Source organism: Marmota flaviventris, chromosome 19, assembly GCF_047511675.1.
Source record: "Marmota flaviventris isolate mMarFla1 chromosome 19, mMarFla1.hap1, whole genome shotgun sequence".
Classification (NCBI taxonomy): domain Eukaryota; kingdom Metazoa; phylum Chordata; class Mammalia; order Rodentia; family Sciuridae; genus Marmota; species Marmota flaviventris.
The window spans coordinates 28,892,535-28,961,819 of record NC_092516.1 but is presented as its reverse complement, the minus strand read 5'-3'; the positions used below and the strand labels follow the sequence as shown (position 1 = coordinate 28,961,819).

Below are 69,285 nucleotides of genomic sequence, written 5' to 3'. Positions count from 1 at the left end.
TCCTGCAGGGCCGGGCCCACACAGGGCGTGGGGAAAGGTCTATCGGCTACCAGGCCCTCCAGGTCGGGCCACTCAACCTTGGCTTTTCACCTAAGGAGAAACTGAGGCCCATCCTAGGAAAGTGACCTGTCCAGGGTCACCCAGCCCCAAGGCCAGGGCTCATAACTGTCCTGGAGAGGCCATGGAGAGGAGATGGTCCCCTCCCCTACTGCCCCTCCCAGCCTGATTGCCCCACGGTCACTTGAGCATTTCCTCCGCTGCAGGAGCCGGATGTGTCTGCTCCAGCTAATAAACCACTTAGGGACATTTGCAGGTCACAGAGGAAGGCACCTGGGAACCCAGCCAGCCCTCCTTCCCTAATCTTCTGTCTCAGAGGGCAAGGGCCCTGCACGTAGCACCAGGTGCCTCCCAGCCTCCCCTCCTTCCCTGGACACCCTCCCTTGGCTCGCACTGTCCCCAGCCTGCCCTCTGGCAGCGCCATGTGGCTCCTGTCTGGGCATCCTGCCAGTGTCCACCTGGCACAGGTGTCCTGTTCCTCCACCAAAGTCACACCTCCCCCAGGAAGGGAGCCACCAGGATGGCTCTCCAACACCTGGGTGTCACTGTCCTCCCCTGACAGCAGGGGACACCTGGAGGATAGAATTACCTGGGCCATCTCTGGCCCCCTTAGTGCCTGGCACGAGGCATGGCTGATGGCCAGCAGCTGTGGGTGCCCTGAGTTAGGTTGGGGTGGGGTCTGCTCTGGGCTGAGTCAGGCTGCTCTCGGGAACCACAGCTTCACACACACTTCCTGCCCCTACCCCGTCCCACGCTGCCCCACCTGGAAGTATGGACTAAGGTGGGCACAAAGTTTCGAAGTTGGACCTACTGGGGGACTGGAAGAAGGGGAAGAGGGTGGCTCTCAATCCTCCATCCAGGAGGAGAGGCAGCTGGGGAGAGGGGCCACCAGGAGGACGTGGGGGTGATGGACAGCACACCTGGACCTGCTGTGTGGGACCTTTGGTAGGAGGAGTGTGGCTGGGCAGGGAGGCCATCGTCACTATCCACACATTACAGATACGGAGGCTCAAAGAGAGATTTGCTCTGGCCTGGGTGACAGCTGGCCTTGGACCTTAAGCCTCAGCCCTGGTCCTGCCCCCGACCCCAGAGCCTTCCCAACAGAGCCGGACCCGTGGGCACAGGAAGCCTGCCTGGGTGCAGGGTGCTGTAGTCGAGCAGGAAGGTGTCGGGGTATTTATTTCTGCCAGGGACTGGTCCAAGCTTTGGGGTAAGGACACACACACACACCCCACCATCATTTAGAGCCACCTCTCTAGGATCCAGAAGCTTCGGGGCTGTGCAGCCTGGTCCAGGCAGGAGGCCGAGAGGTAGCCAGGTGCCCCTGGAGTGGCTCATGAGCCCCCCACAGCTGAAGGGTCGCCCATGTGGTGGGTGCTGTATCTTCCCATGCTCAGTGGCTCCTCTGGGATCGAAACGGGAACGTTCCTGCAGCTTTCGCAGCTTGGGTGGAGAGAGAGGGAGAGAGGATGGCGAACAAAGCGCCTGATTGCAATCCCAGCCGTCGCCTGGTGCCCCACAACATCGAACAGGATCCCTCTAGAACCTTGTTCCCCCACCCTGCCTCCCGGGGGCCTGTGAGATGCAGCCCCTGACTCAGCCCCTGATCTCACCTGCCTGCCACTCTCCTGCCCCGAAGCCTCCCCACCTCCCTGCCACCCCAAATACCACCAGGAAAGGTGTCTCCTTTTCTCAGGGAAACCTTACAGACGCCCCCTCTCTGCCAAGTCCCAGCCTCTGAGCAACTCCCAGCACGTGCTGAAAGCAATCTACCTTCCCAGGGTGTCGCCTTGTCTGCTCGCAATACCAAAATCTGCCACCAGGGGGCGAGCAGTGCCAGCTCGGAAAGTGGGTAGGTGTGGAGCAAAGAGGGCACGGAGGGAAGGGATAATGCACACTCACTCCCATCCCGCTCCGGTGCGTTCCCAGCAGGAAGGATGGATCACTAGCTCAGAACCCAGGGGTTCTGGAACCTCAGGGATCCCGTGCACAATTTATTGTTAGCCCTGTCTGGCCTTTAAGGAAAACCACCCCAGCAGAGGGCCCTGGGAGGTGGTCCCAGCCCTGTCTACTCACTAGGCTTGTGTGAGCATGATGAGGACAGCAGCCAGGAGGATGGCCAGCAGGACCGACAGGATGGCAATGATGACCACTGTGCCTGCACTCTGGGGCCCCGTAAGAGCTTGCAATACCTGGGCTGGGAGGATGATGGGCCACATAGGAAGAGGACTTCATTTGACCTGCGAAGGGGGCCCTTGCACACACAGCCTCTGGACCAACCACCCTCCACCTGAGCCAGAAGGAGCACCTGCAGCCGGCAGAATAGCAACATGCCTCTGATTGACGGGGTCTGGCCTAGTGCCCCAGGCCCCCCGCTCTCTCTAGGAGCCCCCAGCCCCTACCATTTAAGCTGCTCATCTCGCCCCCTACCTTGCTGCAGGCGGGTCTCCTTGGACCATTCTGTCTCAGCCACAGGTCCCTCCTTGCTCATTACCAGGAACTTCACCCTAACAGCAAACCCAGTATTGGGGGTGGAGCCCTTGCGTTCTGAAACCCTCGGACCCTGGTGCCTGACAATTTCTCCCCTCAACTCCCAGGCATAGGAAGAGCATCCTGGGGTGGGAAAATGGGGCCTGGGCTAAATAGCACAGCCTCAGAGCCCAAGAGGAGTTCACATTTGGCTGTGTGTTCTTGGATGCATCTTCTCCTTCTCTGGACCTGTGCCCTTTGAGAAATGTGTGGGGGGTGAATTAGACTCTCAGCCCTAAACATGAGTGAATCAAGCAGTTGATGAAGGGAGACGGGGCTGAGGAGCATAACGCCCTGGACATGCAGAATGTGTGGGAGAAAATGATCGATCCAGCCCTGAGTCCCAGACCACCAGTGGGGACTGGGGCTTACATTGGGGGCCCATTGCTCCAAAAAGATAGGAGGATTCACTGAGGCATCCCCAGCCCCTTCTCCCCGCCTCACACTCCTACTGGTACAACAGGGAACCCAGGTGTCCCACCGGAAGTTGTCAGGGTCCGGCTTGGCCCAGGCAGGAGCATCCCCAGCTCAGCCGGGACCTGGCAGCTCCCCTCACCTGTAGGGTCCCGAGCCCTGCAGTGGGTGATTGCAGCCCACTTTTGTCCAGGAGCAGTGTGTATCATTGCCCACACGGAGGACAGGGAGCTGCTTGCTGGCCTGGCCACCACGCCGGTAGAGCTTCTGGTTGGCCCTCAGTGTGAGGTAGTAGCCCTTCTGGGAGAAGTTAGCGGGGGCAGGAATGTCCTTTGTCTTCTGTGGGACAGTGAAGTTCTGGATGGCTGAAGGTGACATGGCCAGTCAGGACTCCAGCCCTGTGCCACCAGGCCTGCAGACGACCCTCCCGGGCCACACCCCCCACCGCTCCTGTGTCCCCAGCTTTCCCTCACTCCTGCTGCTCCCCACCCAGGCCCGCCCATTGCACAGGGGAAAACCAAGGCCTGGTGGCCGTGGTACCCACCGTTGCTGTGGGCCACCACCAGCCAGATGGGGTCCGAGTTAGAGATATTGAGGTCATCGAACAGGCCCAGTGGTTGCTCAAGCGTGAAGGTGGACTGTGTGAGCTTCCCGGCCAGGGTGACACTGGAGAGCCGGGGCACGTAGCTGATGTGCTCTGGGAAGGGCACAGGGGAGGGGATGCAGGAGCCTGAACAGGGCAACCGCCCGGTCTGAGGGGGAGACACAGGCCTGTCTGGGCAGCCCTGGTCTGACAGAGATAGGGGCTCTTCCTGGGAGGTCGGGTCGGGCTGTGCTCAGAAGGGCTCCCTGGCAACTCTGTGCCCCATGGGCCATGGGCAGGTGGCCTGAGTCCAGCCTCCCTTAGGAGCCTGCTAAGGGTGGGCACTGTGGGAGCTGGGAGGGAAGGCCATGTCCTCCTCCCACCTGTGGGTCTCCGTGTGATTGGCAGCATCCAGGAAGAGCAGACCGAAGCACACAGCATTCCCCCACCAGGTGTGGGCCTTGCTGGGGTGAGATTCACGTCTGGGGGACCGAGCCCTGGGCTAGACACTGCTCCTGACGTTCCAGGTAGCCAGAGGAGCCCCTCCATCTCTATCTACCTGGTCCAGGTTGGTTTGCTTGATGGGAGAAATGGATGGCTTGGGAGGGTGAGGAGCTGACGCACAAAGGTCCCCTGCACTGAGACCCAGAGATAACCCTCCTGTGGGGACCATTGGCTCTGGGGCCTGAAGCTGGTTGAGTCTAGAACATTCCTCTCTTCTCCACCCAGTTCTCTTCCAACTCCCACTGAGACCCCAAGTCACCTCCCACTGAGACCCCAAGACAACTTCTTCTCTGGGACCTCCACCCCCTCTGGGCTCCCCTCACAGCCTCCAATGCCAGAGGTGACTCAGGATTGGCAATGTGGCCTGTGTCCAGCCTTGCAGCTGGGGGGCTTGGACCCCCTCCCTCCTCCCTGAGTGCCTTCAGCTCCCCAGCCCCAAATACTGACACAAGCAGAAAGACCAAGTGGGCTCTCATACGGGTCTCAGCCACCCACCCCTCCAGTCCAGTTCACTATGTCTCACTGCCACTACATCAACTGCACAGGTTTGGACTAGAACCTTCCAGAACCTTCTAGCCTGGGAGGGTGCTTGATTCCTTCTTTCTCAAGGCCCTCAATACTCTCTCAGAGGCCCAGGAGACTTTGCATACAATAGGCACTTAATGTTTGCACAACTAGGGGAGAGAAATAGAGCGGCAGAGATGAGGGTGACTGTATCTCTAAGCCCTTCTAGTTTGGGATCCTTGAGGGCCTCCTGGGGTTTGCAGGGGTAACCTGCGCTCCTGGGTTTCCATAGCGAAGGAAGGAGGAGGAGGAGAACCATTTAAGAATTCGGGCATGGGAACCCCAAAGGAAGAGAGCAAGCATTGTTGCTCCCCAGTCCTGGGGAGAGGGGCAGGTGCTGGTCCGTGACTGCTTTAGGTGGTCCTTCTTCCCAGACCAACGCAGGACCCAGTCCCCAGACCAGGGAGGCAGGGAAGGGCAGCCAGGGAGGAGACTTACCTCCCCGAAGCCTGAGGCTCTGTGGGCACCCCTGCCTCAGTCCCCGGCTTCACTCACCCAGGCCTGTCCCCGGTGGGACACCAATAAGCTGCAGTAACAGTAGGACCAGCCACCAGGACTGTACCCCTCTGAGCCTCACGGCCAGGCCCAGCATCCTAAGGTCTGTCCGTGCAGAGTTCTGTCTGCAGTGTCTGCAGCTGTCTGTGCTGGGCCGGGGGAGGCTGCTTCCTTCCATCTCAGCTGCCCCTCCTGGGTGCCCCCTCCTCCCATAGAACTGGTCCGACAGGTTTGGGGGCAGAATCTGCAGGCCTCTGTGGATTTGGCCCCACCAGGGTGGGGTCTGAAGAGAAGGATCGGTTGCTGGGGTGAGGCAAGCCCAGACACCCCCACCCCACTTCCAGGAGGGCCTGGCCTGGGAGAGGCCTCAGAGGAGGAGGCCACCTGGGCTGCCCCAGGGCCCATCCTGCCGCGCCCACCTGGGCGGGCACCTCAAGCTCAGTGAGGTGGGAAGAGGTTGACCTTCCCTGGCCACCAGGAACTTAAAGGCTCCCCCAACCCACTGCTGCTTCCTTCCTGAGGCACCCAGGGCTCCTCAGACATCTGAGCCCGCCGTGTGCCCTTCCCCAGCCGGGAAGCACCTCCTCTCCAAGGAGAAATCCCCCACCCATTCTACAAAACCAAGTCCAGATTCCAGCTCCTCTTGGAAGCCTCTGCAAAATCCTTCAAGCCGGCTTCCCTGACCTTCAAACAGAATGACGCCCTTCTTTCTCAATGTCCCCATGGTACTTTCTACCAACTGGTCTTCCTGTGGCTCAGCCATATGCCGCACACCCTCTCTGGGCAGATCCTGCATGGGGGCAGGAGGGAGGCTAACTGTCTGTGGCAAGGGGCCAAAATTGCGACGTATGCAGTCGAGGGGAGAAATAAAGAGTGTCCACGTACTTTTGCCCCTTTCAATGCTTTATTCACTCAAATTACTCAATACAATTTCACTCTATAGGTTCTTAATCAAGAAAATGACAATCCTTAATGCTAGGCACTGCAATAGACATAATCAATTCCACAGCAAACAATTCTAGATTAATTCTAAGCACTGCAAACACACTTCATCATGACAGGCTCATGACAGACATCCCCTCTGCATGCTGAGTTCAGAAGTCTTGAGCCTTAGGCTTTATGTCCAGCAGATACACACTGACTCAGACCGCGGTGACCAGGTCCGGAACCAAGGCAGGCTTTTCCTGGCATGGAGTGGACGACTGGTTGAGGAGGGGGTCGTAGGGAGGAGTTGCAGCTCTCACCAAGGTCCAGACGAGGCGGTAGAGTTTGAGAGCGGTGAGGATCACGCAGAGGCTCAGAAACGATGACAAGTGATGGGATGTCATATCCTCATCAGGCTCTCCAGCTCGAGTGCATCCTTGTTTCAGCTGGCTGAATCCCTGCTCATTTGCTCTAAATTTTGGGGCTTTGGACCCCCCTTTCAATCCTTACCAGTTACCACTGGATTTCTCAGTGACATCATTTATCCTGGGGTCAGAAACATCGGGTCTGGTGGCTCCACCCTGATCTTCTCGCCTTTCCCTCTTATCAGGCGAAGACAGCCTGCCAGGGGCTTCACTCTGTTTATCAGGGTGAGGGGAAGTGACTTGTTTGTGGCCATACTGGAGGGCTCTGTGGCTGTGCCTGGAGAGACTGCAGGGTTTTTTAAATGGAGTTGCTTAGGCTCAGGCCTAAGGCCATCCTAACACTGTCCTAGACCATTCCGGCTCCTGTGGCAAAATACCACAGACAGAGCGGCTTAAACACAGCACAGATTTATTTCTCAGAGTTCTGGTGGTTGGGAAGATCAAGATCCACAAACACTTGAACGGGATCGACTGTTGCTTACCCCGTGCTTCCAAAGTAAAATATTCCAGTTAACATCCGATAATTACCCAGTGGGTTTTCTGTGACCGACCCTTCACTCAGGCACACTAGCAGAATGCTGAAGATTTTCCAAGTTTTAAAATGGTGTCTCTCATCAGGGATGGACTCCACCCCCGAGTACAGGGGCCTAAGCCAGGACTAGATTCCAGGGAAGAGCTGCCGAGGCCCAGCGGTGGCTGAAAGGGTGCTAACCTGGGGTGAGCCTCAGCCAAGGCCCCAAGATGAGAAGAACCTTTTTTTTTTCCTTGTTTTAATTTTCTGATTAACATGTAGTAATTGTAGATTTTACTAGACTCTGTGTGATATTTCTCTCTCTCTCTTTTTTTTTCTTTCTTGCAGTATTAGGGATGGAACTCAGGGCTTCGTGAATGCTAGGCAAGTGTTCTACCACTGAGGTTACACCCCTCTACACACACACACACACACACACACACACATTTTTTAATTTTTTTTGGGGGTACTGGGAATTAAACTCAGGGGTACTCAACCACTGAGCCATATCCCCAGCCCTACTTTGTATTTTATTTAGAGACAGGGCCTCATTGAGTTGCTTAGTGCCTCGCCATTGCTGAGGCTGGCATTGAACTTGTGATCCTCCCGCCTCAGCCTCCTGAGCTGCTGAGATTACAGGCATGCGCTCCTGCACCCGGCTACTCCCTCTACATATAAGGAAACATCTGGTGCTTGTCTTTCTGTGTCTGGCTTATGTCACCATATATACCATAGACAGAGTGGCTGTGTCCTCTGTCCTCTGGTTCCACCGGTTTTGCTGAAAATGACAGGATTTAATTCTTCTTTATGGCTGAATAAAATATTATGTGTAGATATACCACATTCTCTTTACCCATTGGTCCACTGATGAGCACCTAGGTTGACTCCTAGCTACTGTGAATAGTACCACAAGAAACACGGCATCAGGTGTCTCTTTGGTATGCTGATTTCATTTCCTTTGAATATATACCCAGGAGTGGGATGGCTGGGTCATATGCTTTGTTCCCTGTTTAGCTTTTGGAGGGTCCTTCATACCCTTCTCCCCATTGGCTGTACTAACATACATCCCCAACAGCACACAGAGATCCTTTTCTCCACGTCCTTGTCAGCATTTGTTAATTTTTGTGTTTTGATCGTAGCCATTCTAACTGGGGTTAGTAGTAGCCATTCTAATGGGGCTCCCTGCTCCGGCCCCCGCCCCTGTGGTCCAGCGGGGGTCAGAGTTTTCCTTCCTCCTCTTCCTCCTGCGGGTCCCCTCCCAACAGAATCCTAAGACTGGCCTTTGCCAAGAACCTTGGGAGACAGGAGGAAGTGAACACGGGACAGAGGAGCACAGAGCACGCGCAGCCTGAGGTTCTCTAGCCTTGGTGATTTGATCAACGTGGTCTGAGGGGTGGCCCAATGGCTGTGGCCCCAGTGAGACCCTGGGTTGATGTCCAGCCCCACAGAGGGAGAAAAAAAAGATCAACAAACCAGTTTGGGATGTAAATTAATTCTACAAGTAGTGTCCTCCCTGGAGGGGGTCCATCCAGGTCCCGGAGAGGGGGACTTCATCTCCAGATATCAGGGTCCTTGATATACGTGATGGAAAAGAATTTCTAGACCCTTCAGATATCGAAGCACAGAGGTTTATTTAGGAAAGCGAGAAGTACACATTCAAGGGAGCACGTGGGCCATCTCCAGGGTGAGAAGGGCTTTTGGAGTCTCGGGCTCTTCTTTTACAGGAAATTTGTTGAGAGTGGGCAAGGGAAGGTGTGTAGGGATGAGTCTGGTGACCAAAAGACCATATAGTGGTTTGGCGATTTCCAGGTGCCTTGGGTTGAGTCTTCCCCATTAACTGATCAGTAGATATCACTGGGAAAGTGTCCTGAATTGTAAGTTTTGAATTGCCTTTTGCTGGATCTATTCTAAAAATACATGTATTCATGGACTAACAGGGCACGAGGCAAATTTTCATAAGGGTGAGTTTCCAGTTAACTTTAAAATTGTGATTAAAGATTTGTAGATTTCCTAGAAATTTGGGAGCACTAGGGCTAGGGGGACTCCTGGCAATGACGGTGTTAGGAATTTTAGCCCAAGCCTTTCAGAATGAAGTCATAATCTCCTTTTGTCTCCTTCCTACCTATTTTTTGTTTTCTTCTACCTCACAGGCAGTGATCCAATCACTGTATAAAATAAAAAGGAGCCAGGCAGGGTGTCATATGCCTGTAATCCCAGCAACGCAGGAGGCTGAGGCAGGAGGATCGTGAGTTTGAGGCCAGCCTCAGTAACTTAGTAAGACTCTGTCTCAAAATGAAAAAAAAAAAAAAAATGCTGGAGGTGTGGCTCAGTGGTGAAGCATCCCTGGGTTCAATCTCCAGTACCAAAGCATAAAAAATAAAAAGTAGGTGCAAGTCACTCAGTGGCTACAGCATTATTTGGTGAGAGCCTCTTTTCTCCATTAAACTGACGCCAGAGGTCAGACCTGTTTGTCCCCCCAGGCCCACCCCTATCCTCAGCTCTGGACGTAGGATCTGGCACATAGCTGTGCCTGATTATTACTTTTGACCTATGCTATGTCTGTGTGTCCTACGTCCTGCTCTGTGTGTCTGGCCAGGTGGATGTCATCTTGTTTTACAGCCTCAAGCAGAGAGAAGACCAGGATGGTATGGATTGTGGCAGGTGTCAAATTTCCCCCTGGGTCTGGATGTCCCCAGGTCCAGTGAGTACCAGTGTGAAGGGAGTGGGTTCTAAGCATCCAAGCGGAGCCAACAGGGTGTCCGTGCCAAGCCTTTTTAGGACCTGCCTTGCCGAGCACCTTGGGACTGACTCGTGAGGTAGGATGTGGCTCCCCGCACCTCACCCAGGAAAGATAGTTAAAGGTTCCCAAAGGCCCGCCCAGTCTGGGGTCACCAAACAAGGCCCCATCTCCATGGCAACCAGCATGCCCATGCTTGGAGGAGGTGCCCAGGGTACACTGTGCCTTCCAGGGGTCAAGAGTCTCCACACATGAGCAGGGAGAGGGATGCAGGGCTTGGGCTTTGGTCAGGGAGGGGAAGGAGAGCTATCAGTCCCTCCCCACTCCACCAGGCGCTCCTGTCAGCGGGGAAAGACCTTTGAGGCACCTGGGATCGTAAACCAGAACGCCCTTTCTTCCAGTAGGGGAAGAACTCCTTGGTGAACCTCCCATGACTTATGGAGGGTCTACCAGGTGCCAGGACCTGTGTGGGCCCAGCCTGTGAGCAGAGAGCTCTGAGGGGAACTTGGGGACTGGGAAAGGCCAGGACCTTATCCATTCACGATTTTCACAGAGTCATAGGTGCCCTGCTCCATGCCAGTGCAGTGGTACCTCAGGGAACAGAACCCAAGTCCCACCCTCATGGAGTGGACATCCCCAGGGGGAGGGACCACCATTGTATGAACAAATTCAGGCAAGATGGAGCATCAGCTGCCAAGGAGACAAAAACCCAGGACTAGGAGGTGAGCATGGTGGAAGGCAGGGGCCATCTTAGGCAGGGAGTTCTTGGGACCTCGCCAAGGTGGCATATGAACCAGCAAAGGGACAATCATGGAACACCTGGGAGAATGTTCGACAGTGACAGGCTCAGCAACTGCAAAGCCCTGGTTCCCCAAGTGCCCCCCAAACTCTGAGCCTGCAAAGAGTGGCATCTGATCATCCCCAGCTGTTGTGGGGTTGGACTGGGCTCAGCTGGGTGGTTCTTCGGCTCCATATGGTATCGGTCTGGGCAGCTCATGCAGCTATATTTAGCTTTGACCTTAGCTTCACTGACGTGGTGTTTGGGATGAGTGAACAGCCCAGTGCTGCAGGGTCTCTCCCCCTCTCTCTGTTTTTTAATTTTCTTTCCCCCTTTCTCTTCATGAGATTTCTTATCACTCAGGGGTCCAGCCTAAGCTTTTCTACATAGCAACAAGAATTTAAGAGGGAAAAACTGGAAGTTGGGAGGCCTTTATGGGCTAGGCATCCCTGCAACAGCACATCATGGCCAGAGCAAGCCGCCGTTCAACCCAGGGGCAAGGCAGGGGAGGCCACTCCTGATGGGCAGGGCCGTGTGCATATGGATATGGGTGGATATGCTGGGACCCACTCTTGGAATAAGCCATGGTGGCCCCTGAAGTGGGTTTGCTGGGGTTAGCATAGTTAGGGTTAGTTAGGGAGCATGAGAAGGGGTTAGAGGTGCCGTCAGCAAGGTCAAAGGATGGTACAGATGGCATGGGGCCATTCAAGTTTTGTCAGAACTGTGACTTTGGCCATGAGAAGGAAGTACTGCAGGGTCAGAGCAGAGAAAGACCATGACCCATAAGAATTAGCAGGGGTCAGGGATGTAGCCCAGTGGGAAAGCACTTCCCTGGCATGTGCAAGGCCCTGGGTTCCATCCCCAGTGCTACGCGCGCGCGCGCGCACACACACACACACACACGCGCGCGCACACACAGGGTCCCTGTGAGGGACAGTGCCAGTGAGGCCATGTTCCCTCCCAAGGCTCTGGAGGAGAATCACCTATTGCGTTGGGCCTGGGGCCTGCTCCGATTCAGTCTGATCTTATTGTAACCAAAAAGGACTCTATTCCCAAATAAGGTCACACCCACAGCTTCTGAGTTAGACATGGATTTGGGGGGAAACACTATTCAATCCAATTCAGGGGTAATAGCTACCAGGGTGCCCAGGGTGAAGGCTGCTGCAGCGGTCAGGGTGAGTGTAAGACTGGAAGACGCCGCACCGCACTACGAATGGGAGACAGCACACGACACAGATCACCGAAGAGGTTCCGCTTTATTACAAAAGGCTGTGGGTTTATATAGGTCTAAGGAGAGGTAGCAGGGCTGAGGTAGATAACAGGTCACCCGTTTACTGGCAAGCTCTTCCATATGTCAGTTCTGGAGCCCAAGAAGTTAATTCTTATTGGGGATAAGGCTTCCCACCAGCAGGATTTGAACATGGGCGCCGGCGGGAACGTTTCGCGCCAGTGAAAGAAAAAAAGAGGAGAAAGAGGGTATTTAGGCGCTATGTTGGGGTTTTTCTCTGGGGTGCTGCTGCCGTTATATGTTTTCCCAACACTGAGACAGGATGGTGGCAGCAAAGACTTTCTAAATTCATTTTCAATGCCAGTGTTTTGCAGACGTCTGAGCTTGCAAAAAGGTCCACGTGGCTGGAGGTTTCTGTGAAGTTCTGAGGCCCTTGGCACTGAAGCCTGTGAGGCTGGACGCTGGCTCCTGCGGTGCCATCAGGGAAAGAGGGTGGAACACAAGACCTAGCAGCCACCCCAGCAGCAGCCCTGCCCCCAGGAGCATCTCGGTGGGGGATTCAGGGGCAACACTGCTCCCAGGCTTGACGCAGGCCCACGTCCTGGCCTGGCCCTTCCCTGTCACTCATTCTACTTTCTTAACCCAGCCTGCTCTCCTACCGGGGCATTCCTTGCACTGCTCAGCCACCGGGTGGGGGGCCCTCCACGCCTTGCCCCAGGCTTGTCTCCTCCTTATTCTCCCAACCCCAGCTCCCCACCTCTTCATCCGGGCAGGCCGTCACTCAGTGAGCCCATGGTGGTTCCCGATCCTACCTTCCTCCACTCCAAGCTCAGCAAAGTCTCTAGTTCTGATGTCACCCAGCCCCCCATGTGTCCCGTCCCCAGACTGGGCCAGGGGACTCCCCTGGGCTCCCACCACTGCCAGTGTTGCCCGCATCGATCCTCCCCTCCCCTCCCCTACACTGGACTTTCTGGGCTGGGTTTGATCAGCCCCCAGCTCTGCCTGCAGAAGACCCCAAAGAAAGAGGCACCCAGAGACCTCCAAGTGATCTGACTCCACTCTCAGCCCCTGCCCCTGCCCCCGCCCCCAACCCCATTTCCCTGCCCTGGGGGCTCTGCCACTGCCCTGACCCCAAGGGCTTGGGCCTGAGCCACAGGCTGGACTCCAGGCACAGGGGCTGGGACAACACACCTGAGCCCAGAGGATCCTGGAGACCCCCCCTTGGAGATCTTGAGCCACCTCCACTGGGGGACAAAAGGAGGGGGCCGGAGAAGAAAAGGGAGAGGCCAGGATGATTCATGGGACATTCTTCTCAATCCCTCAGGGGGAGAAGCCAGGGAGAAAAATGGTTGTCAAGGGCAACGCATTCTTTCCCCTGGGTTCCTCTGGCCTGCGTCACCCACAGGGAGTGGAGTTTCAGGGAGGCTGAGACCAAAGGGCGAACCTAAAAGGAGCTCGAAATCTGGGGTGGACACTCGTTTTACAGAGGAGACATGGAGGCCAGGGGAGATCAGCCCAGCTGCCTGGTCGGGCTCACACAGCAAATGAGGCCCAAGGACAGAAGCCTCTGCCCCTGTCTTGCTGCCTGGGTTCTGTTCCCAGAAGCCAGGACGACCCGCGAGGGGGAGGCAGGGGCTGTGCGGGGGAGGCAGGCAGGGCTGCAGGAGCTTTCCACCTTCTCAAATGGCGGGGGGCAGGGCAGACGGCTGGGCCAGGGCCAGCAGCAGGTGAGGGCCAGGCCTTGGCCTGGGCAGCACGTCACCCCAGGCCCCAAACCTTTACACACACAATTCCTTCTGCCTGGAAGGCGCCTGTCACTCACGGTCTCCATCACTTCACGATCTCCATCGCTGACACCGTGCTGGGCATCCCACCGTCCAGGTTTCAGGACAGCATGATGTGGAGTGTATCAGTCTCACAGCCAATGACCTCACACCGGGAGGCTTATGCCATAGAAATGTGTGTTCTGGAGGCTGGAAGTCCAAGGTCAAGTTTTGAGCAGGTCTGGTTTCTCACGAGGCCTCTCTCTGGGGCTTGGCTGGACGACAGCCACCCTCCCACTGCTTTGTCCTTTTCTAAAAGGTGTTTTGGTCAATAAATAGTTATGCATCCACTAGGGGGCGGCTCTGTGAGGGCCCTGGTGGGCAAACATGGCATGGGTGTTCTCTGCCCTCCCAGATGGAGTTGGTAGTACAATAACTCACAGTTCAAGGGCTGGGGCGTAGATCAATGGTAGAGGGTGTACTGACTGTGCACAAGGTTCAATCCCAAGCACCCCCCAAAAGGCTCAGTTTTATGTCTATTTACAAAATGCAAAATTTAATTGGGAGGGAAAGAAGCACAGCTGTCTAGGAGATCTGAGGGGTGAGGAAGAGCCTTCCTGAATAAGAGGTGCTGGAGTGGAGCTGAGGAATGGACTTGAGGATGTAGAGTGGAGTGGAAAGTGTTCTACAAAGAGAGGGAAACATGTGCAAAGGTCCTGTGGCACTAGAAGCCAAACAAGGGCCTGTACATCAGGCAAGGGATGGGGCCCTGGGACCCTTGAACCTGAGATGACCAATCTAGACTCTGTGCTTGCTGCATGAAGTCCCTGAAAGTTAGGAGCAAAGACTCAACGTGGTCAGCCATATAACATGTCTGGCCTCCCTGGACACTGGGAGGCTAATGGGTCTGGGGGTGGGGAGTGTAGCCAGAGAGAGGGTGGCTGGCTGGCCAGAGGTTGTGGGGATGAGGGAACTGATGGTGGAGCGAGCAGAGGTGAGGTGGCAGCAGCCGGTGAGAGAGGGAGGCAGTCCAGATGGCCTGTTCCTGCCTGCCCTGTCCTGGTTCCTTTGATCTGGGACCTGATGAGTCATCTGCGAGTCACCACCTCCCTCCCCCCCTGGATGTTTTCCTTTTTCATAATGCACTTGTTTTTAACCATTGAGCCAGTAAGTCTGGGGCCAATGGATGTCACAGCACTTCCTCAAATACAATCCTGGGAAGTACTTATAATGCCACTTAACTAAAAGTCTCTTTAAATGTCATGGTCCTCTCTCTGTGTTTTGCCTAAGGCTGTCCCAAGCTGGCCAGCGCTGGGCTCAGGTCCTACTGATGCCCCTCTGGCATGTGACTCTGGGGCAGAAGGCCCTGGCCCAGCTCCCCAGGGCCCCGCTGTGCCTGGGCATTGGTCCAGGATTCTGGGATGCCGTGGTGTGATTGTGGGCACAGCCAGGGTCAGAACACCCAGGTCAAGCGGCCTCCCAGAGTGGCTTCCAACTGTCCTAAGGTAGGTTTCTACCTTTGCAAAATATTAGCGACTTGCTAATGCCCTATGGGTCCCCTCAGCTGTTAGGATGGCACTCCCAGAAGCCCTTTCTCAGGGTCTGCTGGGGTGGCGTACCCACGTCTCAGAGCCTACGGGCCTAGGTTTTGTGTTCACGCCTTTCTCCTTAACAGAAACCCCGGCAGGGCCTCCTTCCTCCCACTCATCCCTCAACTCTAGGGCAACCTGAGTATTTCTGGAATCCATCCCTTCCTTTCCAGCCCCTTCACCTGCGGGTTCATGCCTGTGTCTTTCTGTCCTTCAGTCTTTTGCCACCCCCTGGCGTCATCCATGCCACTGCAAGGGTGACAACTGGTCTCTCTGAGTAGCTCTCTCTGCTGTGCTCCACTGACTTCCATTTGCCCTTCCAGAATCAGCTTGGAAATGACCCCAAGGAAGCCCCCTTGACCCTCAGCTGAGGTCAGTATCCCCCTGGACTCCCCTGGGCTACCCCTCAGTCCTCACCCCATGCTATCACCACATCTGTTTAGAGGCAGTCTCTGTGGTCAGGGAGGCTGTTCGCAGGGAGGGATCACTGGGGCTGCACCTGGGATCCACACAGAGGCCAGCCCCAGCATAGGGAGGACCCCAGGTGTGCAGAGTCTGGCTATTCTTGCTCCTAGCTGATCTTTGGGTCTGGGAGGGGTCACTTATCTTTTCACATGTCAAACGCTAGCAGGGCATCTTCTTCCCTATCTTACCTTCCAGGGCTAGTGCAGTGTGAGGTGGACTCTGCCCGGGCTAGCTGGTCCAGGAGACAGAAGCCTTGAACCCCCTCCCAAGAGGCTCCACAGAGGCCGGGTTTCAAAAGTTGTCACCCAATGGGGCTGGCTCCACGGCCAGATGTCTCCCAGGCCACCAGGGCATTGGACTGAAACTGCCTCCATCCAGACCTGCAGGTCTGTGGCTGGTGGGGTGCAGGAAGGATGGGGGACAGACCTCAGAGATGAGGGACTCAGGAGTTTCTAAAGACTTCCCACGGGAGGGTGAGACTGGGGAGAAAGCAGCTGAGTGGAATCATACACCCAGCATGGACTGCTGCTGCATGCATGGGTTTCTCTGTGGCTTAAGAGATGGAGCACCAGTTGGGACAGCAATCCAGGGACCTCCTCAGGGGGGGCTGGGGCCACGTGCTTTCGTCCCACTGCCAGCGGGCGTCACTCCAGTCATGCAGAAGCCAGACCACATTTATTCACCTCCAAAGGAGGCGGGCAAGGGCCTGTGTGCTGGGAGCCGCGGTCAGACAGGCCCGGGAGCAGCGCCCAGGGAACACAGGGTGGGGTGCAGCGGTTGGAAGGAGTGCGTGCACATGTCACCGAGGCTCAGCTCTCCTGGAGGAAATCGCCGCCGCTGTGTGGGCTGAAGCCTGCAGAGTAGGCGTTCATGCGGCAGCGGGACCGCCCTACACGCTCTCTGGCTTGGCCAGTAGAAGCCCCGACGACCACAGATCGCTCTGGGGTCGCAGGGCTGGGGCGGTGGACAGGAGCACGCATGCGCGCGGGCCCTCGGCTACTTGGCCACGGCACGCCGGCGCCCCCGTGTGGCGATGGCGGGAACCACTCGCCTCGCGGACAGAAGCTTGGGAGTCTGCATTGCAACCTTTCTGATGAAGGGGCCTTGAGGGCCTCGGAGAGTCCATGGGGTGATTGTCTAAGGATGTGTGAGTTGGGGATCAAGTGAAAGTCGAAGGGCATGACACCCCACAACAGTAACAAGTCACCTCTGGACACGCGGTGGTCTGAGGTTCAGAGCAGAGGGTTCAGAGCAGAGTTCCCGGAGATGGGGACCTGCTCTTCCTGAGTTACCGAGTCTAACACTGTGCATGGCATTCAGCAGGTACTCAATGAATGATGTGGGATGAATGGATGAGTGTGTGGCCATCTGTGTGTGCAAAGGGATTTGAAATGGTGACCGGAATCTGTAGCTGGATAGTCGTGATGTCATCAACACTGTCTGACTTTCTGGCAGGTGACTCCCACCCTTGGAAAGAACCAGTATCCAGGGCCAGCAGAGATGCCTCTGAAGGCTGTACCCTAGCTGCAGCTAAAGGGTGTGACAGAGGGTGACTTGGGCTCTACCCAGGGCAGAGCCAGGTTCTCGAAGGTTTGCTCCTGGGGTCTGCAAGCTCTGGGTTGGGGCTGCCGGTCCACGTGTCTCCAGCCGTGCTCATAGGTCAGGCAGAACAGAGACAGGGACAGAGGCGGGGCCAGATGCCCAGCCTGACCACGGCCCCTCCTAAAGTCACTTCCAGATGCCCGGGGCTGCTGGAGGGGAGTCCTGGCAGGCTGGAGCATGCTGGGGAGAGGCCAGGAGCCCCAGGAGGCCTGTGGGCACAGGGGTGGGGAACACGCTCCCTGCATTTTGTTCCCTGCCCACTAGGCCCAGACTCAGGCCACAGGCTAGGGGCTGAGGCTGGGGAGGGGGTCCAGGCCAGGCTCACAGCCCACAGGCAGTGTGGCAGCCTCACTGGGCGGGATGTGGTGGGTCACGTAGCGCTTCCCCATGAAGGAGCCGATCCGCAGATGCTCAGGGGCCTCCTTGGGCCACCACAGGCTGGAGCTGAACAAGGGAGGAGGAAGAGGCACTATGTCCCTTGTGGGTGGGGGACTGCTTCCCCTCCCCGCACCCTCACCCCAGGGCTTCGGCTCTCCCTCTCCGCCCTTTCTAGAACTGGCCTCTTCCAGGTAACCACTCTGACTGCCTATGCTGGCACCAGTTTGCTAAGACACCCACGAGCTCACAGAGAAACGTAAGGCTCAGGAGAGAGGGGCCTTGGCAGAGGACACAGTGAAGGACAGGGCCAGAGGGAGGCAGGCCCCCAAACCAGTCCTCAGGGGAACTACTGGATCCTCATGGCCTCCCAGGTGACAGAAGGACCGGTGCAGTTCCTGCACCCTCCCTGCAAGGAGTCGAGAACCAACCACAGTGTGGACAGGAGGCTTCCGGGGGCCAGGGCCAGGGCCAGGAAGGGCTGTGGGTGAGAGAGGGCCCATGGGGTGTTGCCACTCACAAGCGCACTGTAGAGGCTGCTAGGAAGGCCAGGAGCAGGAGGCCGGCCAGGGACGAGAGGATGGAGGCGATTACAATCATACAGCCACTCCGCCGCCCCGGCCACGTGTCAATGGAGCTTGGGGCCTTCCCTGCACACAGGGCTCTGTCACCTCCCTCTCTCCCCATCCACCGTGACACCTCATAAACCCAGACAGCCTCCCAAGCCCACCCGTCTGTTCATCTCAGCGGTAATCTGTCACTCCAGCCTGACCCTGGGCTCACCTGCTGGGCTTGTCCCTACCCCTGCCCCACACTGCCCGGAACATGGCAGGCAGAGTGGCTGCAGACCTCCAGGGGACCATATTACCTGCTCCTTGGAACCCAGCATTCAAGGTCTTCAGATGACAAGATTCCCCACCCCAACTGCCTTAGCAGCCGTCTCCCCGGCAACTCCCTTCCCAGACACTCTGGTCTTTGCACATGCTTGGTGGCCCGTGTTCACCCTCAGGGCCCAGCTCAGAGAAGCCCCTAGAACCTTCCATTCCACCCCCAGCCAGCCAGCCCTGATGCTGACTCTGGTCTTCATGCCCAATCCCTTCTCCCCACCCCCAGGAAAGGAGGCCCAGGCCTGGGTCCCACAGGAAGAGGAAGATTTCTGGCTGTGACAGGAGCTGGTGGGGCACCCAAGGGTTGGCAAACGCTTGGGGATTGGCAGAGCCAGTGCCCCTGCGGAAGATGAGCAGGTGGCCCAGAGAGGCCGGCGAGCTCCCTGAGGACAGAGGAAGTCCCAGCACCCAGGACTACCTTGGTGCAGAGTGATGGGATCTGACCACTCGGTCTCAGCCGTGGGTGCGCCACCGACGTCCATTAGGAGGAACTTGACACTAGAGAAAGGGAGCAGGGGTGAGACTCAGAGAGCTCCACTGCCCTGGACACGGTGCCACGTTCAGCAGAGTCCCCAGCGGCCCTCCTGTGCTGGGTGGGGCCCTTCTCATGCGCGGGTACCAGTGGTAGTCTGGCCCTACCAGGAGGACCTGCTGAGGCCTCTCTGGGCATGTGACCTGCACCAGCAGTCTCCATCCATCTGGGCAGTGGCTCTGGGCAGGGAGGAAGGTCTCAGCACCCTCTTACAAAGGCACCCAGGCCAAAGGCGGGGAGTCTTGGTCAGGGCCTGCCCAGAGTGCAGAATCCAGAGGTTCTGTGGGCAGACTCAGTGTGTTTGCTGGGTAGGAACTCTAGACCATCTTGGGACCCACCGAGTAAGGCTAGAAGCCCAGCGGGGGTGGCTGTGGGGACGGTGGCCCTGCAAGGGTGGCCAAGGGGGCAGAGGGAGCAGGGAGGATGGAGACACTCCACCGCGACCTCAAGAGGCCCCCTGACTGAACCCCTCTGGGGCCTCTGGAAAGGCCTCTTTCTGCCTGGTACTCAATGGGACGGCACTATTGCCCCCTCCTCCAGAGGAGGGAAATGGAGACCAGGAAAGGGGAGGGGCTCGTGCCACCCTGCAGTTGGGACTGGGCGGGGCGGTTGGGAGGGGCCGGCTCTGCACCCTGCCTCCCCAGAAGCTCCTCCTCCCCGGGCGCAGCCCAATCCCAGGGCAGTGGAAGTGCGGGGGGGGGGGGGGGGGGGGGGGGGAGGCAGGCAGGGGGGGGGGGGGGGAGGCAGGCAGGGGGGGGGGGGGGGGGAGGCAGGCAGGGTGGAGGGGGACCACCCACCTGTAAGGACCAGGGCCAGGGAGAGGGACGTTGCAGTAGGGTTGCTGGTGGCAGCCGAAGTCATTGCCCACCCGTAGCAAGGGGGAGCTTCCACTGACACCCACTGGATCCTCACAGGGCAGCTGGTCCAGGGACAGGGGCAACGTCATGAAGTGGCGATCGGTCAGCATCCGTGGGGAGACGGGAATGTCAGCCAGGGTCTGCGGGTTCCTGAAATCCCTGGAGGCTGGAGGATGGAGGGTGACAGGGGCAAGAAGGGAGGGACAGGCCTTTTCCTGCTGACCAGGAGTCTTGCCTCCACCAGCCCTCAGCCACCTGGCCACGGCCTCCAGCCCTGACCACCTCCACCGCCCCCCTCCCTGTGAGTCTAGACAAAGCAGACTCTGCCATCCCCTAAGAGCCCCCCCCCGCCCCCCCCCCCCCCCCCCCCCCCGCTGAAGCCCACCTCGCCTCCCTCGCCACACCCACCCTTCCCACTGCTTCCAGCTGCACCCAACAACTTGGGGTACTGGTGAAGGGTCCCCTCTCGGCCCTCACCCCTCTCCCCAGGCCCCCGACCTGCACCACACACCATTGGTGAAGGCCACCACCAGCCAGATGGTGTCCTTGGCGCTGGCGTGCCCATCAAACACACAGCGAGGCTGTTCCAGGGAGAACGTGGTGGCCGTGACCTTCCCTTCCAGGTTCCAGGCTGTTATCTGTGGCTTGTAGGGGATCCGTTCTGTAGCCATGGGGGACAAGGGTGAGCAGTGGAGAAGGGCTTGAGGGTCCTGGAGGCCCACTGCCCTGAGATTACCAGACCTGACTCAAGGGGATGGGCTCCCGGGTTCAATCTCCCCAGCAGGTGCCCCCAGCGCCTCGGGTCTGGCCAGGTGCATCCATCCCAGGACCCCGACTCACCCAGGCTCAGGCTGGTTTGGAAACAGCTCAGCACCAAGAGGAGCAGCAGGCAAGGGCAAGGCTGCCTCCCAGGGGGCCCCATGATGGCCAGCGGAGCAAGGGGAGCTCAGGGGCTGGTCTGGCTGCCTCAGGCTGCACCCCACCCCCAGCACCTTGGGCCTGGAGGAGCTGGTTAGTCAGGCTGCCAGGAGGGCAGGAAAGACCTGTAAATGTGAATGCTTCCCTGCCCAGCACCCACCCCAGCAGTCCAGCCCATCAAAGGGAGGGGGCTGGCTGGGCTCTGGGCCCCCAGATGACCACCAGGCAGGCCCAGAGCCTATGTCAGGAAGGGGGCCCCACCCAGCCTCCCAGCCCTGGGGAGGAGGGCCAGCCTCAGGAAACCTGGAAGCAGGGCAACATATCTGAGATTCCTGCACCCTGGGTGCCAGCCCCACCCAGGGAAGGAGTGGGGGGCAGAGGGCAGTGCAGCCCTGGCCTGCCCACTCCAGCCCCCAGACAGCCTCCCTGGCCCTGCTGCCTTCTCTGGGCCCTGCCACCCGTGAGGCTCCCTTTCCCTTGTCCAAAGGAGGACTTGGACTCCGGGAAGGGACGTGGAGCCCTGTACAGCTGACGGACAAGCCCTGTAGTTATTTAGTTCACTTTGTTTTTATGTTAGTACTGGGGATTGAACCAGGGGTGCTTCACCACTGAGCCACATTCCCAGCACACCATCCCCCCTTTTTCTTAAAGACAGGGTCTTACTAAGTTGCTGAGGATGGCCAGGGACTTTCAATCCTCCCATCTCAGCATCCCAGGTCACAGGGATTAAAGGTGTGCGTCACCAAGCCCGGCTTAGGTATATATTTTTAGATAGAACTCACATACCCTAAAATTCACAGCTAGGTGGTTTTGTTTTTGCTTTTCGTACTGGAGACCAAACCCAGGGGCACTTCCACTGAGCTGAATCCCCTGTCCTTTTTATTCTTTATTTTGAAACAGGGTCTCACTAAATTGCTCAGGCTGGCCTTGAACATGTGATCCTCTTGCCTCAGCCTCCAAAGTTGTTGGGATGACAAGCTTGCGTCACCGTGTTTGGTTCGATGGTTTTTAATAGTCACAGGGTTGTGCAGCTATCACCACTAATTCCAAAACGCCATCACCCCAAAAGCGTACACTATGCATTCAGCAGTCACTTCCTGTCGGGCTGCTGTCACCACCACTAATCTGCCTGCTGTCTCCATGAACGTGCCTGTGATGGGCATTCCACAGCAATGGGATCACACAGCATGTGGCTGCATCTGGCTCCCCTCAGCATCCCTGATGTCCATCCCACACAGATACATAAGTATCCATCAGTCGTTAGGTGCCTGTTTCTACTTTGGGGCTATTACAAATACTGTTGCCAAGAACATTTGCAAACATGTTTTTGTGTGGCCATGATCTAGTAATCCTAGCCTGGGTAGATCCCTGGGGTGGAACTGCCCAGTCACATGGTCCCCCTTTTGAGGAACTGCCTGTTCCCTAAAGCAGCTGTTTTACATTCTCCCACTGCTACTTTGTCTTAAAGTGGTTTTGACCAGTGTCTCTTCCACGAAGCCACTGGGGGTGGGGGTGGGGGTGGGGGCGGGCCCCTTTCCACATGCTTGCCGACCATCCAGAGATTTTTTTCCCTTTTGCTGTTCTGGGGGATGGAACCCAGGGGTTTCAGCAAGTGCCCCCAGCACCTCAATGTAACACCATTGAGTTATATCCCCTGCCGCCCCCACCCTTGATGTTTTTTAGTTGTTGATGAACCTTTATTTATTTATTTACATGTGGTGCTCACACATGCTAGGCAAGTGCCCTACCACTGAGCCACATCCCCAGCCCCTCAGCAGTTTTTTCTGTGGTGCTGGGGATTGAACCCAGGGCCTTGTGCATGTGAGGCAAGCACTCTCCCAACTAAGCTACATCCCCAGCCCCCCTCAGCCCATTTATAGTCAGGGTCTAACTGAATTGCCAAGGCTGGCCTCTAACTTGTGACTTTCCTGTTTCAACCACCCAAGCAGGTGGAGGTGTAAGCAGGTCACATTGTGCCTTTTTGTTTTGTTTTGTTTTGCAGTGTTTGGGATCCAACCTGGGGCCTTACACATGCTAAGCAAGTGCTGTCCATTTTTAAAAAATTTGTTCTGATTATTTATTTTTAAATTTGTTCTAATTCCAGCTCAGGAAGGCTGCAGCATGAGACTGGGCTTTGGTGTCCTGTGAGCCTCTGCAGCTGTGCATGGCCACCCACAGCTCTCACATCTTGGCTTCTGTTCCTTTTTCAGGGCCCTGAGCACCTGGCTCAATTTGTGTGTGTGTGGGGGCGGGGGACTAGGACGAGACCAGGGATTTAACTCAGGGGCACTTGACCACTGAGCCACACCCCTAGCCCTATTTTGTATTTTACTTAGACAGGGTTTCACTGAGTTGCTCAGGGCCTCACTTTTGTGGAGGCTGGCTTTGAACTTGCCTTGGCCTCCAGAGCTGCTGGGGTTACAAGGGTGGGCTATTGTGCCAGGCATTTTTAAATTGAGTTTTTTTGCTTTTTGGTCATTTGAGGTGTTGAGAGTTCTTTTAATATTCTGGATATGAGACCCTTATTAGATATGTGATTCATGAATGCTCTCCATCCTGATTCTGTGTCCTTCAATGAATGGTGAAGCACCAAGACGTGAGGGACCAGAGGGCCAAGTGTGGGGCTTGCCTGTGATCCTGGCAATGCAAGAGGCTGAGACAGAAGTATCATTAGTCTGAAGCCAACCTCAACAACTTGAGATCCTCAGCAATAAACAGGGCTTAGATGTAGCTCAGTGATTATTGTCTCTAAATGTATTAATATATCCATCTTGGTATTGTTTTGTAAAGTAGAATTTTTGCTGTACCAGGACTGAACTCATGTGTACATTACCACTGAGCTACATACACCCAGGGTCTCCCCAAGTTGCCCAGGCTGGGCTTGAACTTGAGATCCTCCTGCCTCAGCCTCCTGAGTAACTGGGATTACAAAGGGCTCACAAAGACCTTTGTAATCCCAGTTACTCAGGAGGCTGAGTAGTGGTGCCTCTAGTCCATCACAGTCATAACGTGGCTCTGCTTGTCCCTTAACTGGGGACATCTGCTCCTTCCCCCACAGGGGTCAAGACTGAGAGGATGGCCTCAAGACTTCCTGGCTGGTGCTCCGCCTGGGCCAGTCACTGAAACTTTGACCCTCTGTGTCCTCATCTATAACCCAGAGACAGCAGCACCTGACCAGTGTTTTGTAAACCAGGGCCACTGTGGATGAGCGGCTGTGCAGGGCAGGGTGCTGTGTGCTCCCCAGCTTCTGCAGACCGCCCTTTACCAGATGGGAGATGAACAAGCAGTACACATGACGCCCTGGCGCAGTGGACATGTACAGGGCCTGTGCATGGGGGGCAGATCCCCCTCACACACTTGCATCCGCTACAAACACCAAGAGCCTGTGGACGTTGGCTACAAGGCCTTTATTGCAAACAAAATCTGAGGTATAAGAAGCTGACTCAGAACCCACGCCTGTCCAGCCAAGGGAGGGGTGGTCTGCACTCACCCCACGCCAGGCCTGGGCGCTGGGGCCCAGGGCTGCCCTCCAGAGCCCCAGGGCCCGTCCCTGCACTGAGGTAGCTGCATCTTGGCCCCCACAAGGACAAGGCCCCAGGGCTGCCGACTCCCACAGAACTCCGCCACTAGGAGGGGGAGGGCAGGCACAAGCCTGGCCCCTTGCACCCTGGCACACGTGTGCCCCACAAAGGTTCCGGCCTCTCAGCAAAGGCACGTTCCTGCCCGCTACCCAGGGGCAGCTCAGGCAGCCATGGGGCTGGGCAGCTGCCAGGTGGCCATGGGGGGTTGGTGGGTCACTGCTGCTCCAGGCAGTCCTCGGTCACCCCCTGGGCGGCCAGCTCGGCCAGCACATTCTGCAGGTAGTTGGGGTCGGGGTAGCCATGGCCTGTCACGTTGCGGTCCATCTCTGTCTTGTGGTGGATCTCGTTCCACACCACGGTGTCAGTCTCGCCCGTGGTGCTGGATGTCCCAACTGTGAAGATCAGTCTCCTCTTCCAGGCCACCTTCAAGAGCTCCAAGACCTGCCAGAGGAGAAGGGAGGGCCCATGAGTGGCACCCCTCGGGCCCTGTCCCTCTGCTCTTGCCGGAGATGAGCTCACCCAGGCCCAGCCCTGGATCCCATCTGTGGGGCCCCCAGAACTCCAACTGCTGATGGGATGGCCCCACAGGGTCTCCCGTGGGCCCTGGCCACAGCCCTGCCCTCCCCACCTTGGCAGCCACCACCACTCTGCAGCCGCTCCAGCGACGACCCAGCTGCCACCTTGAGTCTTCCCTCCCTCCTCACTGCCCTCCTCATCCAGCCACGGAAGAGCCCAGCCACGAGGTTGGGGTGCAGCTCAGGCCTAGCCTATGTGAGGTCCTAGCCTGACTCCCAGCAGCACAAAAATATAGAGTCCAGCACACACCTCCCAGCAGCCAGAGCACTTTCTCAAACTGGAGGACCCTCCCAAGGCATGCCTAGAAGGCAGCCAGGCCCAGCATCCCACCGCCTCCCCCTGGGGGCTGGCTCCTGCCTGGACCCAGCTGTTCTATCTGCCTGGAAGGCGCTTCCAGACTTTCTCATAGCTGCACAGTCCCTGTTCAGGTCTCAGTGCAGACAGACCAGCCATCTGACCCCATCCCACCCATGGGATGTCCTGACTAAGCAAGCGCCCTAGCCTCGCCCTAGCCTCTCCTGGATCCTGGTGGCCTCTTCCTGGATCCACAGCAATGCTTTAGAAAGGAGTGGCAAACAGTGGCCCACCCCTGCTGGCCCACTCCCCGGGGGTCCTGGTGGGCCCCATCTTCTGCCACATTAAGGTGAATCCAGCAGAGCTCACGGCGGTGGGGGGTGATGGGGGCAACGGGTCTTCACCTTGCGGCCCTGGGCGTTGTCTGGAAGGTAGCACTGGCGGGGAAACCCTCTGGCAGTGAACGGCTTTCCTGGATTGGGGTGCTCAGGGCCCTGAAAAAGGAACAGATGCCAAGATGTGAGAGCTGTGGGTGGCCATGGACAGCTGCAGAGGCGCACAGGACACGGAAGCTCAGGCTCATGCTCTAGCTTTCCTGGCCAGCTCAAGTGACTCAATGACTCTGGTCCCTCAAAGACTAAAGTGAATGTGGCCTCCCCCCATGAACGCCCTCCCTTGAGCCTGTGCCAATCTGTCTGGCACCACCACTGCCACTCTACCCTGCAAGAGCCAGGACTGACCCTCTTCTGCTCTGGGGATGCTCTAAGCACTGGGTTTCCTCGGATCTTTCTTTGTGACCCTGGGGGCACCCCTCCACACCCTCCACACGCTCACTGGGTGGCACCTTGCTCCAAGAACTGGCTGGAGCAGTGTGGCAGGGGAGGGATGGTGACAGCCTCCTGCCCTCCACCACAGAGGCTGCACCGCCTACAACTCAGTCCCCTCCCTTGGAGGTGCTGACCTGATCGCGAGATAGGAAACCTGGGGGAGAGCACGGCTCCATCAAGGCTCCACATCTGGACCCCATCTGGCTCCGGCTACTCCTGCCCCAGGCTTTCCTCTAGGACCTGTGCTTGCATTCCTGAAATCCAGCCTTGGCCCTGCCACGTCCAGCCCAGGCTTAGTGGTCACTGAGTAGGTCTCTCGGGAACAGGGCCCCACCCCACTCCCTGGTGCCTGCGGGCGCTCCGCAGCTCCTCAGCACGGCTCCTCCTGCCGTCTGCCTTGTCCTCTGCCCAGCCCAAGTCCAGCTGGAATGACCCCTCCTCCAGGAGGCCTTCTGTGCTCAGGGAAGGACAGAGGGCTACTGCTTTCCTCCATAGCTGCAGTCCCCAGCACTGCTGCCTTTGCGTCCTGCCTCCCTGGCCCCAGCTTCGAGGAAGCAGGGAGTCTGAGGCTGGCAGCAGGGATACTGGTACCCCATCCCCAGGGTGGGGCAGGAGAACAGCACCTGGGTGTGACTGACCCCTCCTGGGGAGGCCCCTTACCTGGATGCCGTGAGGAATGTTGTAAACTATGAGTATCGTCCCGCAGTCCTCGTGGCCAGGCAGTGACACCTGGAACCTGAAAACCTCCATCTTCCCCCGGGGCTGGGTCCCAGTCTTCTCCCCATAGATGGTTTTGCAGGAAGGACACTGCAGGCTCCCATCCTAAGACAGGCAGACGCAGCAGACTGAGCCAGCGGCCCAACCACACTGGACAGTCAGCCACTGCCTCAGCGGGAGGAGAGGCCATCAGGGAGAAGCTGGCATGGCTCACAGGGCGCCCAGGCAGCCTCCTCTCAGAGCACCTGAACCCCAGCAGCTCAGGGTCAAAAGGGAAGTTCTACACTACAACTCCTCACGCTGCTCTTATTCAAAGGGTAAGTTCAGGAGACTGGCATTGGGTAGGAAAATCAGGGTCAGGAGCAAGTCTCTAGTCCAGTCACCTTTGAAACCATACAGAAAATCCTACAACTGATGATGAGCTGCATGCAGGACGCTACATGACGGACGGGACACTGCGGACAGGGCCCAGCCAGGACCGAATGGCCATCATGTGACTTAGTTTCCACTGTCCTCCCAACCCCTGCTCACCCTGGCTAAACCCCTCTAAAGGAACAGCAGCCAGGGGTCAGCCATTGACAGCCTGAGTGGGACCCTTCCCCTGTAGAGTAGAACAGGACTCTGAATCAGGGGCCTGGCTCTGCACCACCCAGTAGGTGACCCTGGGCATGTTCCCCTCCCTGGGCCTTTTCTTCATAAGCACAGGCCTGACTGCAGAGGGACATCGCAAAGAAGATGTGAGGTGCCTGGAAGTGGGAGGGTAATAGAGCCTGCTGTAGGAGGAGCCCAGGATCTCTCCCTGAGCTGGCTGCAGGAGTTGGTTTCCTTCCTAAAGCCCATGGCAGGCCTAGGAGAGCTGGCCAGGCCTTCAAAATGGTCTCCAGGCCGGCTCCAGGGCTTGACTAACTTTCCAGGAGCAATACCATGCTTGCTACCCAGGCCTAGCAGCCGACCCTTCTCCTGCTGCAGCGCGAGGACTGCAGGCATCTCAGAGCTGTTCTGCCCAGCTTCCTACTCAGGGCCAGCATGCCGGGACTAAGGCTGTGGGAGCAGGTCACCTCTACCCGCCCCTGGGCCACCATGGACACCTTGTTCCCGTTGCAGTACATGGCCAGCAGACACAGCAGGTGGAAGGTATGGCTGCACTTGGTGAGGCGGCCCACAGCCACAGGCCCGAGGGTCTTGCTGTCAGTCACGTCGCCATAGCCAGACACCACGCACAGCTTCTCCATGCAGATGATGCAGTCCTGCAGGGAACAGACAGGGCGAGCTCGCCAACAGCTGGCCGGGCCACAAGGGGCCAGGCTGGGAGGGAAAGGCGGAAACACCACAGCTGGGGTCAATCTCTGTAACATGTGCCCACAAAGGGCTGACCAGAGCCTGGCTCAGAAGGACAATGAGAACAGCCAGTCGGGAGGACAGGAGAAGGGGAAGCTGGGAGCTGGCCTTTTTAAAAGGACACAGAAACTGTGAGATGGACAAGCAGGGATGTTCCAAAACATGGAATAAGACATGTGCAGCTTCAGGGGACACCAGGCCAGCACAAGTAGGAGATGAAACCAGGGCAGGGTCAGAGCCAGATCTTGACCACTGTGCTCAGGAGTGGAGGTACCCTGTGAGCCAGGGCCTGCTGAAGAGTTTTTGGTTTGCTTTTTTTGGTACCAAGGATTGAATCCGGGGGTGCTTAACCACTGAGCCGTGTGTGTGTGTGTGTGTGTGTGTGTGTGTGTGTATGTTTAAGCTGTAGATGGACATATCTTTAATTATTTTTTTATTTGGTGCTGAAAATTGAACCCAGTGCCTAACACATGCTAGGAAAGCACTCCACCACTGATCCACAACCCCGCCCCCCCCTCCTTTTTTTTAAATGTTTTTTAATTGTAGTCAGACACAATGACTTTCTTTCTTTCTTTTTTTTTTTTTAAATGTGGTTCTGAGGATCGAACCCAGGGCCTCTCACATGCTAGGCAAGTGCTCTATCACTGAGCAACAACCCCAGCACTGGCCCTCTTTATTTATATTTTTTATTTAGAGACAGGGTCTCGCTGAGTTGCTTAGGGCCTTGCTAAGTTGCTGAGGCTGGCTTTGAATTCTTGATCCTCCTGCCTCAGCCTCCCGAGCTGCTGGGATTGCAGGAGTGAGCCAGTGTTCAGCCTAGCATGCTTGACCTTTAACCCCACTCCAGTACCTCCAAGACTCTCCGTTAGAGTCAGAGGAAAGTAGTGCCAGAGCCCCCAAGGCGTAGCTCAGCAGAGTGGGGTTTTGTTTCCATGTTTTGGAACATCCCTTACCAGCACTCCCAGTCAGAAAGGCAAGTGTCACCTGGATAAGGCCACCTCACTCCTGCACCAGTGCCAGCCTGAGGGGAGTGAGGCCGATGTGTCCAAGCCTTGTCTCGTGTCCAAGCCTTGTCTCGAGCCCCCTGGCCCCAGGGATGGCCTGCATTACCCAGGTCTGTGCTGAGAGCAGGGCTCAGGCAAACACTTCTGTGAGGTGGGAATGACGCAGGTCCCTGGATCCCTGGCTGCCTTGTCCCAATCATGCCCACCTCCCTTGGGAGGCGTGGGGTTGGCACTTGACCTGGAGCCTGACGCACACTCCAGAGACTCTGGGGAGGTCCCCCATGGGCTGAGCGTGGCCAGGGACCCTTCAGAAGTCCATTCTTGTCTGCAAACCAAACAGCAGTGGCTCGCAGGACACGTACCTCGTCTGGGGGTGTCTTTAGCTCCTCGGTGTAGCTTCTGATCACTTGCTCGGGCTCTGGCTTTGGAGACCCTTCTGCAAGAGACAAGAAGGTGAGTGCTGTCCCAAGCACCCAAGCAGAGGAGAGCAATGCGGGGAGGAAGGCAGACAGGCGAAGCCCAGGCTGCCAGGAAGAAATGTTAGGGGCCAAGATGGAAGGTTAGCAGGCAAGCCAGGATAGCCTGAGCAGGCACAGGGAGGCCTGCAGCCCCGCCCAGACCACCCTCAAGGCCCAACCTGGCCCGGGGCGTGGCCTGGAGGAGGCAGAAGAGCAGAAACAGAGCAGCACCTCGCAACTCCCCAAGTTGCATCCCAGGCAATCAGACCCAGGCCCCTCTGAGAATGCCAAAAATGTATGAAGAACCACCCCAGAGAACCTTCGGCAGTGTTGTTTACTCCGCTTCCACCACTCTTGTGTGAAAATGCACCAGGTTAGCCCATGTGGCATCTTATAGGTCTGCACACTGCAAATGACAGGTGCACTGATGCTGTCACAATACACCACCTGCCTCAGAACTGGGGGGGGGGTCTCAGTCACATGCCTACTCAGCTCCAAGCTAAGTGATTCTGGAAAGCAGCTGGAACACAGGGAGACATGTGCTGGCTGCTGGCAGCTCAGGCTGTACACATGCAGTGCAGAGTTGGGAGACTCTACACCCCTCAGCATGCAGCCCTGCAAGGGGGACATGAGGCCCTGCAGTGGTAGCATCAGCACAGCGGCTCCCCGAGGCAATAGGGACAATCAGAGGGCGGCCAAGCCTTCAGCAGGAGCCTAAGACATGGGGAGGCAACACAGTCCTGCCAAAGCCCTGGCGGGGCTCCCCATTCTGCCTCAAGGTCACACTAGGGTTCCTGGTCCCTGAGTCCAGGAGGGAAGGGTCTCCTGGTTTGAACCCAAGTGCATGGCACTTAGCCTGTGGCCTCAAACACTTAGAAATATGAGGGCTCATGACTATTTGGGAAGGTGACTTGGAGGAGCAGAGGCCAGAATCGGGGACTTGATTCTGACTCTCTGGCTATGACCACATCCCACCACCTCAGAGGTGCAGCTTCCTCAGCTAGAAATGGGGAAGTCCCACACCTAGTAAGCTAAAGCAGCAGGGGGCTGCCACCAGCAAAGGAGTCCCAGACACACGGTTACACACCCACATAGCCCCCCCCATCCCCACCCCATGCACACCCACACCCACAGGCTTCCACATGCACCCTATGCATAACCATGTACCCATATACCCGTGTCTCATACACACGCATGTACCATATTACCATATACCTACATACCTTACACACTCGTACGCCCACACGCAATCACATGCATCCACACACACCCCCCCACACCTATATGTACCCCATATATACCCACATGCATCCATATGTACCCCATACATGCCCCATATACACAAGTGTCCTACACACACCACACACCCCATGCACACAACTTAGTAGCCCATCCACACATACACCTCCCCTACAACCTCCTTCGACCACCCCCCCCCCAAGACTTCCAGAGCCCATTTGATGGCTCTGGTGAGAGCCCAGCCACAGGCACAGGGAGGCCATTCTGGAAGCTAGGACGCCCGCTGACTGAGGGGAGTCTTCAGTCTAGAAAAGCCCAGTGGCCTCAGGAGGCTCTAGGAGAGCCAGGGACCCCTCTGCCAGGACCAGCACCTGGCCCAGCTCACCAGGTAGCCTTTCAGAACCAGAGGGAGCTCCCATTTGCCACGGTTCTCAACCAGGGCCGACCAGGAGCCCGTCAACCCCGGGGAAGGCACATCTGGACTCAGAACACCACAGGATCTACTGAGAGCCTGTGCTCTTCCCAGGCAACTGGTTGCCCCGGAGGTCACCAGTCACCCTGCCCAGTTTCACCTCCACCGAGGCAGAGCGAAAGCAGCACGCACAGAGTCCAGGACTGGGGCTCAGGACCCCAAAACCAGCTCTTTTCCCGGGCACACCTCCACATCTCACGATGCCACTGTTGGCACGTGCCAAGCACTTCACATGTCCTTCCTGTTCCCAACCCACCTAGCAGGAGGTGCCACCTCATGAATGGAGAAACTTGCGTGAGCTCAGGAAGCTAATGCAGGTGAGAGCCGAGACTGAAAGGCAGGCTGACAGGGCTGCAGCCCAGGCCCCTGTCCAGCATGGCACCATCAAGAACGCCATCTGCGATTCCACTGTCCAGCTTAGAACAGCGCAGAACTGCCACAAGCTCCTCCACGCAAACTTTGTTAAAATTCCCAGCACCTTCTGTAGCTATGAAACCCCTTCTGCCTGGGCCACATGATGGACAGGGCAGCGGTCACCAGGGGAACCCACATGGGCAGCAAACCCGACAGCTATTTTGAGGGCCTTTTTAAATTTTTTTTGGTACTGGGGATTAGAACCAGGGTCACTCGACCACTGAGCACATACCCAGCCCTACTTTGTATTTTATTTAGGGGCAGGGTCTCACTGAGTTGCTTAGCACCTTGCTGTTGCTGAGGCTGGCTTTGAACTTACAATTGTCCTATCTCATCAGCCACCCCTGCCGCTGGGATTACAGACCCCCGTGTCACTGCGCCGGACTTGAGGGCCTTTCTTGATACATACACTGGCCCCATGGAGAAACAGTCATCCCAGAATCCCAAGCCATGCCTCATCCACACCTTGAGGTTTGCAAAGTTACAGGTCCTCATGAACAAGCCCCTCTCACTTCGATTGTGCTGGGAATGTCAGATTCCCAGGAGCCACCTCTGTTGCCAGGCGAGGGCAGGGAGAAGGGCCACAGGAAGGGAGAAGGGCCATGGAGGTTAAAGAAGAAATTGGCACAGAGAGCCAGAGGCAGCAAGACTCGGAGGAGGCTTAGCAGAGGCCAGAGAGCATTTGTGAATAGGAACTACCTTTCACGGACACTTTCCTCAGTCTCTTAACTGAGCTGTGGCTTTTAGAGGCCAAACAGGAGGCGGGAGGGCTGGCAGGCTGGGGTGCGCGGCTAAGACACACAGGGAGTCCAATGGCTGACATCAGAACACTCGTCATGCCTGCACGGGTGCGAGATCAGACATGCAGAGAGGGGGAGAAATGTTAGGAGGCTTTCAGCAGGTGACCTTCACAAACCCTGCCGAGTCGGAGGTGGCAGCACCACAAACAGCCATCAGGACCTGCAGGATCTTTGGAGAGCCTGGCCTCTAGAAGGAGCTCCCTGTGCTGCAGGAACAAGTTCCAGACCAGGAACCAGAGACAGCTGGTAAAATGGCCCGGCTCACCAGAGCCCTGGCCCAAAAGTCCCCAGGTGTCTGCCAAGCAACTTCACAGCCTGTACCCAGAGCGTGCAGGGAGCGGGAGGCCACTTGCTCTAGAACAGCAGAGGGGAGATTACTACCCAAGAAGCCTCCTCGGCAGTTCTGGGCAGTGCCAGGCGCAGGAGGGGCAGGTGCTGCGGCAATGTGGTGGGGTGCAGCCAGGCTGCGGAAACTGCCTCCTGAGCAGGGCTGGTGACAAGGGCTGGCCTCACATGGGGCCTCTGGGCCTGGCCACACCCTCCTGCCTTCAGTCATCCTGTCTTCTGTGGGCTGCTTCTGCTTTCTCTGCCCCACCTGGCAAACCTAGTGACATGGTCTGGAGACATGGTGGAGGCAGGACACCACCCCTCTGGACTGCTTCCACACTGAGGCGACCCCCCAGCTCCTAGCAGTGGGTTCCTTCCTGGGTGCCACTGCGAGCAGCTGCAGCAGGTAGCAGGGAGGAGATGCATGTGCCTCTCTGCCCAGCTGGACCCTCCCTCCCCCACGCTGTCCCCTTCCTACTCTCTGATGACTCAACACTGCATGGGACACATTGTTCTGCTAGAGGTCCTCATTCCCACCACACCCTCGCCTACCCCTCTGTCCACTCCCTGTCACTGATTAGTCTGGCTCAAAAGCACCTTCTCCCCAGAGGAAAGAAGCTCTGGGCTTCTCAGCCACACTAGAGAGTGGTTTTCCCCATCCTTGGAACCTGGCTCAGGCACTGGGCATAGCAGGATACCAGGAGCACCTCCTTCCTGGACCCCATTCCTCTCCAGGACAGGTTGGGACAGACAGTGATGCACCCCACCAGGTGATTCAGATGTGCGAGGAGTAGCCAGGCCAGTCACTGTGGCCTCGTGACAAGATCAAAACTCCCTACCTGGCAAATGTGCCCAGTCAGGGACAGAGGCAGAGGCTAGCCACCTGCAGGACAGCACAGCCAAGTGAGGGAAGAGTCACCGTAGTAGCCATTCAGCAGGAAGCACCTGCACCACAGAAGACCCAGGCTCACACTGGGGCCAGATGCCCATGCTGACCCTGTTCCTGCTGTCACTGCAATGCCACCACAAGCTGAGACTGTTCCTGGGCTCAAATGTATTCCTCGGGGAACAGAATGTCAGGTAGACAGAATGACGAACAGGCACAGGTGTCAGAAAGAGGTTGGGAGCAGGGACAGGTGGTTTCCCTTAGAGAAACATCTCTGGATGGACAGTGTCCTCTGACTGAACATGTCCCTCTTCACTCAGATCTCTGAAGTGCCACCTCTGCAGGCCTTAGGCCTTAGGCTTTCCCTGACCCCTTTATGGAGAGGGACCGTGTCCTCCTCCAACTCTCTACACCTGTGCCTGCCTTGCTTTCCTTCGCACCTCTTCACCATCTGGAATCACTTACTCACTCCAGCTGACCACTTCCCCTAAGCACGCACACCACAGGGTGAGCACGCTCTGCTGACGACCATTGCTAGCACCCAGGGCACAGTCCTAGGAGGCATACCACGTGTCAGCTAAGGAATGAAGGCATCCCAGGGCCACCACTGGAAGCCCCCAGGAAGCCAGCATCGCAACACTCCTTCCCTGTCACCACAGGACCTAGTCCCACATACTCCAGTCACCAACAAGGAAGGAAGGCTCCACACCACACCTGAAGAGAAGGCAGCCCCTGCCCTGTGGCTCTGCCTTCTCAAGAAAGGTCTGAAAACCACCCCAAACCCACAGACTCAACTCATCACAGCAGCAGCAAGCAGCGAGCAGGACTGGGGGCCGCCCAGGCAGGGGCCTCTGCATGTTCCTCAGCAGCAGGACTCGGCACAGCCCCCTCAGTGGAGAGGCCCTGGAGCCCGAGCTCCCATTTCTACTCTCCACAACTGCACACACCGCCTTCCCGACACCAGAGTCAGCCTTTCACCTAGTGGCCAGGGCTGAGATCCAATCTGTCCTCCTTCCACTCTGGCCTCTCCACCAGGTTCAAGCCCAGGGTCACCCCTTGCTGGCTGGTCTTGGGCAAGTTCCTAACAGAAGTGTAAGCCGCAGGCCACTGGGACAGACGCCACTTACTCTTCCTTCACAGGCTCCACCCCCAACACACTTGGAGGCACAGCTCCTTCAGCCCACACAGAAGTGGTTACAAACTGGCCTGTCCCCAAATGCTCACCTCCCTGCAGCCAGGCATGGCACATTCAGGAATCCAGCCCTTGATTCTTGGAGGCTGGTTGGGGTCCTCTCATTCCCCGGTGGCCCAGAAAATGGTCCCACCAAAAGGTATCAACCACTGACAGGTGGCAATCTGCAACAGGCTCCAGTATCTCGTTATTTCCTACCTGGAACCAACTTCCTGAACTGTGGGGGTCTGTTTCCCTACCAGTCTAGAATGTGTGAGGCCCTGAGTTCCATGCCCAGAACCACAAAAAAATAAAAATGAGCCGAGTGTCGTGGTGCACACCTATAATCCCAACAACTCAGGAGGCTGAGGCAAGAGGACCACTAGTTTGAGGCCAGCCTCAGCAACCTAACAAAATCCTATCTCAAAAAAAAAAAGTATAGAAGGGGTTGGCCAGTGCTATTCAGGCAAACCTAAAGGCCACAAAGAAAGGTGTTTAACATCTATATTACAGTCTCAGTGGCCACCCTGGCAGAACTTGCTGTGGCTGCTGAAGACCCCAAGTTCAGAGCTGGGCCTGTGGGGGGTCAGGCCTTTTCCATCGCAGACATCCCCGCACACAGCAGCACTCAGCGTTGGTGTGTCACTCACCTACGGCACCCATGCTGAGTGGCCCAAGGTGGGCAGGAACGTCCTGGTCAGCATGTCTGCTCACTCTTTCCTCTCGGCTGGGAAGAGGCTCACGGCTGAGCAGCGGAAGCAGGGCTGAGAAGCTGCCGGGCTTCCCTGCCGTTACAGTCCCCTGCCCTCCATGTCCATCTTCTACCACTTCTCTAGTGTCCCTTTGGTGTCTCCTGTGTCCCCCAGGAGGGTCCAGGGCCTCCTGTGCCCCAAGCCACTCCCCTGATGCCACCCACAGTCCCCTTTTCTACACCACAGTCACCTCCCCATCCAGCACTTCCTCCACCAGGCTCAGGAGCACCTGGTACCACAGGGAAGAACCCAGGTTCTGAGCCCAGGTCTGCGTCAGGGGTTTGAACTCCCTGAGCCTCGGCCTCCTCACCGACGCCTTGGGTTATTTAGGGATCAAACACAGGAACATACACCAGAGCCCCAGTCATTCCTCTGAGTCACTGTCCCAATGACAACATCACACAGCCGCCCTGCACCAGGCCTGGCAAGTCTACCCACACTGCAGGCTACCTGGACTCAATAAACCCAACTGTCACCCGATCCCCTGCCAGTTGCAAACGATGGGGTTCACTGCCACACCTGCACTTTTACACACCTCACAGTTCCCTCAAGTTACGAGTGCCCTCAGAGGCGCCTCAAGACCCAGAAGAAGACTTTTATTATTTTTGTGGTGCTGGGGAGAAGTTGCTGAAGCTAGCTTTGGATTTGTGATCCTCCTGCCTCAGCCTCCCAAGTAGTTGGGATTATAGGCAGGTGCCACCAGGCCTGAATGTAAAAGGACTTTATATAAATAAGCATCAAGACATATAGGGCTGGGGGTATAGCTCAGCTGGTAGAGTGTGTGTCTGGCATACACAAGGCCCTGTGTCCAATTCCCAGCACCACCACCAAAAAAAAAAAAAAAGATAGACAACAAATGATCCACATGGAACCAGGAGACAAGATGTAGCTACAACCAGGAGGCTTATGAGCCCCAGAGAGCCCCTGCCTTGAGCACTTCAGGGCAGAAAGGTGGCTCTAACTCTCATTCAATTCAAAAATTAAAAAGGATGAGAAAGGTCCACACCAATGCACCACATCAGGTCCCACCGCCCCAGAACGCTCAGGGGCGGGCACCCAAGCTCATGTCCTGGGGTACACCACCATTGGAAAGAGGCAGCACTCCCCCAAGGAACCCCTTTAGATACACCTGAGGGCCCAGAAGGTGACAAGCCCTCCCACCTCATCCTTCCCACCAAGCCCTGTGGGGCACAGCCTGTTCAGGGCACCTACCTGCCAGTGCTTGCTGGACCCTGCTGGGCTTTGGCATCTGCAATGGCACAGTGGAGGGGATGCTCCCAGGGCTGCTGGAGGGACCGCTGGGAAGGGAGGCACTTGGGGAGGAGAGAAGAGAGCAAAGCTGAGTACAGGGCACTGCCTCCCTGGAAAAGAGGGGAGGGAACCGCACTGAGTTGAGGCACCTTCCTGCTTCCCCAGCTGCCTCTGAGGGAAGGAGCCCCTGGGTTCTTTTTTGAACAGTTCAAAGACCATAAAGATGACCCTAAAAGAGGAGCTCGCAACATTCTGAGCTCACTAGCTTCATTACAGTGAAGATCTCAGGGAGCCCTGCGGAGATCACGGTGGAGACCACGTCCACGTTAGTTAGTGATCAAGGACATCACCACCAGTAACAAGGCAAATCAGTATCTTGCAGGCCACAATAAGATGCTCCCAAAGGGACTTATCATCGTTATTGTGGGATTCCTGCTAAAAAATGCATGTCTTAGTCCAATCGTGGAAAAAGATCAGACAAACCCAAATCAAGAAACGTTTGATCAAGCACCTTGTTAAAGTGGTGAGCTTTGAAAGACTGACTGGGATTGGTTCCACCTGGAGAGAGGAGAATGGCAATGGCTGGTAAAGCAGGGCCCTGGGTAGGGTCCTGGGACAGAAAGAGGGCAGGAGCAGAAAATGGCGAGTCCAACAGGGTTACCTCCTGATTCTGAGGACACCATGGTTGAGAAATGTTCAAGTGAGACGGAGTCGGGGTGCAGCTCAGGGGTGTAGCACTCACCTGGCCGTGGAGGCCCTGGGTTCCATCCCAACACCACCACACAAAACACCACTGCTGCCCAGAGAGCCTGATCAAGCAGTTCAAGGGTGGGACACCCACCCCCAGAATACAGACAGGACATCTGTGGTAGTAAACACTGAACCCAGAGCCTTGTGTGTGCTAGGCAAGTACCTACCACTGACTTACATCTGCAGTGTTTAAATTTTTTTTGAGACAGGATCTTCCTAATTTGCCCAGACTGGCCTCAAACATGCCATCCTCATGCCTCAGCCTTCTGAGTAGCTAGGATGACAGGCTTGCCCCACTGTGCCCATGAGATGGCATCTGATGAGAGAGCTATGGAAACTGTACTATTTTTGTAACTTTTCTATAAATCTAAAATTCATACCAAAAAGGTTTTTGGGATTTGCTTTTTTTTTTTTTTTTGGGGGGGGGGGGCAGGGATTGAACTCCGGGGCACTCAACCACTGTGCCACATCCCCAGCTCTCACTGAGTAGCTTAGCGCCTTGAACTCACAATCCTCCTGCCTCAGCCTCCCCAGCCGCTGGGATTACAGGTATGCACTTTTTTAAGGGATCTTAGGCTGGGGTTATAACTCAGGGGCATAGCAAATGCCTCAGAGCATGCAAGGCCCTGGGTTCTATTCCTAGCATTGCAAAAAAATATTTTTTTAAATGAAGATTCTGCTTCCCAGAGTGACTATGTTCAAACTCATTCATTTGGTTGTAAATCCTCAACTGTTTAAAATGGTAACAATGCACATCATTAGTTTGGGGCCAACTCTCCACTGAGAACAACTGGGGAAGGAGCTCTTGCCAGCTCCTCCTCCCTCCAGCCTGGGACCTCCCATCCATCCCTGCCCATTAGAGGTGATGAAATATCAAGATTACAAAACCCTCCCACCACATGGTCCCCACATGGGAGCTCCCCAGGACAGCCTGGGTTCTGTAGGCTGGGCAGGCCAGGGCTCCCGCGTTCACCTGAGCTAAGATGGAGGTTATATATTTCTTGCTATCTTCCCAACAAGATGCCCTGCATGGCTGGACTACACAAAGCCCAGCCTCCTGCCTCCCTCACTACTCTAAGCCCAAAGGCAGGAGTAGAAAATGGACCAGGGTGTTCTGATCATGCAAAAGGGACTGGGAGCTGGCCACCTGGGCTGAGGTCTTTGTCATTATAATCAAGCCAAGCTCCTTCCTGAGATGCTTCAACTGTCCTCTCTTAGAGGAAGGTGATCACCTAATGACTCTGAGGCTCCTAAGTGAAGGTGCTGAGACTCCTGCTCATTTCCCAGGCCAGTTCTCCAGGGAGCAAAGAGCTGCGGCCTCAGCTAAGAGGCCAGAAAAACCCAAGCTTGACTCTGCAGCTTCAAATGAGTCAGAACAGAGTGGGCTAGAGGGGCCAAGCTCAAATATCCTCCAGAAATGGCTGCTCCCCTCATGGAAAGACCCCAGGAAGTGGAGCCCTCCCTCCCAAGGAAAGGTGCACATCTGGGCAGAAAGTCTGCTTTTTTGGTTCTATCACCAAGGCCTAGAGCAGAGACCCTACAGTGAGGATTCCAGCGACTGAGACCAGGAAGTGTGGCCAGGTTCTGTAGAAAATTCTCCAATTGTCTTTATCTAGCCCCTCCTCCACACAAGTTCCTGCTGTGTTCAGGAAGTAGCAGGAGGAAGACAGACTGGAAGCACATTCACCTGTCCGCCATCCTGAGAAGACTCAGGGGCAGAGTGAGGAGGCTGAAGGGAAGGACATCCAAAGCTTCTTCCACCCCCACCCCACCTTCAACTGGCAGCCAGTGCCAACCTGGCACACAGAAGGCACCTGTCACACAAAGAGCCCAGAATGTGAGGCCTGAGACACTACTCTCAACCCTCCAACCCTGTGAGCTGTGCTTCCTGGGCATGCAAGACCCCTCCTGAGCTCCAGTTTCCCTGCGGGCTAACTCCGAAGGCCCCAGGGCAGCTAAGCCCTCCACGATCTAAGCCCTACACAAACACCAGGCTCCCCAGGTCTCCGTGGAGCAGAGGGAACAAAAGGCAGGCCCTCAGTAAACCCTGCAAAGCAACAAGATCAGAACAAAAGGGAACAAATCGGCCAGCCCAACTCCTGAATCCGGAGAGGAAAACCACCATGGAAAAGAACCAGCACTTATCCAAAGGCCCAAGGCAAACTAGGAGCAAGGCTCTCACTACACCCAGGACTCCAATCCCACAGGCCTAAGGATAGCCACAGCCAGAATGCCCGGCCAGCACGGGGAGGGGGGAGTCGTCTCCCAGGCCAGGACAGCAGCGGCGGCAAGAACAGCAGATGCAAGCAAACCAGGAGCGCCATGTGGTGAGGCCGTTTAGTGAGGGAGGGCAGCGCCCATGGGCTAACCCAGCACCAGGCTCCACGGCCGATCACGCTGCGTGTGTGGAGCAACCTGCAATCCCGCAGCTCAGGAGGCTGAGGCAGAGGGATTGAGAGCTAAAAGCCAACCTCAGCACTTAACAAGGCCCTAAAGCAATTTAGCCCTTTTCTCTAAATATTTTAAAGGGGTAGGGCTGGGGATGTGGCTCAGTAGTTAGGTACCCCTGGGTTCAAACCCCAGTACCAAAAAAAAAAAAAAAATGCTGATCATGATCACCACCCAATCATCAAAATGCCAAGCAAGTTGGCAAGTTGTCATTCTCTCTCTTACAGAAGACAGGAGTGTGCATGACACACATTGCAGTTTCACCCTCCCTCATCACAACAAAAGTTTTGGTGCTTAAAGGGATAAACTTCAGCTACCAGGAAATGTACTTAAACCCAGCAGCTCAGTTACAAATGCCCAGCCTGCCACATATTACTGCACATTCCTGGGGGCACAAGAAGAATCACACAGCCGGTTTCACTCAGATTGAGCAAGAAGCAATGGAGGACCACATGCATGGGGCTGAGGGTGCGGCGGTGGCAGAGCGCTTGCCAGCATGCTCAGGGTCTGGGTGTGCTCCCCAACACAGCAAAAAAAAAGCAGCCCAGGCATTCCAAAAACAGACATGGGCTCCCCAACAGCCTGCACTGCCACTCGCTCAGATGGCAGCCCAGGTGCTACCGACTCTCTCTTGGGCTCCCCCCAGCCCTCGCTGTGGTCTGGACTTGCACTGCCTGTCCTCCCACCTCTTCCCTCCACGTGACAAGTAACTTTCACCCAGTGCTGTTGACATTCACTTGGCTTTGAGAACTCTACCACAGCCCCAGGAGGACACAGTGCCAAGGATTGCTCCGTTCTCCCGGCCTGCAGGGGTAAGAGATCAGATTTTTAATCAAGCCCCTGAAACTGAGGAAGGTCACATTACAAACTAGGCCCAGGACAAGCCTTGTTTTCCAAAGCCTGGAGAGATGCACACAGTGCAGTCACACCCTCCCAGCCCCAGCCACTGGAGGAAGAGGGACGCACACCCATCCCAGGAGGCAGGGGAGGCAGGCGCTCTGAAGAGTCTCCACCCGAGCGGCAGGTTGGCCTGGTTCCTCCTGGCTTTGATGCAGAGCAAGCTGTGACATGTGAGGTCCGCCCAGAACCAGAGGGAAACACCATGGGCCCATCTACCTCCTCCTTGTCACTTGCCTGGCCTGCACTAATAGGGCCAAGAGGGTCTGAGGCCCTCAGGTGGGGAGCAAAAACCACAACAAATATTAGGGGGAGACTAATGAGAGCTTTGTACCATGAGAAGGAAACAAATCACCTGACTAAATCCCAGAATCCCAGCTCTAATGCTATTTACAAATTTGCCTCAAAGTAATTTGTAAGAATTTAAGAAGCCCCAGGAGGTGCCTGGCTTAGCATAATCCCATCTACTCAGGAGGCTGAGACAGGAGGATCACAAATTGGAGGCCAGCCTGGGAAACTCAACAAGACCCTTTCTCAAAATAAAAAAGAATTAGGGCTATAGTTTAGTAACAGAGCACACTTTGGTTTAATTCCCAGTATCACAAAATTAAATACAATTTGAAAATATAAATGTTATCAGATGCAGTGGCACATGCCTGTAATTTCAGTGACTTTGGAAGTTGAGACAGGAGGATCACCAAGCTCCAGGCTAGCCTCAGCAACTTAGCAAGGCCCTAAGGACTTAAGAGACACTGTTGCAAAATAAAACATTAAAAAAGGAACCGGGGGGCTGGGATTGTGGCTCAGCGGTAGAGCGCTAGCTTAGCATGTGCAGGGCCCTGTGCTCGATCCTCAGCACCACATAAAAATTAATGGATGGAATAAAGGTATTGTGTCCAACTACAACTATAAAAAATAAATATTAAAAAAAAAAAAAGGGAGCTGGGGATGTGGCTCAGTGGTTAAGTGACTGCGGGTTCAATCACCGGTACCAAAAAAAAAAAAAGATACTCTGGGCTGGACTGCACCAATCTGGTAGCTGTATCACTAGTGCCACCAGTGGCCACAGAGCCACATACTTCAACATTCTTCTCCTTACCCTGAGCTCCTGGCTCTCCTGCGACCTAGACCTAGACTGTGGGCTTAGGGATCAGAGGTACACCTTCTCTCTCTACATCCCTTTGGTGTCTGGCACTGAGAATCAGTTCATCCCTAGTTACCGAAAATGTGCCGGGTACGGACAGCACTAGCCATGGGGACAAGTGCAGGTCAAAGGTCTAGAACTCAGTTTCACAGAGCCCTTTATCCTGAGGAAATGGAAGAACTGCTGATTTTAACCCATGTGGCAGCTACTGAGACTCAAGAATCAAAGGTCAGGTAGCTCCATGGGATGCCAGACTATGGAGGACCACGGCACCTCAGCAACCCCGTGACACAGCAAAGACAATACAACAGGGACAACCAAGGGGGCAGGCACCCGGCCACATCTTCCCATCTGCCGAGACCTGAAGGGAGGACAGAAAGACCAGCGGTAACATGAGATACCTGGCTCCACCTGAAGTGGACGGTCCTGGGGGCAGGAGCTGCGGTCCCAGATGGGAGAGGCTGGAGCGGAAGAAGGGCTGGCTCCCCAGGGCAGGAGGTGCCCCACCCCAGGGGTTGGTTGTGTTCAGCCTGGGTGCAGACCTGGCCCCAGAGAGCGAGGGTTTGTTGTACGGGGCAAAGGCCTGGTGGGCCCCAAAGACAATAGCGGTCCTGTGGGAGCCCTGGGGCACAGGGTACGCAGGGAGGTTAGTCATGGAGTGGCGGTAGCGGCCTGACACAGGGCCAGTTCCGCTGCCGTGGAGGCACTGATGGCAAGAGCAGGCGACTCCGGTGTGGCCCGGTGGGGCAATGACAGTGGTCACTGGGTAAGGCGGTCCTGCCTGGCGCCGCACGCTCCGGCAAAAGCTGGACGTCTTGTTGGTTTGCGTGTGGGTGGCATAGTTGACAGTGTAGTTGTAGCCCAGGGGAGCCAAGTCCACAAGCTGGTTGCCCCTGGCCATCTGCTGCTCCAGATAGTCGCAGACGCTGGCTTCATAAGCGGTCCAGGAGCCGTCGTCACTCAGCCACTCCCAGGTGATGCCCCGGCCTGGGGCTGAGTGCTGGGGGAACAGGTGCCTGCGCACAGCCCGCATGGTGCCTGTTTAAGAGGAGCAGGACCCATGAACCCAGAGCGGATAGTCACCCCCAAACCCGGGGAATCGTTTTTTTTTTTTTGGAGCTGGGGACAAACCCAGGGTCAAATGCATGCTAAGCATGTGCTATCCCACTAGATACACCCCCACAGCCAAACAAAATAAAGTGCAGGTACCTAAGGATTGGTGTTGGCTATTCTTTTTTTCCCCCTATTATTGAAGACTGAACCCAACAGTGTAAAGCTGCATCCCAACCCTTTCTATTCTGAGATAGCCTCAGCTAAGATGCTGAGACTGGTCTCAAACTTGCCATCAATTCTCCTATTTTGGCCTCCAAAACCACTGTGATTACAGGCATGTGCCACCCCCCAGCTGTGCTGGCTATTCTTTTATGGGTTTGTGTAAAAGCAAGAAACTGGGGCCCAAAGGATCAAGTGACAGAGGGAGGGAGATTCACATTCCTTGGCAAAGAGGTAATGCTAGATGTTTGGGTCAAATAATATGGCTCAAATTTGATAAGGCTTTTTGGAATGAATAATAATTATTTTTGGTGCTGGGGACTGAACCCAGAGCCTTAAGCATGTGCTGTACCACTGAGTTACATCCCCAACCCTCAAAATATTCTTTTTTTTTTTTTGTACAGGGCTTAAATCCAGGGTGCTTAACCAATGAGTCACATCTCCAGCCTGTTTTTAGTTTTTTTATTTTGAGACAGGGTCTTGCTGAGTTGCTTAGGGCCTCGCAAATTTGCTAAGGCTGGCTTTGAACTTGCAATCCTCCTGCCTCAGCCTCCAGAGTTGCTGGGATTATAGACATGTACCACAGGGCCCAGTAGTAATTCCCTTCTGATAATTCAGTCTCCTGACCTTAGCCTTTGCCTGGATCCCAGCTTTGGGGAAGTGGGGACACCCTTAGTCCCCAAACCACATGTCACTCTACTGTCTAAGCATGGCTCCCCCTTTCAGAATAAAGTTCAAATTCCTTCCAGGGAATGGTAAAGTTCTCCTGCTCTGTAGGTTGGTCTGTCTGTCCCAGTGACCTGGCTGGCCGAGCTGAAACTTCAAAGTGGCCTCAGCCAGTACCTAACAGTTCGCAGCCTGGTGAGCACACATAGTTGTCTACTGCCATCCACCATGTGTCATCAGTCCTCTCTTTCTCAAATTTTGTGTTCAGCCTGGGTGCAGACCTGGCCCCAGAGAGCAAGGGGTTGTTGTACGGGGAAAAGGCCTGGTGGACCCCAAAGAACAAATTTTGTTCTCCTGGGCACACCATGAAGCTAGGGACTGTCATCCGCACCCACCTGCCCTGTGCTCTGTTAGGATGCTGAACAGGGTCCCTGGTTTCTACCCACTGGATGACAGCAACCCCTGCCCACCCAATCATGAAAACCAAAAAAGTCTCTAAACTCTGTCAAATGTCCCCGAGAACAAAAATTACCCCAATCAAGAACCACTAGATTGAAGGGAAAGGGACAGCTCCAAAGGAAGCTGATGGCCCCATTTTCAGTAATACTAATCCAAACACATCACAGATTTAAAAATACAGAAGTAGATGGGCTCGGTGGCACACACTGCAACTCCAGCAACTCAGGAGGCTGAGGCAGAGGAGGATCCCAAATTCAAAGTAATCCTTAGCAACTTGCCCTCACAGCACCACACAGAGCGCCTCCCTGTGGCCAGCCGGGGACCTCAGAGCCCTGAAGGCCAGGGCAGACATTCCTGGTTTGGGAGACAGGGGGAAAGGGTGAGCCACAACTGGCCAACGTGCTCCTACAGCACATGTCCTCTATGAGTCACCTGGGGGAAGCCATTCTCCCGCACAGCCCCTAAACCCCAGTAGTGTTGTTTCAGGAGTAGGATTAAGCTCTGCAAGTCACATCCACAACCCCCACAGCACAGCACCTGGCCCAAAAGAGGCATTCAGATGTGTACCAGAGACAGAAGTCTTACCAGTGTCCTGGCGGAACTGGGTCCAACTGGGGAGGTCGATAATATACGGGGCCAGTGAGGGGTCAGCCTGGCCTAAAGGGATGCTGTGGGCCAGGCTCCCCAGCCCGAACCGCTGGCCCTTCTGCTGGACAAACTGTTGTTCGATGTAGCTACAGACTGTGGCACTGTAGGGGTGCCAGGTCCCCAGCCCATCCTGCCATTCCCACACAGCCACTGCCACAGGGCTGGTGTACACCTGTGCCAGGGAAGGGCTTGGGGCCATGGCCATCTTCCCCGGGACTCCCTCTGCTTCCCCGATGCCTTCAGACCACTCTGGGCTGCAGTCTCAGGTTCATTGCCCGGCGCCTCCAGCAGACCTGGGAACAGGACAGTCACAGCAGTTAGTTACTCATGCACATCTGAGGCTGGCGCTGAGGATCAGGCCTTCTCCCTGGGGGCATGTGAATAAGCAAGTACCTGATGCGTCTCTGTTCTGTCAGCCAAGATGAATTCCTAGTTGTTTCTGTAGCCTACTTCCTTATAGGAAGATGTAATTTGGGTTGCTAATCATTAGCCCAGCTTGTTACCAATGACTTTCCTCTGACCCAAATCCTCAGTTGATCCTTTCACTGTCTATATTTTTGAGTCCCCGCAAATCCTTGTGGTTAAGCCCATGATGCGTGAGGCATCCAGAGCTCCCGGTGCAGGGAGGTACAAGTGAACACCCACTATTACTATAGATGAGGAAGCCGTGTGTCTCAGGAAGGACCAGGGGCCCAGGACCCCCAGGGACAGGGGCAGACCTGAGGCTGAAGCTCAGGTCTGGCTCCTCCAGGTCTCCAGGTGCCCCCAGCATCACTGACCACAAGGGACACCCCAGATAAACATCAGAATGCCTTTTCCAGCCTTCCCACACCCAACTCCCTATGCCTGGACCTTCCTGACCAATGGTCTCCCAGGACAGCTTCTCCCAGTCACCTGTCACAGACAAGAACTCTACTGACCAGGCAGCTACACACAAGCACGAAGCTGGTCCATGTCCTGCTGGCCAGCAGATGGCTGCTGCCCATAGCAGGGGCCTCGCTATGTGCTCAGTATCCAACACACCCTAGTTTGGAATCTGACTAAGTGGCCCTGGGCGAGGACACCAGGATGCACCTGCAGCTGTCCCAAGAGAGGTCTTCCAGCACACCATATCGTGATGGCCCCTGAGCACTGGTACAAAAACAAAGTCCAACACTTAGTGACAATACCAAAAGAAGGGGCTGGAGGGCTGGGGATGTGGCTCAAGCGGTAGCACGCTCGCCTGGCATGCGTGCGGCCCAGGTTCGATCCTCAGCACCACATACAAAGATGTTGTGTCTGCCAAAAACTAAACAATAAATATTAAAATTCCCTCTCTCTCTCTTTAAAAAAAAAAAAAAAATGGGGGGGGGCTGGAGTTGTGGCTCAGTGGCAGAGCGCTTGCCTACCAAATGTGAGGCATTGGGTTCCATCCTCAGCACCACATAAAAGTAAATAAAGAAAATAAAGGTATTGTGTCCATCTACAACTAAAAAAAATTTAAAACAAATTTAAAAAAAAAATACAAAGAAAACCCCCCCAAAACAAAATTACTTGTCTCTGTTAATCCCTAGGCTGACAAGATGGCACTTTTTTTTTTTTTGGTATCGTGGACTGAAACCAGGGGCACTTTACCGCTGAGCTGCAACACCAGACCTTTTTTTTCTTTTTTAAATTTGAGACAGGGTTTTGCTAAGTTAACCCAGGCTGACCTCAAACTTGTGAGCCTCCTGCCTCACACCTCCAGAGTTGCTGGGATTCTAGGCGTGTGCCTCCATGCCTGGTGACAAGGCAGCATTTGTCCCACTTTAGGAGAGGAAATCAGGGGACTTGATTCAAGGTCACACATGTACTACTACTAAGTGGCTATGCAGAGCAAACCCAGATTGAAGGCCATTTCATTAGAGAGGAAGACTCAGGAGGATCAGCCTTGAGCTCCAGATCAGAAAGGGAAGGAAGGGAGGGGGCCGAATTTCAAGCAGTCAGAGCAACCCATGCGGGACCCTACTTGGGACTCTATGCTAATAGGGTCCAGCTCACACAATCTGCTGATTCCCACAACCACTTCCTTAAGTACAAATGACAAATTCCATCCCCATTTTGTAGGTACAGAAACAGAGACCCAGGTGGTTGCAAAAACTTGCTCACAGGCTAGAGACGGGGCTGGCTGCAGGGGCTTCTGCTGCTGACTCCAGAATGCACTACACTCAGGGCTTCAACGAGAAGGCCAAGTCTACTGCCTAGCAGCGAGTAAGGTCTAGAGTAGCCTGAGAAAAAGATGAGGTATGGGCTGCCGCAGGCCCACTATGTCATTTCACCAAAGGCACCTGGGTTCACAGAGCCTGCTCGCTCTCACTGAGAACAGAGATATGACAGCCCTTCCTCGTGCTGCTCGTGAGGATTCAGACAGACCAGCAGCATAAGTCTGCACACAGCATTAGGCCCACAGCAGATGCCCACAAGTCCCAGCCTCCCTCCCTTCCCCTCTAAAACCCACCCACCCCCCAAAGTGTGGCTGAAGGATGGCAGCAAAGGGCTGCCACGAGACAGAGGTGCACCAGGCCTGAAAGCACTGAGCCACCTGTGGGTGCCTGGCCTCCTTTTGGCAGCTGCCAAAGCCTCCAACTAAGGATTGCACCTTGGTGCCCAAGGGTGGCTGGCCTACCTCAGTGTCTGCAATTACAAGTCTCCAACCACACTGCAGCACAAATCAGAGGACTGGTTTCAGAGCCAGGTCCTCCTGAGGTGTCGCTCACCTCTCAGGCAGCCAGGACCTCCAGAATCATCGGCCTTGGGGTGTGTTTCAGCATGCTCTGTCAGGGTGTAAAGCTCCCACAGACCCAGGACCCCTGGGGTCCAAGCCCTGCCAGGGTGCTAGAAACTCAAGACAGGATGACATGGCTAGCGATCTGCTTGGCAACCAGCCCTGTCCCCACTCACACCGAGCTCTCCAGTTTTGGAACTTTATGTTCAGCCACATCTACTTCTAGCAAGCCCCAGAACACTCTGGCTACTCCCAACCCCCGCCACTGATCCCACTGGTGCCTGAGTTCAGGCTTCCACCCTCTTTCTACGGGATGCCTTGAGCAAGGAAGCCCATCTTTCCAGACTCAACCCCTGTCCTTCTGAGCCCTGGATGCACAGCCTCTCAGTGAGAGATGACTCCACCCTCCTGTACACTTTGCTACAGAAGCCACATTGAGGCCCCCACGACTGCACTTACTGGATTTGGTCTCCCCACTGGAGCAGGGAACTACCAGAGGGCAGAGTCTGGCCCACCCCAAGCTGAGGCTGCAGCTCCTCAAAGCTCCAGCACTGCGCGGGGTCTGAAACCAAGGACAAGGGAGGGGTAACCTTCAGTGCCAGATCCCAGCAATGAGGCACAACACAGCCCTGGTCAACGCACCCGCCCTCCCTCGGGAACAGCCGCAGCCACCTCAGAGCTGGAATTCAATAACCTAGTTTCAGAGCCTAATGATGGGGCCATTTAGGGTGTTCTTAATTGTGAAAATTATTATTATAATTAGCTGTGGAAAAAAGCTTCAATCTGGAGGCAACTTACCCCACAATATGGGAACGTTCTCCCAGTACTTGAGATTCAACCCAGGGCTTCATGCATGCTAGGTTAAACCCCAGCCCCAACATAGGAAATCAATCAATCAGGGAAGGTCTTCATGAGGAAATATGAATCAGTCTTGAAATGTTTACGAAAAGCTTATGAAAGTCCTAAGGACCCAAGTAAAAGAAATGCAGAATCCATAACTTCAGAGTACACTGAACTCTCGGGTGGGTAAGCACGCAACACACCTACCGTGTGGTGAGCAGTATGCCTGATGTTTTTCTCACCAACCCTCTCAACCCCCTCAGCCGCCTTCAAAGGTAGAAATTAAGCCCAGTGCTGCGGTACACACCTGTAATCCTTCAGGAGGCTGAAAGAGGAGCACAAGTTCAAGGTCGGCCTCAGCAATTGAGGGAGGCCTTAAGCAACTTAGTGAGACCCCATCCCAAAATAAAATATAAAAAAGGGCTGGGGATATGATTAAGCACCCCTGGGTTCACTCCCTAAAACCAAAATAAATAAATAAAAATAAAGAGGGTTGATGTAGCTCAGTGTTAGCTGCATCCCTGGTTTAATCTTCAGTATCCCCCCCCCCAAAAAAAAGTAGGAATTATCCCTATTTTACAGAGAAGCCCCAGGAGATTAAGTATTTACCCAAGATCAAGCACCCAGTCTATCCAACCATGAAGTCCATGATGTTCTTTCTACTTTATATAAGCTCAGTTTTAAAAAGCCTGGAGGACTGGGAATGGACTCTGGTTGCAGGCAGAGCCCAGTGGCAGAGCACTTTACTAGCATGCATAAGACCGGGGTTCCTTTCCTAGAACTGCATTAAAAAGAAAGCATAGAGGGCTAGGGTTGTGGCTCAGTGGTAGAGTGCTTGCCTAGCACACACAGGGCCTTGGGTTCGATCCTCAACACCACATAAAAATGAAATAAAGATATTGTGTCCACCTACAACTAAAAAATAAATATTAAAAAAAAAAAATGCAAGCATAGAGTTCCAAACACTATTGATTGGAAACTAGTACAACCAGGTGACTTCGAGACCTCTTCCCACCTGATTCCCCAGCATAGGACGAACTTTCCAACCAAATCCACCTTACCCCTCAAGCAATTTTATTTTCTTTCTTGTTCTTTTTTTGGGAGGAGACGGAGGAGGCACTGGGGATTGAACACAGGAACACCTTCCCACTGAGCTACATCCCTGGCCCTTTTTCTATTGAGACAGGGTCTCACTAAATTACCCAGGCTAGCCTCTAATCTGCTATCCTCCTGCCCCAGACTCCCACATAGCTGGGATTACAGGCTTGCACCACTGCCCCCAACCCATTTTCTGAGCTACCTCAGTCCTTTAGATGCTTTCCAAGAAGCAAGGGCCTAAAGCTCCACACCCCACATCAGACACCACAAGCATGACCTGTACACAGAACATGACCTTCAAAGATAAGTGCAGATGGGGCCCTGTCAGGAAGCCTCTCCAAAGACTTGGGAAAATCAGATTCTGAACACAAACTAATCAAAAGACACATTCTACTTTAGTAGAAATTTTGTTTAGAAAATACAAATTAAAGCTAGGCGCAGTGGCACATGCCTGTAATCCCAGCAATTTGGGAGGTTGAGAAAGGAGGACTGAAAATTCAAGGCCAGCCTCAGAGATTCAGCAAGTCCTTCAGCAACTTAGCAAGACCCTACCTCAAACTAAAATTTAAAAAGCTGGGGATGTAGCTCAGTGGTAGAGGGCTTGCCTAGCATGTCTGAGGTCAGGGGTTCTGTCCCCAGTACCACAAAAACAAACAACAGAACCTGTGTGGTGGCGCAGGCCTGTGATTTCAGAGACTCGGGAGGCTGAGGCAGTAGAAACACAAATTCAAAGCCAGTCTCAGCAATTTAGCAAGGTCCTAAGCAACTTAGACCCTCCCAGTCTTAAAAAAAAAAAAAAAAAAGAAGAAGAAGAAGAAGGGGGGGGGCTGGGGTTCAGTGGTAAAGTGCCCCTGGGCTCAATCCCTGGTACCAGACAAACAAATGGAAAAAGATTAGGGCTGGAGGTGTAGTTTAGTAGTCAAGTGCTTGCCTTGCATGCCAACACCCCAAAGTTGATCCCCAACAATGCAAATAAAGAAAAAAATAAGGGCGGGGTTGTGGCTCAGTGGTAGAGTACTTGCCTCGCATGTGTGAGGTACTGGGTTTGATCCTCAGCACCACATAAAAATAAACACAGAAAGATATTGTGTCCAACTTAAAAAAAAAAATTAATGTTTAAAAAAAAAAGAAAAAAATTAGATACAATGGGAGGTTTTTTTTTTTTTTTTTCTGCATATGAACTTGCAAATTTTACTTAATTTCAGTCCTCAGTGCTGGCAACAGCCAATACTTCACACTGCTGGGAAGGACAACCAGAAAGCCCTGGGTTCAATCCCCAGCACCACCACTTAAAAAAAAAAAAAAATCCTGTCAGAAATTCCACAGCATGAGGCTGAGTACATATAGCTCAATTGGTAGAGTGCTTGCCTAGCATGCACAAGGCCCTGGATTCAATCCCCGGTCCCACAAAAGAAAAAAAAAGAAATTCTACAGCATGAATATTCACACTTCTACATATAGAAAAGTCTCTAAAATACCAAATGCTGCCAAGTGCACCAGTACACACTTGTAATCCCAGCAGTTCCAGAGGCTGAGGCAAAAGGATCACACACAAGTTCAATCAAGATCAGCCTCAGCAATTTAGCAAGGTCCTCAGCAACTTATCAAGACCATCTCAAAACAAAAAACAGAAAGGGCTGGGGTGCAGCTCAGTGACCAAGCACCCCTGGGTTCAATCCCTAGTACCAAAGTATAGATAAATAAAATACCAAATGCTCTGTGTCTGTGTATAGCACTAGGGGGTGAAGGCAGGGCCTCCAGCACACTAGGCAGGTTCCCTGCCACTGAGCTACTTCCCAAGCCCTTTTTCAAAAATTTTATTTTGAGGTAGGATCTCACTAAGTTGCTGAGGCTCCAAACCGAACTTAGATCCTTCTGCCTCAGCCTCCTGAATTACTGGAACTACAGGCATGTGCCATCAAGCCTAGCTTACCAAACACTTTCCGAAGATCATAACGCTCACCAAATTATTTAGTAATGACAGGCCTTGTCAACTTACCATGGCACCTTCTTGCCAAGACACATCCCCGAGTTCCAAGAAAATGTAAAATTCAAACCATCCCAGAGCCTCAAGATTACACTTGTCCCGTAAGTCCAGTAAGACGGGGTTTTGATGGGCTTTCTTCCCCTTTTTTTTGAGTGTAGTGCTGGGGATGGAACTCAGGGCCTTCTGCATGCAGGTAAGTGCTGGAACCCTAACCCTTTGGGCTGGGGCTTTGGCCTTGGAAAGTGACTGTTCAAGCCAGGCCTGAGTTTCTGTGAGAAGGTGAGAAACAAACATCACCTGTCCCTTGCACTCTAGGTGGTGGCCAGATCCCAAGTGAGCATTCCTCTTCTGACAGGGGCCACACTTGAGCCCTCCAGGAACAGGTCTGAAGAGAACCTTCCAAGTGTGAATCAGAAAGCCACACAGTACCCAGAGTTCAGGCCCCAGCATCCACAACTGCCCCCTGGGCAGCCACCTCCTCCAGAATCAAGAACCTGTGATTCCTGCTTCGCCCAGAGTAATCTGACCACCGGCAGCAAGCTGGAGGACACAGCCCTGGTTCTCAGGCCTACCAGGGCCAAATTGGGGGTGCGGCAGACACAGTGGTAGGCCTAACAGCAATGGCCCTGGTGGCAAGGCTTCCCCTCTGCCAAGCTCTGTGCTAAATACCTTCTAAATGTCCCTGCTTGGTCCTGCAGTCCAGAGCAGCAACTACCACGTGCACTTGGTAACTGAGGAAAAGGTGGCCAAAGAAAAGAAGCATTTGCCCAAGACACTAAGGGGCCAAGTAAACCCAATTGTCTCTAGAATCTTTGTCCTTCTCCATCAACACAGGGTACACTGATGAGGGACAAACTGGCCTGCACATGTGTTTTGTTTGACTTACAGTTTTGTTTTTTAATTCAGCCAGTGTTTAAGATTTGGAATATTCACTACTTTAAAAAAAAAAGTTGGCGCAGTGACAGTAATTCCAGAGGTTCTGGAGGCTGAGGCAGGAGGATCATAAGTTCAAAGCCAGCCTCAGCAACTTAGCAAGACCCTAAACAACTTAGTGAGATCCTGCCTCAAAATAAAAAGAGGGGGATGTTGCCCAGTGGTTAGACATCCATGAGTTCAACCCCCTGTACCAAAACAAAAGATCTGTTGATCAACAAAAGACACTTATATAAAGGGGATAAGTAAATTACAAGATGGGTAAAGATACACACAATATACACGAGGGACAGAGCTCCTGTAAATCAATTTTAAAAAGCACCAAGAACCCCACAGAAATACTGGCAAAACACATGAACAAATACTTCACAGGAAACACGTATATCAATACACCTAAGAGATGTTCAATGTCAGGGATCAGGGACCTAAGAACCAAGATCCATCCCAAAGACCGCATTTCATACCCATTTAATTAGCCAAAACAGAAAAGTCTGCCAAGGGCAAGTTTTGGTGAAAACGTGGAGCAACCACCGGCCTCTCAGCTGATGCTCAGGTGGAAACCCAGGGCCCATATCCAAAACACTGAACATTTACTTACCCCAGGACCAGCAAAATACCTCTCCATACATTTATGTTCTTTTTTTTTTTAGAGACAGGGTCTCAGTTGCTTGGCAACTCGCCATTGCTGAAGCTGGATTCAAACTCTCGATCTTCCTGCCTCCACCTTCTGAGCCGCTGGGATTACAGGCGTGCACCACTGTGCCCAGCCTCCGGTTTATGTTCTTGCCAAGGCATAACACAACACTTGCATGGAAATATTCAGGGCAGGGTGCTCAAAGAATAAACCACGGAAGCAACGAAGTGCCCATCAATGATGATCAGCTGAGAGAAGGGTGATCCCTTCACACCATCAATCTTATGCAGCAGTATAAACACATGAGCCCAACAACACCAAACAGTCTGCATAAATCTTAGCAATATAACCTCACATTTTTACTTTTCTTAGAAATACACAGGTATAGCTGTGCACGGTGGCGCATGCCTGTAATTCCAGAGGCTCAGAAGGCTGAAGCAGGAGGATTGTGAATTCAAAGCCAGCCTCAGCTATTTAGCTAGGCCCTAAGCCATTCAGTGAGACGTGTCTCTAATAAAATACAAAATAGGGCTGGGGATGTGGTTCAGTGATGAGGGCACCTGAGTTCAATCCCAGGTACTCTCCCCACTAAAAAAAAAAAAAAAAAGAAGGGCTGGGGTTGTGGCTCAGTGGTAGAGCTCTCGCCTGGCATGTGCGAGGCCCTGGGTTCGATCCTTAACACCACATAAAAATAAATAAACAAAATAAATGTATTAAAGAAAAAGGCCCTAGTGAAGTTTTTGTGCTAAAATTCCTCCATGCCCCAGAGCTCTGGTGTTTACTGTGTGTTGCTAAACAGAATACCTGATACTGGGTAACAAAAAAAAAAAAAAAAACTGGCTCATTAACTCTGATGGCTGGAGGGTCCAGATAATAACGGAGAAGTGTAAAGGGAAACTGAGGCACAGGAGTGCCCAAGCATGTGGGGTGGCCACTCTATCAACCTGCTCTCTGGAGAACTTGGTCACTCCTGGAAGGCCCAATCCACTCCACAAAACCATTCATCCATTCATGAAAGTGGGCCCCCATGGTCTAATGACCTTCCAGAAGGCCCCACCTCTTAAAAGTTCCACCACCTCACCACCACACTAGGATCACATGTTTCCAGCATGTGATCCTTTGGGGGACAAACCACAGCACCTGTCAGGACCCTCCACTTACTCTGCCCCACCTACCTTTCCAGCCTTCTCTGCCCTCACCCCACTTGCTGCTCTGGTCACAGAGCCACCTAAGTTGATCCAGCCCTGCCTGGATGCCTTCAGAATTCTACAAATGCTGCTGCCCTGCTGGGCTTCCTCCCTGCTTTCGAGTTCCACTCCTCCTCCACAACCCAGCTAGGGGTCACTGTCTAGAACTTTCCTGACCTACTACTTCCTACTCTGAGAGGGGGCTCTGCCCTGTGTTCCCCTAGAGCCACACTGACAAAGTCTCCTTACTAACTGTGGGGTGTCTTGTCTTTCCACCCAAACAAGTTCCCAGAAGATGGAGATCTTGTCTGGCACCCAGGAGAGGTTTGTGCAACCAAAGAAATGAAAATTCCCATTCCAATACATAAATCTTGACTTATGTCCTCCATCCCATAGAGCGTGTCCCAAAGTCAAAAGCATCCTCTAAGACTGGTTGGACAGGAGGAGTTGGCAATAAGCCACCTGAATTTATCTAGCAATCAACAATAATTCCCAGGATCTCTCTCATCCTGGTGGAACTGCACCCTCCGCAGTGCCCATCTTCTCTACTGAAAACTAGATTGCATCGGCAGCAAAGTCAAGTTCCCCCTGCCTCTCACCTGGTCTCTCTGGAGAGCTGGCACAAACTGTCCCTTCTTGATGGAGACACCAGATCTTTAGGAGGAATAACTTGTTTGAGTTCCCATCTTGATATGAAATGCAAACAACAAAAACCGGGCAAATCTGAAGGGCCTGCTGACTCAGCGACACAAATTCCAAGCACCTTTGCCAACAAGAAGATGATCAGGTTTTAAATTGAGAAACAGCAGTTAGGAAAAATGAGTGCACAGATGTTGAATCGGTGTGCTGTGGCTGGGGACTGGAAATAGCCAGATTTATTCTCCAACAGCCTGGGCAGAGCAGAAGGTAGAGTCTTTCTCAGCCTACTCAACAATCAAGGGAATGGTTAAAAAAAAAAAAAAAAAAAAAAATTGAGCCCTTTCCCAGAAGGACCTAACAGGACTTCTGAGGCCAGTCTACAGCTTAGGCATCCAGGAATCAACGCACCAGAGAGGGCAAAATTTGGCCAAGATCACACAGCAAATGAACAAGGGGCCTGATTACCCGAATAGCTTAAGCTGACCCTGATTCTGGCTACCAGAAAATCTACTTTCTAGAACTCTAAAGGAGCTAGGATGGCACGCAGAAATATTTTTAGTTCCTCCAGGGTCCACGCCTCTATACACATCCTATTTCAATGTTGTTAGCACTTAGGGAAGTGAAGCCAGCGCGGAGGACAGCAGCTGGCCCAGAAAGACGGAGCTCCAGAAAAAGAAAGTCCTGTAAATCCTCTTCAGCTACACTAAGGACCCCTTCCAAGTGACACAGGAGCTTGCGGGAAGGGAGAGCCCAGTTGAGAAGCGAGGAGAGACGCAGAGTTTGGAGGCAAACTCCTCCCGAGTGCAGCCCCGGGCCCAGGGAGTCCTACGCCGGGACGCAGACCCCAGCAGAACGCACACCCGGGCCAGCGAGCGGTGGCAAGGTCCCCCCAGCGCCTCCAGGTCCTGTGAGACCCGAACTCCCAGGGGCGCGCCTCCCCGAGAGTCCGGTAGTCCCCTCCCCGCACTCCGTGTCCCCAGCTCCGGGCAACTCAGTGCTGCGACTCGCGCCTCCAGGCGTCCAGTCCGCCCAGTCCCCCGGGACCCCGGGCTCCCCTCCTGCCCGGCCCAGCCGCCCTCACTCGCACAACCGCCCCCTTCCGGTCCCAGCTGGGCTCGGTGTCCCCCACACACACACCTTCTGCCCTCGGGACCCCTGCCCGCCCCTCTCACCGAGGCTGAGGAGGCCGAGGGGACTGCCTGAGAACACCACCGCGCTCCGGCTGCAGTCCAGCTCGGCCTGGGAAGAGATCCGTCTGCGGCTCCCGAGTCCGACCAGAAGGTAGCCGGAGTGAAACTCAGCGTCGCAGCTTCCGAGTGCCGCGCTGCGCATGCTCGCCGCGCGGGGCCTTCTGGGAATTGTAGTTCCGGGGGCGAGGCGTCCGTGGGGCGTGGCCGCTGGGAGGGGCGGGGCCGAAGTCACACCTGCCTGTATGTATACAGTCCTTAGCTTGTTTGCTCATTGACTTCCTCCTTCATTAATTACTAACACATTCTTAAAAAAAAAAAAAAAAAAAAAAACTTTTATTTTTTTTTTTTCTGAGATGGGGGTGTCTCGCTATATGTGCCCAGGCTGGCCTTGAACTCCTGGGCTCTAGAGATCCTCCTTCCTCAGCCTCCTGAGTAGTTATTACTATAGACCCTTACCTCCATGTCGGTTTTGACTCATTCAATTTTTTTCTTTTTGCTGTCTTTTCTTTATTTATTTTATTTTATTTTATTTTGAGACAGGGTCTCGCTGGCTAAGTTGTCCAGGCTCTCCTAGAACTTGAGATCCTCCTCACTCAGCTTCCAGAGTCGCTAAGATTACATGCGTGGGCCACCAAATTCCTTTCTGACTCATTTTATTTCATACTAGAGGTTGAACCCAGGGTTACCACTGAGCTCCATTCCCAGCCCATTTTACTTTTTATTGTGAGACAAGGTCATGCTATGTTACTGAGGGCCTTGCTAAATTGCTGAGGCTGGCCTTGAACTTCTGATCCACCTGCCTCAGCCTCTGAAACCACTGGGATTACAGGCACTCACCACCATGCTGGGCTCTGACTCATTTCAAATAGTGTTTTCTGGTACATACAAGCTGCCAGGTCCTGTTCTGTTAGAAATAGCAAGGTGCCGCAAGAAATCAAACACCATGCTCCACAGTGGGTAGGCACAGTGTTTACTCCTGGCAAAAGGGTGTGCTACCAGAACCTGAGGAGCCAGGGAGCCTGGGTGGGGAGTCCACCTGCTTTTATCCCTAACACAGCCTGGCTTTTTGCCCTGGTTGGAGAAGCTCGGGGTACCATCTACCTGATTAACTAATTTTAAAATTGGGGCTGGCAAAGGGAAGGACTATAATTAAAATGACTATAATTGGATCCAATTAAGGCTATATTCTGAAAATGGACCGTGGACTTTCTATTTCTCACACTCTCACATACCTGGGATTCAAAGGTGAAGCAGAAACTCGGTGTCTTTCTTGGGAGCGCTTCCTATCTAGTTTGGAAGACAGACACTTAAACAATTACAAAATAGTGATGGGAAATCTATGATCAAGAAGCAAGGAAGATGTGGGGCTGGGGTTGTGGCTCAGTGGTAGAGTGCTTGCCTAGCATGCTTGAGGCACTGGGTTAGATCCCCAGCACCACATAAAATAAACAAATAAAATAAAGGTTATTGTGTTCATCTACAACTAAAAGAAAAATTAAAAAAAAAAAAAAAAAAAGAAGCAAGGAAGATGTGCCAGTAGTGGTGGCCAGGGATGCCTACAATCCCAGTGTCTTAGGAGGCTGAGGCAGGAAGATCACAAATCCAGAGGCCAGTTGACAATTCAGTGAGACCCTGTCTAAAAATAACAACAAAATGGGGTGGGATTATAGCTCTAGCTGGGTGGTAGAGCACCCCTGGGTTTAATCCCCAAAACCCCAAAACAAGAACAAGAGAGGCTTGAGTGGGGTTCTGAAGCCCAGAGAGAGAATTCCCTGGATGGAGTACTAGAAAGCCCTTACAAAGAGAGAGGGGGCAGAGTGCCTGGCCATTCAAGAAACAGGGAAAAGAACTCTGTGGTCTGGTGTGGGGGCACATGAAGAGGGTAAGGGAGGGGAAATTAAACCCAGAAAGCAGGAAAGGAGAAGGTTGAGTAAGACAGGATGGACTTTAGTGACCATATCAGAAATTTGGGGGATGTGGCTTGGCTGGAACCAAGGCCCTGGGGAAGGGAGGTAACTCCCAGAGCTGAGATCTGAACGAAGTAGAGCTCTGGAGGGCTCCTGGGCCCATCCATTTCTGGCTGAGGAAACCAAGATTAGGGACCAGTGTGGGAGCCAGGGAAGGGTCCATAGATGGGGTAGGGTAGCCAGATACAAAGCTCTGGAGAGACCTGGGCTGGAGATGGGGACTTTGGAGTCCCTGGCAATGATATGGAGCTCATCCGGGGTATCTTAATCTGTTTGGGCTGCTATAAGGAAACCCCACAGACTGGGTGGTTTATAAGCAATAGAAATTTGGCTGGATGCCATGGTACATGCCCTGGCCCTGTAATCGCAGCAGCTCAGGAGGCTGAGGCAGGAGGCTTGCAAGTTCAAACCAGCCTCAGCAATTTAGCAAGGCCCTAAGCAATTTAGCAACACCCAGTGTCAAAATAAAAATTTTTTTAAAAAGGACTGAGGATGTGGTCAGTGGGTAAATAACCCTGGGTTCTATCCCAGACACTAAAAAAATTAATAAAATTTTTAAAAAGATGGTAGCAGAATCAATGTCTGGGGAGGGCTGGCTTCCTGGTTCATAAATGCCACCTTTTACTCTGTGTGCACATGCCAGAAGGGATCAGAGACCTCTTCAAAGTCTTTTTTTTTTTTTTTCAGTACTGAGGATTGATCTCAGGGGTGCTTTATCATTGAGCCCCAAATTTGCCAGGCAAGTGCTCTACAGCTGACCTGTGCCCCCAGCCCAGCACTGACTTTCAGAAAAACAGGAAATCCAGAAGAGGAGATGGCTGCATCAGGAACAAGGTCCTCAGCAACTAAGAGACCCTGTCTCAAAACTCAAAATGAAAAATAAAAAGGGCTGGAAAAATCTTTCTGTTTTATATTTTATTGGAAAGGGGGAGGCAGAGGACAGACCCCAGGAAAGGAGTCATGCCACCTTCATAGGTTGCCCTTGGCCTTGTGTGTCTGAAGGACAAGGGGTCAACACAAGAGCATCTGAGGATCACAGGTGATTTTTTAATTTTCTTTGTACTTTTCTCACATCATTTGAATGGGTTTGATTTTTAAAACCTGAAAAGACGATTTTTATTGGGGGTGGGGGAATAAAAGAGTTCTGACCGTGAAGAGAAGTAAGGTAAGACAGCACCAGGCAGAATGGAAAGGCCATTTCTTTATCTTAGGTTAGTGTGGGTTGGGTGTGCCTTGTCCCCAGGCTGCAGCGGGATTCCCCTCAGGGACTGGAAATGAGGAAAACTGGGATTAGCCCCTTTCACCCAGAATTTTAATATGCATAGAAAAGGAGCCCTGAGGTCTGAATCACCCAGCAGGAGGGAGCTGATTAAATAACTATGGGACTCCAGGAAGTCTTTAGAAAGAAAGGGGAAGATTCTGGACTGCTGACTCCAACAGGTGGCCAACATCTATTGTTAAGTAAAAGAGGAACTTTTAAAACAAAGGAGAGAGTAGAAGATTCACCTATTTGTAAACAAACATGTCTGACTGCCTATAATCCACAGGTTTGCAGGCATAGAAAGTTTCTAGGAGAAAAACCCCAGAAACACCCAGAAAGTAGGGGATGAGCTGAGACATTTATATTCTGGTCGCTGAGACATTTTTAAAAATGCATTCCTGGGCTGGGGCTGGGGCTCTGAGAGCGCTCGCCTAGCATGTGTGAGGCACTGGGTTCTATCCATATAAAAATAATATTGTGTCCACCTATAACTAAAAAATAAACATTAAAAAAAAAGTCTTACTTACTTGGGAGCATACCCTGCTCTCCATTATCTCCATTAGGCACAAACCCCCAACACACACAGTAGGGCAGGTTAGACAAGCCTCTTGCACAAAGGTTAGTATCCCAGAATCAAGTGACAGGGAGATGTTCTTGGTGAGGCATCTCTCTGTCATAAACTGTCCAACTAGAGGGGACACTTTTTTTTTTTTAATGGCTATACTGTGACACAAACACAAGAGCCTCAAGCTTCTCAGGTAAACACGGAGCTCCATCCCCAGTCCCCTGGGGACTTCTTTTTATTTTTTTACTTTTTTTTTTTTTTTGGTACCAGGGATTGAACTCAGAGGCACTCGACCACTGAGCCACATCCCCAGACCTATTTTGTGGTTTATTTAGAGACAGGGTCTCACTGAGTTGCTTAGTGCCTTGCTGTTGCTAAGACTGGATTTGAACTCATGATCCTCCTGTCTCAGCCTCCCCAGTCGCTGGGCCTGTGCCACCATGCTCAGCTTTTTTTTTTTTTTCTTTAACTTCTCAAATATGGTTCCTGTGGCCTGCCCAAGGACCTGCCAGTGCTCCCCAGCCACCGAGAATGAATGACTCTGCCCAAGAAAGAAAGTGACTGCCGGCCACAGCATGGAGACTGGCATTCACCACAGAAAGTTAGATTAAAAGGGGCGCAGAAAGATAGGAACAGGAACGACGCCTGATGCTCTATAGGGTAGCAGGGTAATTATGATTGATGGCAACTAATTGCGTATTTCAAAATAGCTAGTAGAGCTGGGTGTGGTGGCACATGCCTGTCATTCCAGTGAATCAGGAGGGTCCCCAGGAGGATCACAAGTTCCAGACCAGCCTGGCCAATTTAGTGAGACCCTCCCTGAAAATAAAAAAATAAGTCTGACTGGGATGTGGTTCAGTGGTTAAGCGCCCCTAGTTCAATCCCTTGAACAACAACAACAACAATTAAATAAATATGGGCTGGGGATGTGGCTCAAGCGGTAGCGCGCTCGCCTGGCATGCGTGCGGCCCTCAGCACCACATACAAACAAAGATGTTGTATCCGCCGAGAATTAAAAAAATAAATAAATACATATTTTTTTAAAAAAAATTAAATAAATAAGTAATAAAAAGGACTGGCTCAGTGGTAAAGCACCCCTGGGTTTAACACCCAATACTGGGGAAAAAAAAGGGTCCTGTTTAAGATTCCTAGAGGCAGGGGCTGGAGATGTGGCTCGCCTGGCGTGTGTGCGGCCTGGATTTGATCCTCAGAACCACATACAAATAAAGATGTTGTGTCTGCCAAAAAATTAAAAAAAAATTCTCTCTCTCTCTCTCTCTCTCTCTTAAAAAAGAGGTCCTTTAGGAAAAAAAAAAAAAAAAAAAAGATTCCTAGTAGCAGATTTCATTGCCTCTGAATGTTCTAATCCTGGAATCTGCCCCTGCTTTACCCAGGAGCAAGAAAAGATCAACTTAAACCTGAGAAAAGCCAAGAGACTGGGGCTCAATATCATTGCTAAGGGGCTCAGCAGAGTTTCTGACGTTTTTTCTTGGAAAGGCAGAATTTGTTGCTTAGAGCCTCCACTAATTGGTCTCCAACTGATACTCTGGAGAGATTGATTAGAAGCCACAGTTGCAGTGCTCATTATTTCTGATGAAGGGACAGTACCTGGCATCTCTTGGTGATGGGGGCCACTCAGGACACAGGTGTGACCTACACCACCAACAAAAGCACCAGGGCTTTACAGTCCTGAGGATTAGACCACTCTTAATCCAAAGCACCATTTTATCTAAGTCCTTGTCCCTTGAAAAGTGGTTTGAACCAGGCACACATTTGTGATTCCCAGCAACTTGGGAGGCTGAGGCAGGAGGATCCCAAGTTTGAGGTTGGCCTCAGCAATTTAGCAAGGCCCTAAACAACTTAGCAAGACCACCCATCTCAAAATAAAAAAAAATAATAATAATAAAAATAAAAAGGGCTGGGATATGGCTCAGTGGTTAAGCTTCCCTAGGAAGGAAGGAAGGAAGGAAGGAAAGTGGTTTGAAAGGGCTCATCCCTTTTCCTGGCTCCATTCCTAAGAGACCTAAATAACTGACTCATACAACCTGCTCACAGTTAATTCATCTGAGTAGTTCAATCACCACAATCTTCCTGTGTCCCCACCTCTACTGCTGTTCTCACTGCAAAGTAATCATCTGATGGCCTGATTTGGTATATATGAGCTGTTCAAGAGAAGGGATCAGTTGTGATATGGGGTCAAGCCAGCCTTCCCATCATAAGGCTGAGGGCAAGAGACCCCTCAGGAGTGTTCAGTACACAGGCATTCTACCACTGGGCTACACCTGGGCACTTGGACCGCAAGTTCAAAGCCAGCCTCAGCAATTTTTTTTTTTAAACATTTAGTTTTTAGTTGTAGATTGACACAATACCTTTATTTTTTATTTTTTATGTGGTGCTGAGGATCGAACCCAGTGCCTCACGCATGCTAGGCAAGCACTCTACCTCTAAGCCACAATCCCAGCCCCCAGCCTCAGCAATTTAGCAAGATGCTAAGCAACTTAGTGAGATGCTATCTCAAATAAAATATAAAATAGGGCTATGGATGTGACTCAGTGGTTGAGTGCCCCTCAGTTCAATTCCCAGTTCCCTCCCACCCCACCCCACCCCACCCCCCAAAAAAAAAAAAAAAAAACTAGGCATGAAACCACTCTATGACCCAACTATGCCATGCCTTGGTATTTATCCTAAAAGTATTGAAGTCCTCATACTATAGGGACACATGCAGACCCATGTTTATAGCAGCACAATTCACAATAGCCGATGGGACCATTGATGCATGAATAGATAAAGAAAATGTGGTATATGGAATATGAACACAGTGGAGTTTTATTCATCCATAAAGAATGAAACTATGTTACTTGCAGGGAAATGAATGGAACTTGAGAACGTTACATTAAGTGAAGTAAGCCAAACTCAGAAAGTCAAGGGGCATAAATTTTCTCTCATATGTGGAATCTCATGAAAATCCAGCGGAGAGCCTAGAAGGATGGGGCCAGAGAGAGGGAGGGAAAGGGGAAATACTGGTGAATAATATAGGCCAAATCATATTGCTATATTGTGTGCATGTACAAATATGTAACAACAAATCCCAACATTGTGTGCAACTATAGCGCACCCAATAAAAAATGATGGGACAAAAGATTTATAGGAGACTATTGTTTTGGACTGAGCTCCTGTCCTAGGCCTCAACAAATAAAACCAAAATGGAACCACTCATACTAAGCTTTTGACCTTCTGAGAAAGGTCAATCATTAAACAGGCCAGTTTTAGCTAGCATAAGGAAGTCCCCTGTGTTTTAACCCATACAAGGAGAGTAATTTGAAGTAACCTGATGTTAACTGATCTTTGTATGTGTATTACTGGGAATTGAACCCAGGGCTTAAGTGCATGCTGGGCAAATGTTCAACAATCTAGCTAAATCCCCACCCCTAATCTGCTGAGGTCTTCTTATTTCTGTTCCAGCCACCTAATAAAAATCAACCCTTCTGCCATGTCTAGTAGAACAAGATGCAGCCTAACTTTATAACTGCTAATAAAAGCCAGTTTGAGGGGCTGGGGATACAGCTCAGTTGGTAGAGTGCTTGCCTTGCATGCACAACAAGGCCCTGGGTTCAATCCCCAACACCACCAAAATAATTTTTTTAAAAAGCCAGTTTGAAGCTGGTCAGGGTCATACACACATGTAATCCCAGCTACTCGGGAGGCTGATCCCAGCTACTCAGGAGGCCAAGGCAGGAGAATGCAAGTTCAAGGCCCACCTGAACAACTTAGTTATACCCTATCTCCAAATTTAAAAAAATAAAGAGGGCTGGGACTCAGCAGTATAGCATTTGCCTAGCATGTGCAAGGCTCTGGGTTCAATTCCCAGTGCTGCAAAAAAAAAAAAAAAAAAGCAATATGATTATATATATATATATATATATATATATATATATATATATATATATAGTTGTAGTTGGACACAATACCTTTATTTTATTTATTTTTATGTGGTGTTGAGGATCAAACCCGGTGCCTCTCGTGCACTAGACAAACACTCTATTGTTGAGCCACAACTCCAGCCCAAAAGCCAATTTGATCTTTAAGCTAAATATGTTAATGTTGCCTCTGTGTATGTGGGGGAGAGGGGAGGGTGCTAGGGATTGAATTTTGCGCATGCACAGTACCACTGAGCTTCCATCCACAGCTCGCTCAGCTTTACTTGTCTGTTGGTATCTGACCTTCCCCTGAGAACTTCCACTGGCTTACAGGAGCTGCTTAGGGTACAGTGCGAAAAAATACCTGATATATCTATATGGAGATGGCACCATGAAAAACTCTGCAAGAGTCAAAATGCTTCCCGTGTTCTGAAGCAACCCTCCAGGAGAGGCTTTGTCTTTGACTAAAGAATTTAACAACTCTGTAAATGGCAGAAAATTGATAGCAATGTTACCAGGGTTCCTAGGCCAAAGGCCTGACTCTGGGGGTCCCAGTGAATCAGAGCCAGCTATTCACCCCAGAAACCAAACAGAAAAAGTAATGGAGAAAATCAGGAAAGGAGGGATCAAGTGGCATCAGCCCTGGGTTCAGAGCTGCTGGCGTGAACTTTAGGTTTCTTTTTTATTGTTTTTTTTTTTTTTTTGTGGGGACCAGAGATTGAACCCAGGGTTACTTAACCATTGAGCCACATCCCCAGCCCTTTATTTTTTTTTTTTAATTGTAGATGGACATAATACCTTTATTTTATTTATTTATTTATATGTGGTGCTAAGGTTAGAACCCAGTGCCTCACATGTGCTAGGCGAGCACTCTACCACTGAGCCCCAGCCACAGCCTTCCCAGGCCTTTCTTTTTGTTTTATTTTATTTTTAAATTTTATTATTATTTTTTTTGAGAGAGAGAGAGAGAGAATTTTTTAATATTTATTTTTTAGTTCTTGGTGGACACAACATCTTTGTTTGTATGTGGTACTGAGGATCGAACCCGGGGCCGCACACATGCCAGGCGAGCGCGCTACCGCTTGAGCCACAGCCCCAGCCCTCTTTTTGTTTTGAGACGGGGTCTCAACTAAGTCCTTAGGACCTTGCTAAATTGCTAAGGCTGGTCTCTAATTTGTGATCCTCCTGCCTCAGCCTCCCAATTCTCTGGGATTACAGGCATGTGCCAGCCCTGAACTTCAGGATTGAAAAGGGGAAGGAACAGAGGAGAGTGTGAGAGGTATGTGTGTCAGTAAGCAGTCTTGGTCAAAATGTGTTCTGGTTGAGCCAGATGTGGTGTCCCACACCTGTAATCTCAGCGACTCCTGTGGCTGAGACTGTGGCTGAGACAGGAGTACTGCAAATTCAAAGCCAGCCTCAGCAATTTAGCGAGGACCTCAGCAATTTAGTGAGACCCTGTATCAAAATAAAAAATAAAAAGATCTTGGGATGCGGCTCAGTGGTTAAGCGCTCCTGAGTTCAATTCCCAGTACAAAAGAAAAAATAAAACAAATGGTGGTCTGGTTGGCCATAACTCAGATCTGGTTCTGTGAGTTCCTGGAAGCCAGGATTGCTTCTGCGGAGCTGGGCAGCTTCAGTTTCTGTCCTGGGGTATTTGCTTCCACTTAGGGGGGCATTCTTGTCAGGGGGTGAGATGCCTGCAAGGCGGCTGTTGCTGGAAGGTTTCAGGCAATGACTGGAGACTTCTAGGTACCCTCCAGGAGTCTGGCAGTTAACAATCTGTTTCTTTTCAGGTCCCTGCAAGCCTTCAAAGTACTTTAGCTACTCTTACCCTGGTGCCTTTAGCTTTGATGGAGGACAAGATAGATTTACCTAATTTGGGGCCATCAGCCTTGTATCACCAGTTTTCAGATGGAACCTAAGGTTTTAACATGTCTATAGACAGGAGCTGATCAGGGATCTTACCCAAAGTTTAAGGTAATAAGGGACATAGATGCACATTGCAAACAGAGGTGCCAGACTTTCCCCCGCTTTAAGTTCCCACTAAAAGCAAGTTTCACTTCCTGCTGCAGCGCACAAGGGAATAGTCAGTGCTCTTAGCAAAATCCCTATTCGAGAAATGCAAATTTTTTTTTGTGTGTGTGTGTGTGCGCGCGCGCGCGCACACACACGTGCACACCAGGGATTGAACTCAGGGGCACTCAACCCCTAAGCCACAGCCCCAGCCCTATTTTGTATTTTATTCAGGGTCTACTGAGTTGCTTAGCACCTGGCTGTTGCTGAGGTTGGCTTTTTTTTTTTTTTAGAGAGAATTTTTTTAATGTTTATTTTTTAGTTTTCGGCGGACACAACATCTTTGTATGTGGTGCTGAGGATCGAACCCGGGCCGCACGCATGCCAGGCGAGCGCGCTACCGCTTGAGCCACATCCTTAGCCCTGAGGTTGGCTTTGAGCCTGTAATCCTCCTGCCTCAGCCTCCTGAGCCGCTGGGATTATAGGTGTGTGCCTGGCGCAAATAATTCTCTTTGGGGCTCCAAACACATCAACCTGAAGTAGAACTGTTAAGAACTGTTAGAATTAAAAATATGACACTCTAAAATATCTTTTTTTTAATTAGTAGTATGGAAATTAAATCCAGGGGTGCTTAACCATTGAGCCACATTTCCACAGGAGAAGGAATATCTCTGGAGAAGGGTCCGAGGAGTTCCCAAGGAGAGATGGGGAACTCAGCTCTAGGCATACTTGAGAGAAAAGAATTTCAGCATAAGCCAGGCAAGACACAGACAGGGGTCTTAAGGCAGATACACAGTCAAGGGAGAATGTAGATGGTCTCCAGAGTAATAAGTGGCCCTGACTTGGGCTGGGGGTGCAATATTTGTACAAGGGCTGCGTCGGGGTCAGGACTGGACTGAAGGTGGATCCAGGGCAAGGTGCACCATTTCAGCCAGTGTCCCTGAGCTGGGTATTTCCCTCATCTTACAAGGGCAAGGCCAAGGGCATGTTGCGCAAGATTTACAGCTGTGCTTTCTGAATCTCAGTGGCTTGCTGGCATTTCCTTTAAGATTCAGTATTCTCTCTTTTTATCCTAAATCCCTATCTCAACATCTCCAGCTCTTTATTATTATTATTATTATATTTTTTTTAGAGAGAGAATTTTTTGATATTTATTTTTTAGTTTTCGGCAGACATAACATCTTTGTTTGTATGTGGTACTGAGGATCAAACCCGGGCCGCACGCATGCCAGGCGAGCATGCTTGAGCCACATCCCCAGCCCCTATTATATTTTGAGACAGGGTCTTGCTAAATTGCTTAAGTCCTAAATTGCTGAGACTAGCCTTGAACTTGCTTGCCTTCCTCCTGCCCCAGCCTGCCTTATAGCTGAGATTAGATATATGAACCACCAGGCCCACCTTCAGGGTGGAAATATAAATCTTTAGCATATTTTGAGCTGGGTATTTGGAAACACTGTATACATTGTAGTTTTTTTTTTTTTTTTTTTTTGTACTGGGGATTGAACCCAGGAGCACTTAATTATTGAGCCACATATCCAGCCCTTTTTATGTTTTATTTTGAGACAGGGTCTGAGTTGCTTATGGCCTTGCTAAATTGCTGAGGCTGGCTTTGAACCGGAAATCCTCCAGCTTTAGCCCTTTGTTGGGGGGTGTTGCTTTTAAGGGACTGTAGCTAGGACTGAGGCAGGAGGTTTGGAGCTAAAAAGCCAGTCTCAGCAGGCGTGCGCCACCACACCTGGCAGCTTTTAACATCTTAATGAATGAGTTCAACACAATCCTTGATATTTGCATCATGTATTTGTAAGGATTTTCATTTGTCCTTTAACATTTCTCATTTCTCCCTGCTACTAGGAAGTACAAAGTCGAAGTTTAAAATCTACACAACTGAACTGTTGATTGCCCTAGTTTCTGTAGGAAGCTGCATGCTTCTCTGATTTTTGGCTAAGAACAAGTGTAGGAAGCTACCCTAGACCTTAGGGAAATGAGAGTTTAAGCAACAAAGTCTGGACAACCTCTAGCTGCCTTTCAATTCCTTTCCTATACCTGCTCCTCTGGGAGGCAGGAAGGGGCAGGGGGCCTTGACATCACTGCTGGAGGCCACCTCTCTTGGTGATGTGGGCAGCTCCCCTGCTGAGCTGACATCCATGTGGAACTGGCTGAAGCTGACCATCAGGGTAACATCCTAGTTACAGTTCCTCCCATCCCCAGCAGAGCTACTCCGTCTGTCAGCCAAGGAGAGAAGTGGAATCAAAGATTAGTACTCAGGAAGTTACAACATTCAGAAACTTGGGGACAAGAAACTGGTATTCCCACCATCCAGTCGTGGATGCCTGTAATCCCAGCGGCTCCAGAAGCTGAGGCAGGAGGTTTGAAGCTCAAATCAGCAATTTAGAGAGGAGGCCCTAGGCAACTCAGGAGACCCTGTCTCTAAATAAAATATAAGAGAGGGCTGGGGATGTGGCTCAGTGGTTAAGTGGCCCTGGGTTCAATCCCTAGTACAAAAAATAATTCGTGTTCATTGAGGAATGGTCCTTGATATATCCTGGGAGTAGCAATCATTTACAGAATAGTTCTCAATGAATACATGATGGCCTCCTAGTGACACAGGAAAGCCAATCCTCTCTATAACCCTGAAGGAAAGAAACCCCCCACCCCTAAACATGTCCATGCCAGGCAGAGCAGGGGACTCTGACACAGGTCAGACAGAGTGGGATGTGTAATCATCAGACATCATGAGATAGGAATTTGGGGATACAGAGAAAGATGAGTCTCAAGCAGCTCCTGGGGCCAGGGTTGTGGCTCAGAGTGCTTGCCCAGCATGCCTGAGGCACTGGGTTTGATCCCTGGCACCACATAAAAATAAAAATAAGTAAAATAAAGGTCTCATGTCCATCTACAAATAAAAAAATATTAAAAATAAATAAGCAGCTCCTGAGCAACCTGACCCACCTGGGTTCAGGCCCTTGGCCTATTTCCCTGTCCACAAAAAGTAGCCTGAGATCTTCAAGCCAGATCTGGAAAAACTGGTGTGAAATTGTGCAGTAACTGTGCCCCAACTCCACCTCTAGTTCAGTCCTAGCTACTGTCCCATAAAAGCAACACCCCTGAACAAAGGGCTGCTTTCTTTCCATCTCGGGATGGTCCTTATTCTCTCTTGAACGTTTATTTGTGTATTTCTTTACC

The 69,285-nt window shown here is 52.8% G+C and overlaps 3 protein-coding genes across 9 annotated transcripts; all 3 read right to left on the bottom strand.

The window, feature by feature from the left end:
• Positions 1 to 1,391: 1,391 nt before the first annotated feature.
• Positions 1,392 to 5,243, bottom strand: LOC114106131 (uroplakin-3b-like protein 1). Its single transcript, XM_027952945.2, has 6 exons — positions 5,147 to 5,243; positions 3,545 to 3,697; positions 3,143 to 3,365; positions 2,488 to 2,564; positions 2,134 to 2,254; positions 1,392 to 1,500 (listed from the first exon to the last, which is right to left on the bottom strand). The coding sequence occupies exons 1-6, from the start codon at positions 5,241 to 5,243 to the stop codon at positions 1,392 to 1,394; spliced, it is 780 nt and encodes a 259-aa protein (XP_027808746.2).
• A 12,209-nt stretch (positions 5,244 to 17,452) lies between these two features.
• On the bottom strand, positions 17,453 to 20,741 carry Upk3b (uroplakin 3B). The gene is made up of 6 exons (XM_027952864.1): positions 20,660 to 20,741; positions 20,331 to 20,480; positions 19,760 to 19,985; positions 18,849 to 18,928; positions 18,064 to 18,193; positions 17,453 to 17,612 (listed from the first exon to the last, which is right to left on the bottom strand). Exons 1-6 carry the CDS (start codon positions 20,739 to 20,741, stop codon positions 17,453 to 17,455), a joined length of 828 nt encoding a protein of 275 aa, XP_027808665.1.
• A 3,384-nt stretch (positions 20,742 to 24,125) lies between these two features.
• On the bottom strand, positions 24,126 to 56,449 carry Dtx2 (deltex E3 ubiquitin ligase 2). 7 transcript variants are annotated; one of them, XM_027952855.2, is made up of 11 exons: positions 56,362 to 56,448; positions 55,150 to 55,313; positions 45,066 to 45,421; positions 42,485 to 43,121; positions 36,806 to 36,954; positions 32,357 to 32,497; positions 29,437 to 29,510; positions 27,821 to 27,979; positions 26,676 to 26,837; positions 25,593 to 25,682; positions 24,126 to 24,759 (listed from the first exon to the last, which is right to left on the bottom strand). In XM_027952855.2, exons 3-11 carry the CDS (start codon positions 45,331 to 45,333, stop codon positions 24,532 to 24,534), a joined length of 1,908 nt encoding a protein of 635 aa, XP_027808656.1. In that variant the 5' UTR covers positions 45,334 to 45,421; positions 55,150 to 55,313; positions 56,362 to 56,448; the 3' UTR covers positions 24,126 to 24,531. The 7 variants fall into 7 exon arrangements, with proteins under 7 accessions (XP_027808656.1, XP_027808655.1, XP_027808658.1 ...); XM_027952854.2 differs by lacking the exon at positions 55,150 to 55,313 and having other exon boundaries at positions 56,362 to 56,449; XM_027952857.2 differs by lacking the exon at positions 55,150 to 55,313 and having other exon boundaries at positions 36,806 to 36,906; positions 56,362 to 56,449.
• Positions 56,450 to 69,285: the final 12,836 nt, after the last annotated feature.

Coding starts and splice junctions, on each gene's coding strand:
- LOC114106131 (XM_027952945.2), bottom strand. CDS start 5,243: ATGCTGGGCCTGGCCGTGAGGCTCAGAGGGGTACAGTCCTGGTGGCTG. Junction 2,565..3,142: donor CAGGGCTCGGGACCCTACAG/GTGAGGGGAGCT, acceptor GTTTGCTGTTAG/GGTGAAGTTCCTGGTAATGA. Junction 1,501..2,133: donor ATCATGCTCACACAAGCCTA/GTGAGTAGACAG, acceptor TCTCCACCCAAG/CTGCGAAAGCTGCAGGAACG.
- Upk3b (XM_027952864.1), bottom strand. CDS start 20,741: ATGGGGCCCCCTGGGAGGCAGCCTTGCCCTTGCCTGCTGCTCCTCTTG. Junction 20,481..20,659: donor CCAAACCAGCCTGAGCCTGG/GTGAGTCGGGGT, acceptor CCATGGCTACAG/AACGGATCCCCTACAAGCCA. Junction 17,613..18,063: donor GCAGCCTCTACAGTGCGCTT/GTGAGTGGCAAC, acceptor TCCCTTGTTCAG/CTCCAGCCTGTGGTGGCCCA.
- Dtx2 (XM_027952854.2), bottom strand. CDS start 45,333: ATGGCCATGGCCCCAAGCCCTTCCCTGGCACAGGTGTACACCAGCCCT. Junction 43,122..45,065: donor CCAGTTCCGCCAGGACACTG/GTAAGACTTCTG, acceptor CCTCTTAAACAG/GCACCATGCGGGCTGTGCGC. Junction 32,498..36,805: donor GGTCCAGCAAGCACTGGCAG/GTAGGTGCCCTG, acceptor GCACCCGTGCAG/GCATGACGAGTGTTCTGATG.